The 72,089-nt window shown below is 36.7% G+C and overlaps 1 protein-coding gene across 1 annotated transcript; it reads left to right on the top strand.

The window, feature by feature from the left end:
• The first annotated feature begins 58,948 nt into the window (after window positions 1-58,948).
• On the top strand, window positions 58,949-61,688 carry LOC145681713 (uncharacterized). Its single transcript, XM_081753328.1, has 2 exons — window positions 58,949-59,354; window positions 61,402-61,688. The coding sequence occupies exons 1-2, from the start codon at window positions 58,949-58,951 to the stop codon at window positions 61,686-61,688; spliced, it is 693 nt and encodes a 230-aa protein (XP_081609454.1).
• Window positions 61,689-72,089: the final 10,401 nt, after the last annotated feature.

Here is a 72,089-nt window from a genome sequence, read left to right as displayed (position 1 = left end):
CATCCCCTGTTTTTCGAAAACTATCGGGGTACAAACAAAACTTTTTTCGGTACAAACGATTTGCTTTCGAATGGTGTATTTCAAATTTTTGTGCTGTGATACGGGGGGGCTATCTTCGCGCCAAGATAGCCCCCCGCCCAAAATATCATCCCCTGTTTCTCGAAAACTATCAGGGTACAAACAAAACTTTTTTCGGTACAAACGGTCAAACGATTTGCTTTCGAATGGTGTATTTCAAATTTTTGTGCTGTGATACGGGGGGGCTATCTTGGCGCCAAGATAGCCTCCCGCCCAAAATATCATCCCCTGTTTCTCGAAAACTATCAGGGTACAAACAAAACTCTTTTCGGTACAAACGGTACAAACGATATGCTTTCGAATGGTGTATTCCAATTTTTTGTGCTGTGATACGGGGGGGCTATCTTGGCGCCAAGGTAGCCCCCCCAAATGTCATCCCCTGTTTCTCGAAAACTATCGGGGTACAAACAAAACTTTTTTCGGTACAAACGGTACAAACGATTTGCTTTCGAATGGTGTATTCCAATTTTTTGTGCTGTGATACGGGGGGCTATCTTGGCGTCTAGATAGCCCCCCCAAATGTCATCCCCTGTTTCTCGAAAACTATCAGGGTACAAACAAAATTTTTTCGGTACAAACGGTACAAACGATTTGCTTTCGAATGGTGTATTCCAATTTTTTGTGCTGTGATACGGGGGGGCTATCTTGGCGCCAAGATCGCCCCCCGCCCCAAATATGATCCCCTGTTTGTCGAAAACTATCAGGGTACAAACAAAACTCTTTTCGGTACAAACGGTACAAACGATTTGCTTTCGAATGGTGTATTCCAATTTTTTGTGCTGTGATACCGGGGGGCTATCTTGGCGCCAAGATAGCCCCCCCAGTTGACCTCCCAGGTACCCCTATAAGGAAAATGGTACAAACGAAAATATTTTCGGTACAAACGGTACAAACGTAGTACAAACGAATGACCTAGTCATTGTTTCAATTTTCTAAAGTGGGGGGGCTATCTTGCCATACGTGATTTTGCAGTACCACTGGGCGAATACCGGGATACTTTTAATACATAAGCTTTGGCAAATTTTCTTGAAAACTTTATTCTTGTGTTGTTAATGTTTCAGTGTGAAATGGCATTTTGCTGCATGGAAAATATTTTTAGTAAACAAAATATAGTAGATGAATGGTTAGTATAAGCACAGAGAAAAATCCGTTCTCCGGACAGCGGTATATTGTACAAATATACGGTATCCTCTTGCTCACTATAGAAATAAGTACGGAGCATAAGTTATGCTACATAGGCACTGCCCTTAGATGTTACATCATGCCATTGCAGGATGTCTGACATCTTACAGTTTTCCGTATATCACATGCATATACTTATGTTTCCTTCGTCAGCTATATATTATATACGTCCACTTGTATGTGAGATCCTGACCGCCTATATTGTTTCATACGGAAAGTACGTATAGATGGAACACTTATACAGAAAGTATTATAAAACATGCGTTTTCAGTTATACGTCTGCTGTACGTTAAGTCCAAAAACTACAGGAATTACGCATGTAACCTATCTTTTTAAGTATGCCACCTACATTTTTTTTTCTCAGTGAGGGACTCCTACTTGTTTACTTTAGGTTCAAATCCCGACTGTTCTTATTGATTTTTTCTTTTAGTTACGCTCATATGTTGCGCTCCAGAAGTTCAATTTTGAATTAAATGTAGTCGCAGCTAGTTTAAACTGAAAATATTTTCAAAACTTTTTGCTATTATATGTTTTTGTTTTACTTGCGATGTTTCAACTTTGATATTAGATCTTAGACTTTAATGTAACTCATCTTCCTACGTCATATTATGATGAATGTTTTCACAACAACGATAGTCGGGCGGTAATACAGAATTCCATTGTTACTGCAGGGCCGGATCTTGAATCCTGCGAACTACGCGTTCGCAGGAGGCGCCAGGTGAACAGGGCGCCAAATTAGAAAAATGAATTTTGTTTTAAATGTAAATATTCATTTTAAAAATGTTATGATGAAAACTTTTCCTCATATAGCTTCGAATAAATATTGTACAGACTGAGATACAGATAAAATACATCAAAAGGACAATAAAGTCGAATCTTCGCTTAGTTGGCTGTAAAACACCCCTTTACAAATGAAATGGACTCGCACATCAATTTCTTGCTGTACTGTACTGTGGAGTTACAACCACAGTTATTTGCTCAATTATCAGTTCTTTACTGAAAGAATGTGGGAATAGCACTTCGCATGGCAAGAGAGAAAGTACGTGGGGATCTGAGCAGTTCAGCGCTGAAGTAATTAATTGGGGATGAATGAAATGAAATGCATGTTTTCTAATGGAAGAAATCACAGAGACACAAAGGTTAGGAAAGGAAAGGGTTTTACTGTACCTCAGCCATTTCGATATGATGAGCCTCTTCAAATATCGGGTGAAACCTTATCCTCCAATTCGTTGAGTGTTTCCGTCTGGTATCGATCCCGGGCCTCACGTTCGAGAGTGAAGAACCTCTCGACTTCAGGGCAACAGCTCCCAGATGTCCTGGCCTCTTCAGAATGACACCTCTGTGATGCAATGGTTGGTGAGGGCCCAGGCGTGCCGACCGTCTTTCAATTGCTGCTACGACGACTCTTCTGAATAGGGGTCCAAAGTGTGTTTCTGGCGGCTTCTGTCACACTTCTCACCTCGAGGGTCCCGTGTCCCCTGGTTTTGTTCTACTTCTTTGCTTTTGCATCTTCCTGGTGCTCCGCACGTGGATGACTAGCTCATCAAAATTATCTTGGTCAATAGGGAAGTTTGTTAATTGCTGAAACGGCGTGGCTGAGCTTGTTTTGATGAAGTTACGGAAACTAGGAAGAGAATGGTAAGCATGAATTTGTATTGGGATGAGGTGACAACATAGGGAAGTCTCTTCTTTATTATTTAATAATTACAATTTCTTGTTTGAAGAACAATAACAACATACAGGGAGAATTCAAAATAGGCGCTAAGCCTGATATCCTCTAGAAATTGATGCCAATGCCACACTCACAAGAGATGCTAGTTTGAGGAAAATTTCCACGGCACAGGATAGATCTTTTAAAGAGGGAAAAGGGATGTTTTACGAATATGAGATAAAATCAATGTAAATTTAGCTTTCCAATAGATGTTGTATTAAGCACTATGACCGTAGAGCTAAAGACTGGTATTCTTTCCACAATCCCACCATATGCACAAAATACAAATATAACAGACTCTTCATTCCTTTCTCAACAGTTAAGGGTTGAGAACGATCACCGTAAATGAAATGCACATTATCAAAGTTGAAGCAAGCATGGGCACCCAAAAGGGGACGAAAGGGTCAGGCCCCACCTGGCTTACGACAAGTATAATGTATATGTATAATTTCTTAAGATTTTCTTAATACAAATAAAAATACCAAACGTAATATAGTAACGAGGGAGATGACCACCCTAAAAACATTCTTCGGGCCCCCATGCAAGCAAGTAGGCTTTCTTGTCCATTCGTCCAGGGAGTGGAGCGAATACTAAGAAGAGACGGGCGGTACAAATGGGTTCTTTAAAAATCATTTCTGAGGGAAATTTAACTTAAGTTCCTAATGACTCACAATCGCTGTCCAGTGCTTAATGCTCACTTTGTTAATATCTATTAGTCATTTGTCATTCGTCAACATTTTCATTTCTATCCTAAGTCATTTCGTTTTTGTTTATATTTTTAATTTATAATGATGTGTGCTTTCACTTTTTAATAGTACTTTGTTTTTCATGTAATAACAATGACTAACGATATAAAACCAAGTGAGCATTTTATCGGAAAAGAAAGCTACAAAACGTGAAAGAAGATAAGAGGCAACCGAAGGCTCTAAAAAAGTTTCTTTCGAGTGCTGGACAAAATTAGACAAATATTGAGGTGGGGAGTTGTCAATATCAGTCACTGTTAACGAAGCATTTGCAGGTCGACATTCTTTTGAAGCTGACAAATTTATTTTAACCTGATTGCAGTAATTTAATTGTGGAATTAAAATGGAACGATACGATCATTTCGGTTACGGGTCTGAATTAAATTTCATGTATTTCAAAATTTGTTTGAATACAATTAGTTTTCACGTGGCATATAAGTATAGAACTTGAAAGGATATAATCGAAAGCGACGAAAGGTCATTTGGATGACAAGTATTTTTTTCAGTACTCTCACTTTCAATCACAGCAGCGTATACAGATGCTCGTTTTATTATGACAGATAACACTAATTATTAATCCATTCTCTGCTAATAAATATAGATGGAGCGATATTTTAAATTAGTAATAATTCTAATGCAAAGTAGAGTTTTGATTATTAGTTACTTGTGTTCAGGGATGTACCGACATAGGTGCTACGGATGCGCAAGGGGCCAGGTCGAGACAGAATTTTCCAGACAAAATTCGAGTCGAGACACGGCTCTTCCAATAGAGAAATATACATTTTTCGAGTCGAGCCATCACTTTTACAGCACATTTTCGAGACGAGACAGCCACAAATCTTGTATCGTGCGCATCCCTAATAGGTGCAGTTTTCTATTCAGAAAACATCTTCCGGGGGGCACACTTAGTAGGGCCACTGCTGGTACTCTTTTATTTATTATTATATTATAGACGTATTATTTTGATCTCCTCCCGGGGGGAGTGGCCCCCTAAAATATGTGTGGACGAAACACTGAACAGGCAGTCTGAGAGTCTGGATCCCCCAATTAGCATAATTTCAGGGGGCAAATACACAAAATTATTTGCATTTTGTAGGCTATTCCGAAAAAATCTTCGGACCTCAATGGGTGTATCATTACTTGTGTTTACATTGTGTTACTGCCTGATTTCGAACGTCTATGTTGGAAAGAAACATGAAAGAATTGAATTGTTCTATAGGCATAAGGGGCCCTGAAAAGAATTTTTGCGGAGAAACCTGATTTTAAAGTTCTGCCACTGATCGGGGACAAATTACATATAAATTAAGACACACTTTTGTCATTTGTTGTGTATTGAACTAGTTTAACTAAAATTAATAAAGAATTATTTGAAATCAAGTATATCTCAAGAACGATTAAATGGACTAGCTTTGATGGCCATTGAAGATGACATTCTGAATGAAATTGATATGGATGCAATAATAACAGATTTTGCCAAATTGAAAGCCAGAAAAGTGTCTTTATAACATGAACTTTACACGTCCGAGAAGTTGCCCCCCCCCATTGAAGCACTAATGATCTCTTCTAGTGCAATCGTTAGTGCTTCGTTAGTGCTTCTTAGAAAACCAACTCCCAACATTAGTGCTTCAATAGTTTGGACGCTAGAAGCAAAATACTTTTGGGGGGCAACTTCACGTTAGCCCCCCCAGAAAGCACTAACGATTAAACCTAGTGGAATCGTTAGTGCATCGTTAGTGCTTCCAGAAAACACGAATAGTTTCGTTAGTGCTTCACAATTAGTGTGGCTATAGCCAGTTATATGTCACGAAATTCCCATAAGGATTACATGGGGAATTTTTAATTGGCTCAAATTCCCAACCAATTCAAAAGCGCTAATGACCTCTTCTAGTGCAATCGTTAGTGCTTCGTTAGTGCTTCTTAGAACACCAAGTCGAAACATTAGTGCTACAATAGTTGGGACGCTAGAAGGAAAAAACTTTTGGGGTGCAACTTCACGTTAGCCCCCCAGGAAACACTAACGATTAAACCTAGTACCATCGTTAGTGCTTCCAGAAAACACTAATGTTTTCGTTAGTGCTTCACTATTAATTTGGCTTTGGCCAATTACATGTCACGAAACGCCTGTAAGGAATACATGCGGAATTTTTCATTGGGACAAATTCCCGCCAAATTCTAAAACGCTAATGATATCTTTTAGTGCAATCGTTAGTGCTTTGTTAGTGCTTCTTAGAACACCAAGTCGAAACATTAGTGCTGCAATAGTTGGGACGCTAGAAGGAAAAAACTTTTGGGGTGCAACTTCACGTTAGCCCCCCAGGAAACACTAACGATTAAACCTAGTGCCATCGTTAGTGCTTCCAGAAAACACTAATGGTTTTGTTTTGCTTTACTATTAGTATAGATGTGCCCACTTATATGTTACAAATATGTCCAAACTCACGAGGTCGGCGCTCACGAGTTCGAAACTTACGCTAACTCGACCTCAACCTCACGAAGTGAGCGTGAGATAAGACTGGTGATGTGAGCGTGAGGTTGAGTGAGCTCTGGGTGAGACGGGTGAGGTGAGCGTGAGGTCAGACTGGTGATGTGAGCGTGAGGTCAGACTGATGATGCGAACGTGAGGTTGAGTGAGCGTGAGGTCAGGCTGGTGATGTGAGTGTAAGGTCGAAATGAGTTTGTGAGATCAGGTCGAAATTAATTTGTTGAGCGTGAGCTTGAGTGAGGTTAGGTCAAAGTGGTCACCTCTTTTTACGAAACTCCCATAAACACATGGGGAATATTTCACTGGGACTAATTCCCGACAAACTCAAAAGAGCTAATGATATCTTTAATACAATCTGTAGTGCTTCGTTAGTGCTTCCTACAGTAGTGACTCTTAGCACTAGTGCTGCAATAGTTTGGTCTCTAAAAGCAAAAAAAAATTTAAGGACAAACGTGAAGTTAGTCCTTTTTTTTTTACTCCTAGCATCCAAACTAATGAACCATTAATGTTGAGATTTCGTACTCTAAGAAGTATTAACGATTGCACTGGAAGAGATCATTAGTGCTTTTGAATTTAGCGGAAGTTTAACTCAACGAAAAATTCCCAATGTTTTTCTTACGTGAGTTTCGTCACTAATAATGAAGCACTAACGAAACTATTAGTGTTTTCTAGTACCACCAACAATGTATTATCAATTGCACTAGGTTTGATTGTTAGTGCTTCCTGGGGGGCTAACTTCACGTTTGTCTATGAAACTTTTTTGCTTTTAGTGACCAACTATTGCAGCACTAGTGTTAAGAGTCACTGCTCTAGGAAACACTAACGAAGCAATAAAGATTGTATTAAAGATATCATTAGCTCTTTTGAGTTTGTCGGGAATTAGTCCCAATGAAATATTCCCCATGTGTTTATGGGAGTTTCGTAAACAGAGGTGACCACTTTGACCTAACCTCACTCAAGCTCACGCTCAAAAAATTAATTTCGACCTGAACTCACAAACTCATTTCGACCTAATGCTCACACAACGTCACGCTCGAATCACCAGCCTTACCTCACGCTCAAATAACCAGCCTGACCTCACGCTCACTCAACCTCACGTTCGCATCATCAGTCTGACCTCACGCTCACATCACCAGTCTGACCTCACGCTCACCTCACCCGTCTCACCTAGAGCTCACTCAACTTCACGCTCACATCACCAGCCTTATCTCACGCTCATTTCGTGAGGTTGAGGTCGAGTTAGCGTAAGTTTCGAACTCGTGAGCGCCGACCTCGTGAGTTTGGACATCTTTGTGACATATAAGTGGGCACATCTACACTAATAGTAAAGCAAAACAAAACCATTAGTATTTTCTGGAAGCACTAACGACGCACTAACGATTGCACCAGGTATAATCGTTAGTGTTACCTGGGGGGCTAACGTGAAGTTGCACTCCAAAAGTTTTTTCCTTCTTGCGTCCCAACTATTGCAGCACTAATGTTTCGACTTGGTGTTCTAAGAAGCACTAACAAAGCACTAACGATTGCACTAAAAGATATCATTAGCGTTTTAGAATTTGGCGGGAATTTGTCCCAATGAAAAATTCCGCATGTATTCCTTACAGGCGTTTCGTGACATGTAATTCGCCAAAGCCAAATTAATAGTGAAGCACTAACGAAAACATTAGTGTTTTCTGGAAGCACTAATGATTGCACTATGTTTAATCGTTAGTGCTTTCTGAGGGGGAGCTAAAGTGAAGTTGCCTCCTAAAGTTTTTTGCTTCTAGCGTCCAAACTATTGAAGCACTAATATTGGGAGTTGGTGTTCTAAGAAGCACTAACGATTGCACTAGAAGATATCGTTAGCGCATTTGAATTTGGTGGGAATTTGACCCAATAAAAAATTCCCAATGTTTATCTTACGTGACTTTCGTCACACACAATTTGCCATATCTACACTAATAATGAAGCACTAACGAAAACATTAGTGTTTTCTAGAAGCACTAATGATGCACTAACGATTGCACTAGGTTTAATCGTTAGTGCTTTCTGGGGGGGCTAACGTGAAGTTGGCCCCACCCCACAGTTTTTTTTGCTTCTAGCGTCCAAACTCTTGAAGCACTAATGTTGGGAGTTGGTTTTCTAAGAAGCACTAACGAAGCACTAACGATTGCACTAGAAGAGGTCATTAGCGCTTTTGAATTTGTTGGGAATTTGAGCCAATTAAAAATTCCCCATGTATTCCTTATGGGAATTTCGTGACATATAACTGGCTATAGCCACACTAATTGTGAAGCACTAACGAAACTATTCGTGTTTCCTGGAAGCACTAACGATGCACTAACGATTCCACTAGGTTTAATCGTTAGTGCTTTCTGGGGGGGGCTAACGTGAAGTTGCCCCCCCCCCAAAGTTTTTTGCTTCTAGCGTCCAAACTATTGAAGCACTAATGTTGGGAGTTGGTTTTCTAAGAAGCACTAACGAAGCACTAACGATTGCACTAGAAGAGATCATTAGTGCTTCAATGGGGGGGGAGCAACTTCTCGGACGTGAACTTTACAGTAACAAAGAAAACGAGAAATTAAGCTAATTACCATATTTATATCACTAGAAAACACTATTTAAATATGCTTTTAATGAAGTGTAAGAGCATATCTCTTTGTCAAAATCAAACCTGTGATAATGTTAGACTTGAAGCTCATTAGTTTTATTCTATTTCGACTTTTATGTTTCAACTGTATTCGTCAAAATACATCTTAGATATACATTTTAGTTGTTTCCTGTGCTTATTTAATAATAATTATAATTATAATAATAATAATAATAATAATAATAATAATAATAATAATAATAATAATAATAATAATAATAATAATAATAATAAAAGATATAAATTATTAAAACTGGAACTTTGGTCATGATTCATCCACAGTTAATTAGGTTTAATTTTTCCATTTTCCTTTAATACTCACTGGAAGACTGAATTATTATATATTGAAGGAATCTGTAATTGTAACAATTATCTGAAGAATTTTTGTCCATTACAGCATTCAATTCTTTTATTATCATATAGGCGGGGCGCCTAAATATTATTTGCTTACAGTTACGAAATGTCTAAAACCGACCCTGTTACTGTTATATATATATATATATATATATATATATATATATATATATATATATATATATATATATATATATATATATATAGAGAGAGAGAGAGAGAGAGAGAGAGAGAAAGAGAGAGAGCTTCCCATGCTAAAGATTGCCAAAGAGCTCAACTTTATTTGCACCACTGTGCTATGAATAGGCTATAGATTTTAATGGCATTTACTTTACTGAATGCTCGCTTAGGTGTTGCTCTCGTCACAGGAAAAGTGAGATACTGTTATAAATGAGTAGGAATATAAACAAATACGGAAAACTATTAGCAATGACACCACTCGAAATGAGTTTTTGCAATATAATGGGGCAGTATTTTATTCGAATGTGAAGGAAATCATTGCGTAAATTGTCCCTTCCCCTCCTTAGAAGTTTAAGCTACAATACGTATCTAATAGTTTTGAATTAGAAATATATGAATCGAGTTTCATATCCTTAACTTTAAGGTGTCCTGGGTTAAGTAAATGCATAAACTTCCTGCTAACGAAAGAGTAAAGCTTTGGGCTTTAATAGTATCGGGAGTGTAATTATGCATTTCAGCGACCCCGAAAGCTATTGAATAGACACTCATATATTTCAATTAAGAATTATTACATTTTCACCCCTCCCATTAAACCTGCATGCAGATAATGCTAAAATTTGATGTGAACGGTATAGAGGGTATCATACATAATTCATGCACTCAAAAGCTATGGATTTAACATTTATATCGTTCATTTTCGATTATTTTTACATGTTCCTGTCTCCCATGATAGAACTAGAGGTGATACGGGTTTCGATTTCCGTCAGGAGTCGTGTGGTTCGGGTTCCACGTTAAGTCGTAGATGTACGTCTTGTATAGAGTAGTAGCTGAAAGACACACTGAATTCTATATCACCTCGCCTCGTGAGATATTCTACGTTTGCATAATTTCTAAACCACTTTTCTTTCTTTCAATCTCCTCCTTCCTCTTAGGACACGCATAGGTTCAAACAGAAACATTCTTCACGGTTGGAGGACGCAAGGCTACTGTACCATATGCGTACAACCCTTATGGGACTAGGTAGTGAGTTGCGCAGTTTGAGTAGCACGCACGAATAAACCACGCTTACATTTATTATATATAATTAATAAAATCTCATGTTAGGACTTACTCTGCACGTCAAACTTTTAACATATGTCACTTTTTAGATTCTGTTCTTCTTCTGCTTTATTATTATTATTATTATTATTATTATTATTATTATTATTATTATTATTATTATTATTATTATTATTATTATTATTATTATTATTATTATTATTATAGCTATATGAAGCAATTATCTCGGCAAACTTGGTTAATACACACCATTCAGCAACCGGTAGTTGTAGAAATCTGGCTTTTCCAACAGTAGTTGTTAGCTCAATCGGTAGAGCGCTAAGCCATGGATTCAAGGGTTGCGAGTTCGAATCTAGTCTAAGTCAAAAGATTTTTTTCCTGATATAATTCTTGAAATGGAAATGTTTCTCTCTTCACCTTTATCTCGTAATTCTGAATAGAGATGTTTGGATGTGAAAGAAAAAGTATACTAGAATATAAGAAAAGAGTGGTAATTTACATGATACCATTTGCAATTTTTAACTATATTTTCACCTATCTAGGACGTTTCTAGAAAGTTCAGACTTCTAGAGCTCCTTTTCGCTCTCTTATGTGTCCTTTAATTAATTTCTACAGTTACTTAGTGAATCACATATACATATATTACAGATGTTGTATCTCTTTCTCTTCTCTCTACATCATGTCTGGAGATGAATGTTTTGACAATAGGTTACAAACACGATTTTAAAAAATAATACGATCTGCGATATCAGTGATACATATTGTGGTGTTTAACTTAACATATAAAACAATAAATAGAAAAACTGAGAATACGAATCTTTTCGTGCACTGATGCTTCAATAACAGTGAACTGATGCTTCAAATCTGTGTCTTTACTCCCTTCACCTATGTTAATTCCCTAGTCAAAATAAAAACTCTTCAAAATTAATCACAAATTCTTATACAACCATCCCTTCCTTGGAGTACTGCGCGGTCACATACCCGTCACTGCGATGTAAAGGCACTTATGGCGACGAGGATACAATAAAGGAAAGATAGGTGATACAGATAAATACAACGTGATCCAAAGGTCATGTTACACTTCCTATTTATTTATGTATTTTGCGATTAGGTAAAGTTATGAATCTAAAGAGTGTATATACTGTGATAAGGGACGCAATAGTAACTTCATCAAAAGTGTCTGCGTGAACACTATCATCTGAAATTTTATTCAGTATTGCGCGAGTTATCGTTAAAAATGAACGGCAAGCAGCCTCTTTCAGTTCATTAGTTGTGTAGAAACATATGTTTGTTATGCTACCTATGCAACTCCGTATTAAACCATGAGAGATCGGGATTTTTGAAATATCAACTACTTGTACTGATAAAATATGGAAAACCGTATCAAATTCATCTGTTAGAAAACACTTCGTTCAGATATTTTCGCTCGGCCGGTGGTCTATCTTGCTGAAACCAAACACGATTGACAAGACTTGCGGTTGAGGGAAGAAACCAGTCAAGCAACATAGTGGGATAAGTTTCACTTTGGTAGTACAATTTTTCTCGTCCTGTACATGGTGTAACGGAACTGTTCAATCACACCGTACAACATGGATAATAATAATAATAATAATAATAATAATAATAATAATAATAATAATAATAATAATAATAATAACTATATTATTAATACGGATTCATTAGAGGGAAACTTGTAATATATAGAAACTATTAATTTACAGTAATTTAACATTGACGGTTAAGTACTTATGATACAAAGCTATCTTATGTTTTAGTGTAAAAGAACTTCATAGTAATGTCAATTATGTTCAAGAATAATAATAAATACTAGCCAATACAGTATTTGAAAGCGACAGATTTAAATTATTTTGACATTTATGAAACAGAACGATTTACTTATAAATAGGCCAAACATTACTATCATCAAAAGGGGGAGAAAAAGAAAGAAATGAGAAGTAAATCTTATAGATACAGTAATGACATTTAGCACAAAATTTACTAATTATAAAAATGTAGCAAACGAAATAAAAAATATTTTATGGTCATGTGTGAAAGTCTTACCATATAGGTCAATCATTATCTCGGCGACATCTATTGTCTCTGAAAGTCCTCTGATATTAATAGTAAAGTAATTGAAGTATTGAACTGGGTAATCTGAAATATTTCTCTGAAAGTGTTGATTAATGCAATATGTTGTTTTGCATTTGGCTGTGCATTGCGAAAATATATAGAGTGTTTCAAAACAACACCGATAACGTTTGGCAGGTGATTCCCGATACCAAAATAAGACAAAAAGTATACACCAAACGGGTGCACAAATGCTTCCTTTCGGAGTGTATAGGTTGCTGAAAACTTGAAAAAATGAACTTTAAAGGTCCATAGCTCCAAAACCATCGGAACTACCGCAGTCGGGTCAAAACTTCAAACTTAGGAACTAGTTTGTGCCCAATCCAAATATCCATGTATCAGAATCCTGCGTTACTTTCGCAACATTTTTATAGAGGTAGTTGGTGAGTACTTCAAATTAAGTACTCGCAGCCAAACTCCCTCTATAAAAGTTGTTGCCTGAGCACCTTACGATTCTGAAACATGTATTTTTGGATAGGGCACATACTAGTTCCTAAGCGAAATCTTGACCCGACTTCCGTAGGGTACATAGTTTTGTAGCTATGGACCTTTAAAGTTCATTTTTTCATGTTTTCGGCAACTTATAACTCCGAAAGGAAGCATTTGTGCTCCCAAGTCGGTCTATACTTTTTGTCTTATTCTGGTGTTAGAATCGACTCCCAAACGTTGTCGGTGTTGTTTTGAAACTCCCTGTATATAACAATGCTTATGCTTCACATAAAGTTTTGCTGCTTCGATTAAACAAGTAAAAACTGACATATTACGTGTTTACCATTAAAACACAAACTGAAGTTATTCATTTTACTCACAATAGCAAACGTCAAAGTGCTAATACAAAACGTAAATACTGCAAAGTAATGCATAATAAATTATACTTTATCTAGCAAAAGTGCTCGTTCTTTACACGGTAATAATATGGTTTAATGAATTCATAACCGAAATTTTGAAGAATTTAGGAATTGACTCCTTATTCCCTTTAGAAATGGAATTTATGAAGCAGCTGAAACATTCTTTTTTTAATTTTTAGCTAGAAGAATACCCGTTCTTCGCACGAGACAAATACGTTTCATTTTTGACATAAAGGCCTTGAATTCGGATTTAAATTAATCGAGAAAGTGTCACTGTTTCTCACAGCGAAGATGAGAACTATGAACTCGACACTAATATTGGTCATTTTCGATCATTTTTATATCCCCATCCCCCCCCCCAAGTTGCGGTACAGATTTCGGATTTAAACTTATCGAAAGTGTTACTGTTAATATCAGCGACCCTAAAAGCTATGGATTCGACATTAATATTGGTCATTTTCGATCATTTTTATATCCCCATCCCCATCCCCATGTTGCGGTACAGATTTCGGATTTAAACGGCATCGGAAGTGTTACTGTTCATATCAGCGACCCCAAAAACTATGGATTCGACATTAATATCGGTCATTTTCGATTATTTTTAAATATCTGACCCCTCCCCTTTGATTATGTTGCACTGTTAAAATGAAATGATAAAAACGATACCAGGCCCGAACCTCATGTTGAAACTTTCATCGAGATCAGTAGGGTGGTTCAAGAGCTACCAAGTCACAAAACTAAATCCACACTCATATATATGGGAATGAGTGGGAATGATGAAAGACGAAAAAGAGTGGGGAACAGAAGTTGCATGTTACGGAGATGACGATACTGCAAAGGACTTGTGGAGTGACGTGGAAGGACGAAATTAAGAATGTAAGTGATACAAGGAGCAATAACGGTAAAAACAATAGTAGAAAACCTACAAGAAAGTGAACTTCAATGATTTAGAAATGTAAAAAGACCTTCGGAATACGTAGCTCACCAAGTGGATGCTATACAACTGAGTGAGGAATGAACACGAAGTCGACCAAACAAAAAATGAAATGAAATGAAATCTTTTAAGTTTTACGTCCCTCGATTATGCCGGCTAGGCTAAAGAAGACGATGATGATGATGATGAATGAATGAAATGCTGGAATGAAGAAACTGGGATGAAACGGGACTGCTCCAAAAGGGCACTGCCCCCAAAAAATATGCCTTGAAGAAACACTTTTATTCCATTTCGAATAATTAATGTCATAAAATCCAACGAAATGTGAATTTTCCCCTGGATTGGTATCACTGCAATTAATGACTTTGACGGACTGTCCTTTACGGTATTTTTAGAGGACTTAAAATTCAATGGCTACATTTGCTTGCCTTAAGTTCATTAAAAGTAAATAGCATATTAATAAAATACAATGTATTAATGATTATGAACATTATTTTAAGATTGAGATATCAGATTACTTATGAAAGCTTATTCAAAGCGAGATAATAATAATAATAATATTAAAAATAATAAGAAAAATATCAATTACCGAAAAAATTACTCTCAGTTAACCTAGAAATGCGTTTGCAAATATCTCCCCTAAATCCCAAATCCTTGAAATTGTACTGGCTTTGAATCAATATAGTATAGGTCCAAAAATTGTGCTGTTACATTTCTTATGAATATAGACAATTTTGTCTTTCCCACTGTCACGTGTAGCACCAGTGAAGACACCCAAATTTCTTTTCTTATGTGGGACATGTGTATGTACTACCTGAAAAACACACACCTGTTACCCTTATTTAATATTGGAAAATTATTTTATCCATTTTGATTGGAATGCAAACAGTAAGGAAAAATTACTTACAAAATATTCTGGCATTCAGTAGGAGGAAATATGGTATTAGCCTTCAGGTAGTATATATTGCAACACAGATCCATTTTAAGGCAGGCGGTTACTTAACAACAAAACTATTTTAAATCTCAAACAATATACTTCAAAAATTAGTTTTTATTTGTATTGTTAAAGTCATATAACTTGTTTTTATTCTGTACATTGTAGAGAACTTCAATAATTTAGCTTCTATGAGTAACAACGTATAGTTTAAATAACTTAGGCTCAATAATAAATCTCTTGTCAGAAAGATGGTCTTAATTGTTTCTACGGAAGTGACGAAAATTTGTTGACGATAATATGTCTAATCGATTTGACTCCATGCATTTACTAGGCATGACCAGAACCAGTTCCTGGTTTAACCGGTTTTCGAGTCTGAACGGATGCGGTTCTGAAACCGGGTTTTCGGATCCAGGTCCGGAATCGGTTACAGAACCGGTTCTGAAAACCGGATCTCCGAGAACCGGAAATTTGAGGCCATCCCTAACATTTACAGTTTTAGTTTCTACCAGTTTTCGTAGCTTTCCGTAGGAAAATTTCCCTTAACTGACAAAATTTTGCCTAGTTTTTTGAGTGTCCATTTCCTAAATCAGAAGTTAAGTCATAAGACTAATTTAGCCATATTGAAGGAAATACCAACACTTGTTTTTTTTATTCAATTGGTTTTTGCTTCTATCTTTTTATTTTCTCCACTTTTTAAAGCAAAAAATACACACAGATACGCCCAGCCAACAAATTGTGTTGTATTGAACACACACACAAACTGTTAATGTTGTATTGGTTCATTTATGAAGAACGGAGAAAAAAATTAAGCATTTTTATCGGTTAATCAGCCTTTGCGAGAATTTCCCTGGATTTTAAGGTTTTATCGAAAAAATCCCTTTTTACCTTTTTGATAAATTTGCCTATAACATTTCTCTACATTAGGGAAGTTTTCCTCAAACGACGATCATGGTTTCTACCGTTTCGTATTTATGAGGGATACGGGAGAGAGAAAAAACTTTGTAAGAGCTTTGTATTCTATTGTTTTCTCGATTATGTGTAGAGAAAAGTTTATGACTTGTATATTTATTATATAAGGTATTCAAATATTTAGAAAACGGGAAATAAGGAATCAAAGTAACAGGATTTCTAGCAGTGGCGAATCAAGAAGATAAAAACTGGGGGAGACAATCAAAACCCATACTAAGATAGGTATATCGTGAGTTTAGTTTGAAATCTGGGTTGAGGGCAAGAAAAAAGGGCCCGTGAGTTTTTAACTGATTCTTGTAGTGCTCAACGAGAGAAATCCATTGGTGGAAGAGTTTTTGAAATCGGAGCAGGCAAACATGAAAAATATCATAAATGAATTTTTAAAATTATGTAGCAAGCACAGGGAATGAAATCAAACATTAAACAATTTAAGTTGTTGTTGTTGGACTGCGTATTTTGTATGATTTTCAACAGAAGAAACAAAACTTCTTATCTCATTCTCCTTTCCGTTATCAGCGAGTCTATCCGGTGTCTCTGCCCCTTTCATTTTCTACCTTGTCAACCAAAGTTCTATATGCATAGTTTGAGCCTAGACGTCGTTTTATATAGTGATAAAGCTATTGTACAGAACAGTGTCATTCTTTCAACTGCCGCGTTTTGATTGTTGTCGGTGTAAGCCCGCGAACTAGCAAACTAGACCATTGTCATTGAATATAACAATGAAGTTTATATGGGGACCGATTGTAGATAAGTAATGCCAGTTCATTCTTAAAAAATATATTATTAGGTAATAGTTCAGTGAAATATTGAGAACTGTAACGTTACTTGCTTTCTTCTTGCAAGATGGATCGGTGGACCGAAATTGAAGGCATTCGAGATTCGAATTTTCTTCAAATATTTGATTAAGATGAAACAGATCATTTTCTTCAGAAGTTTATGCTAATTCCTTCACCTGAGAACGTATCTCAGTTTCGTTGTCCTCGATATAAATCGACATGCTACGTTGAGAAAGTATCAAGCTACAAGATGGGCTTCAGGTACAGATGTTCCAAGAAAAAATGCATTAAAAAATCCGGTAAACGCAGCGAATGTGCTAGCGGAAGAAACAAAGATGCAGAAACGAATGTCGAGAAAACTACAACCCGCTTCAGAACACCTTTTTTTGAACATATGAAATCAGATTTTTCTCAAGTTCTTCATTTGATATTCCTGTGGATCCAATCGCCATCATTTTCACGAACTAAAATCAGTGAAGAAACCGGCATATCCAAAAAAAGTGTTACGTACTGCACAAATTTTCTGACGGAGATCTGTCACACACTCAATCAGAAGAAGCGAAAATTAAAAGGTAACATCGAGACTGACGAATGTCATCTCTTCACGCGTAAGAATAATAAAAAAAATCTTACGTGGACAAGCGTTATGGGCAGTTGGTGATGTACAAGTTGAGACTGATTATTGTATCATCGAAGTTACTAGGAGTCGAGATGCCAAAACTTTGGAGCGCATAATCCAAGAAAACGTTGAGGAAGGTTCCACAGTAATCACGGATTGTTGGTTGGGTTATCGCAACATTAAAACGAATTGTAAGGTGAAGCACTCCAGAATCATTCCAGAAGTTTCGCTCGTATTTTGACTGTTATTAACAAGACCACAGGAAGCTATACAACAAAAATCATCACTGTGAGAGAATGTGGCGCGAGTTGCGTCGCTATATGAAGTGTATTCGCGAATACATTAACTCTAAAGGCAAGCACATAAGAGTTTGCTCCTTCATTTGCTGATCAATTTATTTATTTTCATAACGTATTGCATCATGTTACGTACACAAACTATGGCAAACAACGCCCAGATTTGTCAGCATGATTTCAAGGCGTTCTTGAAGATATTCGAAGCGTGTATCCAGGTTTTCATGGCAAACCAAACAAACATCACTCCGAAAATATTATTGAAACGCCTTTGAGAGTTGTCGGGGAGCCGCGACAGCTCAGTGAGACGGATACAGAGTTAAGCAATACAATCGAAAACCATGAAGAGATTATCATTGACATTGACCTTGAACGAGATCAGAATTCTCCTCCTCACACACATGAGACATCAGTCAGCAACATAAAGAACTCACCATATTTCTAACTGAACTTATGAAGAAAAAAAATACTGTGGGATTGCCTATCCCGTACCAGAATGGCCGAAGAGAGAACACTACACACAGTGATACATTGATTTGCCTAACGGGCTGCACAGTTGCGAATGTATTGCTATATTACATATTGTATAATGGTCCCTGAGTTTAATCTTTGAACTATTTTAATTTGTTTGAGTATTTTTCTTTCATTTATACTCATAAAAAGCCAAAGTTAAACAAACTGATTTTCATAAACGATTTTTCCTTCCTTAATTACAGTTTATAGGAATATTTTGTACAACATCTTATTTTAAACTCAATTACTGCGAATACCAAAGCCTCAATAACATACCAGACCTATCATGCACAACACATAATAATAAATGTAGTCTATATGAATAACAAGTATTTCCAATTATCGAAAATAATTCTTATACATTTAAACCACATTTTATACAATATACTCGTTGATTTGTAAAAATAGTGTGCATGGAAAAAATGTAAGCAATCTAGCACTATTGTGCTGCCAAAATGTTTTGAGCCGTGGCAAAAATGCGAACTAAAGCTCAGACTCTCACACACCCAGGCGTTGAGCCAATAAAGGTTCAGCTGTTGCTAAGCGAGGGAGCCTTAGCGAAAGAGAGTGGAATTCCTTCAGCCGATAGCAGCGCTTGCAACGGAAGACTAGGGATCAAGTCAACGTGGCATATCTTTAAAAGATGTTGAAAGCATCAATATTTAATTCTAATAAAATACGTATCCCTAACTAGGGAAGGTCCCAGGTTATTACTCTGAATTCATGTCGTTCGACTCGTTTTCACATATGGAACAATTACGTGAACCTAGAAATTCTCAATCGCAAGCATGTACGAATAAATCTAATATATGAGAAGGCACACATTCCTCACGCCACGCATGCGAAATATTTGGGTGTGACATTAGATCATGGGCTCACGTTTGCCCCACACATCAAAGATATAAAGCAACGAGCATTACGGAAAATCTCGGCATTGTACCCCATTTTTCGCTGCAGTTCAATCTTTGACAATGACAGCGTACACAGACACAAAATATTTGGTCTTTGAAGGTGTACCAACTAACATCGTGAGTGACGTCCGCACGGTAACAGTTGCCATTGGAAAACCTTTTCACCACATGTCGATATTCCTGCCCTCTCTTGAGCACCACTGTAACTCTATCTATAATGCATACCTTCCTTCCTCTGTGAAGAATAATTTGTCTCGTATCACGAAATAAGGTATATCATGAAGATAGGTATGTCTACTCTACATATACTATTATGAATTGTTACATAATATTATGGAAAATGGAATTTCCCCCCAATTGTTATTATTGTAAAATTATTCACATGCAATTAACTTCTCAAAAGAAAATATAGCATGATTCTAACATACCATCAAATTAGTTACATCGAATTTAAAAATTATGGATTTTAATTCTACTTATTATCTTTTCTATATAAAATATATTTAATTTACCTTAGAAAAAGCACTTGACTTGTCTTGTACCGCATACATCTGAAAACTTAGCAGGCTAGTTTACATAATAACATATCTATAGTAACAATTAACACAATTGTAGTATATATTAATGTTACAATTAGGATTGTCAACCGTCTGGTATTTTATCAGACGGTTCGGTTTTAGACCTAATTGTACGGTGTCCGGTACGACCTCAAAACCGGACGTTTAATGTCCGGTAATTTTTTCCTCTTACTAGTCCCATTCTCTGTTCTATTTAGATTATTTTGCAGCGAGGAAAGAATTAATATATCGATCAACATGATTAAAACAGAGCTTATAATTCGTTTTGATATCGACCTGTCGTGAGCAGAATTTGCTGAACTGTTGAAGGGAGGAAAATTTACTGAACTTATCCAAACTGCTAGTCAACAAAAGTACATTAAGGGCGCATTTAGTAGGGTGGGTGCGCCATATATGGAATACGTTCCTAATATGAAATACCTGACTATTTTGTCTGCTATGTGCTGCCACCGAATAGACTTTACGTAAACTTGTGCACTGTGTCAGCCTCCGTCTGCGCATGAGTGGTTTGCTGCCGAACGATAACATAACATTTCCTTTTGTTGCAGAATAGTTTTTTGAAGAACTTGAGTTTTCCGGACGTACATTTCCAGGCTGCTGAATATACGCAAAGAGTCATATATTATTGTTGAGTTTGTGATATTTAGATTACATATATAGTGTACCATAAGAGCATAAAGATTCAGTACACAGAGAATCACGTAAGTGTGTGTAGGAAGATAACTATCCAAAATGGCGATTTTCCTAATATGGAATACCAGCAGGATCCTAATATGGAATATTCCTAAATAGGTTCATAGGTTCATACGTATGTGAACTAGAAGTGAAGAAGAATAACTGAATTGTAAGTTATATTAAACCTGACATTGTTTTAGACCTAGCATCAAGGAAGTCTCCTAGTCGAAACGTTTAGCATTTGTGTAGTCTGTCTACACAGGGTGTCCATAAAGTCTGTATACATGGGGAAAAGCACAATTTGGTCAATTTAATGTTAATGAATAATATTTTCTACATTATTTCCGTGCTGTTCAATGCATAATTTGATACGCTTTGCAAGATTAAGGTGAACTCAATGGAATAGGTCTGAATTTCCGTCAATTTCAGCACACCGACTGGTAATGCGTTCTGTCAGGTGATTTAAATTTCTAATCTTCATCGAAGAAACTTTCTCTTTCAGTATATCCCAGAAAAAGAAAACAAGTGGAGAAACGTCTGGCGAACGAGGGGACCACTTCACATGACCTCTTCTTCCAATCCAGTGAGGGAAATTATCATTCAACCAATCTCTAACAGCTGCAGCAAAATGGGCAGGGGCCCCATCCTGCTGAAACCAGTCTGGAAGTCCCTCACTCAAACTCTCAATTTGAGGCATCAGTTTGTCTCTCATCATGTTTAGATAAGTCTCACTAATTATATGTTCATCAAAGAAGAAAGGTCTTAGCACGGAACGGGGTTTGTTCAACATACTGCCTGTTTCTTTAAACTTGATGATTAATTTCCCGACGGCAGTAAAACAAATAGGTTGACAATGAGGGTGTCGAAAGTTAAATTCTTGCGCAATTTTGCGATACGATCATCCTTTTCGTCCACTTAAGAGTACCAAATCGGCTCGTACTTCTTTAGTCAGTCATCATTCAATCTGGAAAAATAAAAACAAATTACTAGAATTCTCTATTTGCCAAGACTTTATGGACACCCTGTATGTGAGTATCTGTTTGTGTGTGTCTGTGTGTCTCGCGATAACTCCTGAAAGCATGAACCAATTTGAATAAAACTTTCACAGATTAATTATTGGTTCAAATGTCCCAACTGCCGTGTCGTCTACAGTGTTAAGTGAAGAGAACAGCACGACGGTACCGATTGAAGTAGTGAGTCCGCCACCACAATTACAGCCACAGCATCGCAGCACACATAGTCGAAAGCCAGGTGGGCAAAAGTACTTACGAGTACTCCGCACAAAAACGATTTAGAAGCTCCTTCTACTTCATTACAATGGGCCTTTACCTCATCATTGCAAATAATTAAAAAGATGTTTAGCTTTCTAAGCCCCACCCAACAAAATCCAATCGAAACAGCCAAACAAAAGGCCTCACACTACTGCAAATTAGATAGTTAATCCGAAGAATCAGTGAGTGACTTGAACGAAAGAAGTGACAGTTTAAGTGATCCTACAGATGATGTTGACGATGATGAGGAAAGAGGACATTCTGGTAAATTGTAGTCGCTCAGTGCAGGGGAGGGAGATTGGTTAAAATGCCCAGTTTGGAAAAGATAATCCCACGAAATGTCTCCCGTGAAAGGTGGAGAAAAATATGTTTGTGGCCATTGTTCTGCAAAGTAAAACTTGAATCAAAATTTAGACGCCTTAAGACACGCTAATCCAGTATGTTTTTACTTTTTCTTTTATATAGTTTTATTTTTACTTTATTTGTCGCACGTAGTTTCATTCCCCGAATGTTTCGTTCTATTATTTTTATTATTGGTTGTAGCTAGTAAACATGCTTATTCCAAGTTAAAAGATATTATAGCTACTCCAAAAGTTAAAATAAGTAGGTATTATAGCCTATTACAGTAATTTACAAATATAGACCTAATAATGAAGAAGTTAAGTCAAGTTCGATAATTATCTTTGTACTACGTAAAATTCTGGTATTTCTGCTGTTTTATATTTTAATTATCTTAAGAATGTTATATAATTTTTTTGTGCACTTGTCTTATAGACCTACCAAATATGATATATACACTACAATGCCTACAACGCGACATTTGGATAATTTGAGCATGGGCACGATCCCTGCTCAGACCACCCATCCTAAGTGTAGTTTTTCTGGTTTTCCTCAGTCCTATCAGGCGTATGCCAGGATGGTTCTTTCCCAGAGGTCAGGATCGAGTCCTTTCCAATTCGTAGACTTATCTTAAGGGTCGATGTGATTTCGGAGTTGGAGGCTCGAACACTACCTTTGCTCCTTTCCTTGAACTAATAAATAAATTTATGTCTTAAATAAGCAAATAAATTGCTCGAATGCATTGTCCATACTCGAATTATCCAAATGTCACATTGTAGGCAGAAGTGCATATTTTGTTCTAGTATTCCATTTTAAGAACAGGTAGTGTTCCATATTAGGAGCTGGGTGTGCCTAATATGGGAAATTGAGTTTCTTTCAATTTCGTAATATTGTAAAAAATCAATAATGTGGAACAAACCTTCATACCTGCATTTTGTTTTACAAAGGTACCACAAGTATTATGATGTATAATATTTTTATTCTGGAATACACGTTTCTGAGAAATAAAGAAGAAACAAAAAGTATTCCATATTCGGTACCTTTACCCTACTGCTTCACCCTTAGCTACATCTTCTAATTAAATAATGCATCCAGATTCAGTAAACGTATGAGGCATTATGACGCATTACTTGTAATAGTAAAGCTGGTAAGACTTATTTTTCAAGTATGTCCTATGTGTTGTCCATCCAAAATTATATTGCCAATTACGTTTGCATTTCTGTTTTTAAATATGATGTATTATTGATGGCAGTTTACAAAAATTACACGTGCCATCTCAACCAAAACTGGAATACGCAAGTTTCATAAATGCTTCAAAAGTAACTACAGTTATTAAATTCGAATTCCGAATCGTTCAATTTTTATTGTGAAGTAACCACTTTGAGGTTGTTAACACTTTTGACGAGCGATGATGTCACGATCTTAATAGCATACGTACTCCAGTAATGTTCCGATATTCCCTCCATTTCCAAAAGTTGACAATCCTAGTTACAACAAAAATGATTCTGTTTCAAATCATATTATTCTTCTTTGTTATTATTACGTATTATTAATTAAGCATTACGATAATATTATTAAGTGCCCTATTTCAGGTAGAATACCTAACAGCTCGAATTACTTCAGAAAATGAATATTTTAGGGAAACAATCATTATTGACTTTTAACATGCTTTAGAGACTAGTGAGCAGTAGCCTAGGGAATGGGGGGCCCAGAGGGGCCGCCCCCCCCCAAAGAGGTCCGACAATGTACTTTGGTACTTTGATGTTTGTAATTTTTTAATATATTTTTATGTTTATATATTTTTTTGTTTGTAATTTTTCTAAATGTACTTATAACAGCACTTGCCCCTCCCAAACACACATCCTAGCTACGCTACTGCTAGTGAGTATATCTGGTGGATGTTGTCTCCACCGCTTCAGTACCCAGTTGAACATTGAGTATATTCCGATGGTTCGATTTGTACCTTGAACTGTCGATCTACGTCTCATATAGTCTCTGCGCTGGAAACGGAAGATAGAATTTAACGAAAATCAGAGGCGAATCTAGAAGGTAAAAACTGGGGGAGGAGTTCAACCAGATCCCAGCCTACGATAGGTATATGAGAGTTTTCAAACAATAGCTTCAATTATTTTTGTCACTCTGAATGCTGGGGAGGGGGGAATAGGCTCCTCCGGCTCCGGGCTAGATTCACCTCTGGCAAATTCAATATTTAGTTTCTCGTGGAGGGATTGATTGAAAGGGTGCATCTGGGCGTGCCACTGAGGGATCCAACAGTGTCAGTGGAAATATATTAAATAACTAAATGTCCTGGTTCGTGATCAAACTTTTCCTCTGTTATGAGAATAGTGCCAGTAAATAGTGTGTGATACGAAACCATAATTTATTAAAGCCCAAAATCCTCTCTTCTTCCACGTCTTCGTTCAGGTGCTTTCTCATGAAAATAGTTCATATCGTTTGGATTTTAAAATTTCCAAATAAGATCAGTTTAATAGGATTGAGGCCGGTTGATGATTGTACCCTTTTTTCAGGAATCCATTCTAATACAGCATCTGCGGACACGTCATCTGAAAATGGTGTACGAACCTCTCATGTTACGATTGATCCCCAAGTTTATATACAGAGAGCTAGCCTTAAAAAATTACACACACCGATACTGTCGGCCATGTGACGCAACTTTTTGTCGAATGCTCGTCTCGTCTTGATACTCGAAGAATTATATCTCGTCTCAATTCTCGAAAGTTATCTCATTTCGAAAATTTTGTCATTATTTTTTTTAAATTTTCAAAAGGCAACCCGAAAGTTTTCAGATACTTAAATTGAAATAGTACTGAATTGTATCACGTTTAAAAGCATAGCCCTCTAAATTTAAACGGGGCCGATAATCCGACAAATGATCCTCGCTCTTTACGCCCTAGTACCAGTATTCGTAGGTTTTCTTAAGAAAATTTCCCTCGACTAACTCACAATTTTCCTTTTTCTTATAAAAATTTCCCTAAATTGTTGATCGTCCAATTTCTATGACAGAAATTATGTGATAAGATTAACTTAACTATGAAAGGAAATGACAACCAAAATAGTCAAAAATAACTAAGATAATAATGTTTTAACACTAATGATTCGACACAAATTGTAATGAAATTAATAAATGTGTAATTTTCTTCCCATCTTTGCTATTGATGTCTGAGAGGTAATCAGAAATTCAAATTAAGTGTTATTCAGTAAGCAAGAAAAGAAATAAGTGTAAAGAACTTGTCTTTTGTTCTTATTATCTAATTTTAAGCACTGACTTCACACAACTAACACACTTAATGCGTTTGTCCAGAGTCTTTCAGAGTCTATGTTTACATAAAGAAAGACAATCATTGAAACTCCCACCAACTTGGGGCTCTCCCATGAATTCCACCACGCAAGTTTTTGCTTCTTTCACCTTGTCTTTATAAGCTTTTTCTATTTATTATCAAAAGCGACAGAGACCATAGAGGGTGTATCTTTAATTGCTTTAAGATTTTGTAGATATTTTTAAAGGACTGGCTCGGGAGAGTAATACTCCGGAAGTAAGAACTAAATACACGGTTCTGATTGGTTGGCGTTAACTGTTTCCTGTCACGTTGCATACATATAGCAAAAATTAGATAGGACTGCTAGCAGTCCTCCTGGCCGAGCGGACTATCGCTACAGGCTAATAACGCAAATCACTTTTAACGTGGGTTCAAACCTGGATAGGGCGACCATACGTCCCATTTTGATCGGGACAGTCCCGTTTCAGGGCGTGCCCCGACCGTCTCATTAGTAGAAGGAAAAACGTACTATTTGTCAAGTTTTATGAAAGTGAAAGAAGTAAATAACAAATCCAGTGCCTTTACTCCATGTAAATATATTATAATTAATAACAACAACGAAGCAAGAGTTGAATTCAAATTTCCTACATTAAACATCATCTATAGTTTGCAGTACTTCTCGAAGGGCAGCAAAGGTTACAGCAGTTGCTTGTTTGTTGGACAAACTTCAACGTGTCTCTCCTTTTTCAAAAGTATCGAATTACTTGACCCAGCTTTGTGACAAAGAGAGAAAGAGAGGAGGCGGAGCTCTGATATCAGGGCGCTGATAAGAACAAAAGTAGACCTAAAAGTCCAGAGTTGCTTGTCCAGAGGAATTTGTCCGTTTTTCATCTGAAAATTTTATGGTCACCCTAAACCCGGACTAAGGAAATTTGTTCAAATTTTAATTTTCATAGCACTTTTTTTCATTAGAATAAGATGATAATACTCAAAAAAGTGATTTACTTACTTTTGTGCAGATCAGTAGTAGTAGTAGGGACGGGTTAGAAACCCCGCAGGGCTCGTTTTGTTCCTCCTTGAACCCATTAATATAAATTTCGTGACCAACTTAAAACAGCTAGCTAGAGTAGTGCGCGAAAAAAACGTACTTCCGGAAGTATTACTCTCCTGAGCGGGTCGTATGGGTCAATCCATCTGAAGTGGTCCAAAGATTGCCAAAATGGTTCCTCGACCATCTCCGAAAATTATAAAAATTTGAGTGTGACAAACCTTGTTTATGAGAAGGTCAATATCATCATTCACGTTGTCGCATGTATAAGTATTTCTGAATTGTGGCCATCTTTGTTGTCGGTAGAGTGCCATTTTCTGCATTTGGAAGCGTTTACGAAATCTACAATTGTTCAGGACGTACCTATTAGAAGAACACCAAACAAAAACTAATGTTTAGAGTAGAGACACAGAGAACATATACTCTTGCTTCTAAATAAATAAGTAGAGTTGCAAAACAATACATGAAATTACCAGGAAAAGTACAGAAAAAAACATTTTTAAAGGGGCTGTAATTTGGAATGGCATAAACTGGAAGGTTCATAAGTTTTATGCTGAATACTATTGCATGTAAAGAGTCTGCAGAAATATCCACACCTATGATTTTACTGGCACAATAAATTTATGGAAGTCCGAAAGTTGAAGTTTGTGATTTTTGGGCGTAATATTTCAGGAGGACAAAGTGCTAAATATTGCTGATTAGGCCACAAAGTAATTCTGTATGTGAATAAGTTATTGCAAAAAAATCATGACTGATATTACTGGAGAAAGAAGTAAGGACATGTTAAAATCGTTAAGGAAGCTCGCACGTCGTAGCCCGGAAAAATTTAAATGTTTGAATATGTTTCATTCTAGATCTCTGGCCAGAGCTTGCTTCAAACGCATTAATTGTCGTCGATAACGTTCTCCATTCATAGTTTCACCCGGTTGCAGCAGCTCATAGTACACCACACCTTTCATACCCCATCATATGCACAGCATAACCTTTGCACAGTGAATATCTCGTTTTGGTTGTGATGGACCTGGTTCACCTGGTTTCACCCAGGCCTTTTTTCGTTTAGGGTTCTCGTAATGGATCCACTTCTCATCACCCGTAATAATTCGATGCAGAAACCCCTTTCTGCTCTGTCGTTGAAGCAGCAATTCGCAAATGGTTTTTCGTCTTTCAACGTCTCTGTCTTTCAATTCATGTGGAACCCAATGTGACATCTTTTGAATCATTCCCATGGCTTTCAAGCGTTTGGAGACTGTTGTTTGATCAACGCCTAATGCTGTTGCAAGTTGTTCCTGCGTTTGACACGAATCCTGCTCGAGCAATGCTGTCAATTCTTCGTCTTGAAATTTTTTTGGCTGTCCAGCTCGCTCTTGGTCTGCCAAGCGGAAATCACCACTTCTAAACCGTGCAAACCACTTCTGACACGTTCGCTCAGTAGAGCATGGTCACCATACACTTCCACCAAAATACGATGACTTTCAGTCGCACTTTTCTGCATGTTAAAGTAATGCAGCAGGACACCCCGCAAAAACACTTTATCAGGCACAAATTGCGCCATGTTCACTTAACTACAAACTGGTGTTGTTGACGCTTTAATCCACTGCCCTATACTACGAACGATACGCGATGACAGGGGTTTGCAACACATGTGTGGATACACGGAACTGTGGGACGCTCCGTTCGTTGCGCCATCTCTTGTCCACCCTCACGAATTAATTCCTAGACCAAATATATCCTGATGAAAGTAGCGTATTTGTGGAAAATATTCAAAATGATTGTTGTTTCCCTTCTCTTCTATAGCATTACAGAAATATCTTCATTACAACAAGTTCTCGCAATTACACAATGTGAGCAATGTTCCGAATTTCAGCAATGTTTATCATATCTCCGGAACGGTTTGAAATATCGAAGTGCTGTAAACGGCAAAATAATTTACACATCCATATCCTATGCATCTCCGTTATGCTATATTTGCGTTAGATGCTTCCGAACTTTGGATGTTTGTGATACTATAACATCCTTAGTTTGCAACATTGAATAATAAAAGTAACATTTTAAGTTTACGTTTGACTCGTTGATTTCGTATATGTAATAATCTGACGTAGTGCTATTTGAAAAATATAACTTTATATTGGGTTGGTAACACTGTTTGTTAGGTATTTCTGTAATACATATGTAGATGTCAGCCTCCATATGCTTGCTTCGTGCAAAGTTTCGCCTTTCTGTCCCTTTTGTTTTGTCCGTTATAGCGGGTGTTCAAGATAAATTGTCCACCCTGCAAACGTGGCAATGATCATGGAGCCAGAAAGATGGAACAAACACCGCTGCGCAACTTAACACAAACAAAAGCAAACCTAATTGATGAACCGTGCGTAGTTTTTGAGGAAACATATCCAAACATTAAAATTTTTTCGGGCTACGACCATCGGCATGTACGAGCTTTCTTAGCGATTTTACCATGCCCTTACTTTTTCTCTATTAATATCAGTCATGATTTTTTTTTTGCAATAGTTTATTCAACATACAGAATTACCTTGTGGCCTAACCAGAAATATTTAGCACTTTGCCCTCCTGAAATATTACGCCCCAAACATGGCATCAAAATCACAAACTTCAACTTTCGGACCCCATAAATTTATTGTGCCAGTAAAATCATATCCGTGGACATTTCTGCAAACTCTTTACATGCAATAGTATTCAGCACAAAACTTATGAACATCCCACTTTATTAGGGATGGGCACGATTCGAGCTGAAACTCGACTTGACTCGAAACTTGACTCGAGTCGAGTTTCGAGCCGAGTCTAAGGTAGTTTTCTCGAGTCGAGCTCCGAGCCGAGTTACTGATTTGAGATCGAGCTTCAAGTCGAGTCGAGTTTGATACATGGCTTGCTTGTTTAGCTCGTTTTAGCTCGTTTTGAAATCATGGTCTGATTAAACTGGAAAGCGAAAGCCATGAGAAATGTAAGCAGTAATATGGAACACTTTAAGTGTTGCTCACGAGAGGGAACTGCTTGCATCTCATCTCATGTCTCGATAACGAGACCACAAAAGATTTTTATAAAGAGCCAGTCTCAAATGTCGTGAGCTCCAATATAAGTATGTACTGAAGTTCTTAGCATCAAGGCTGAGACCTGCACGGTCGAATTTCTGAACCTAAGCAGATGTCCAACCCAGGTAGTGATGTCAACCGGCTCGGCTCGGTTCAACTGAGCGAACAGCTAGAGCCGGCTCTGTTGGGATGAGCCATCAGCTCGGTTCAATTGAGCCGATGGTCTGAGCCGGCTTGGTCGGGATGAGCCACAGACTCGGTTCGATTCAGCTCAGGTGAGCCATCGACTTTTGCCGGTTCGGTTGTTTAAGGTGTTGGCTCGGCTCACTTCTCGGTTCGGCTCGATAGTAGATGAGCTGTGAGGTGAGCCACTAGAGCCGTTGACAACCCTAAAACCGGGACGAGCACTGCGGTGATTCAGATAACTGCTACCTACAGAACAGAAAAATAACAAGGTTGCCGGGGTATTCAAAGATGGATATAGGCCTATACAGGATGTGTCTCATGTAACCCCTCTTTAATCAAATTGATGTCGGTATAAAATTATCTCCTGGTATATACGGTACCTTTATACTACAGCCGTGTTGAAGCAGCTCTCACGTTATGAATACTCGTAATTAATTAATTAATACGTAAAATTTAACTTATTTTCCAATATTTTATCATATATATCTCGAATTACCATCTCCAACCATAATTATCAACATTAAATCTCCTTGTCTTTATATTTGTGACTGTGTATAGCTGTGTTGAAATGGCTCCCATTATGAATGATTAATAAAAGGATTAATTCAAAATTGATCACTTTTCTGAATATCTTATCATAGGCTATCTAGAGAAATTACTAATTTTTCAGTATTAACATATTGCTTTATTAGTCTGTTTTTCTGTTAGTATCAATCATTATAAAGAATTCTATAGTGACAAAAGAAATCATACTTAACTTTAAATTATCTTCATAATACTCTTTCGTAATATTCCTATATTGTCTTTAACTGTGTAATTTTCCTATTTTTTTTAAATTCCTCATATTTAGAATTTCTTCAGAGAAGAATAATTGTCACCTATTATTATTATTATTATTATTATTATTATTATTATTATTATTATTATTATTATTATTATTATTATTATTATTATTATTATTATTTACTGATTATTAAGCTGGCCAAGAACACCAATATTTTCATTATTAATAGTGAAAGGATACCGATATTTGCAAAAAGCCTATTCCGGATAACAATGTTGTTATTTATATAATATTGGCAGCTCGTGGAAACATAATGGTGTGCCACATTTTCAAACTTTCGAGTAACGCTTCTTAATATTTTGTATGGCCGGAAATTCTTTTATCTTATTCATTGGAGGCAAATGTTCTTACAGATTTAGACTGGACTGCAACTGAACACGTGTGGTTTATTGTTCAACAGCCCTGCAACTCTGCAAGTAAACAAGTTACCACCAAACGGAATCTGTAATCAGAGGTCCCTACAGAGGTTCAGACTTTTCTTTACTGAATAGTTTTAAGCTCTTTCCTTTTTTATAGTGGGCAATAAAAATAGGAGAAGAACAATATTACTTTTCTGCGGCAGTGTGTCATTTATTTGAGCAAAGCTATGGTAGTCAAAATTTGCAGACACTCCTCAAATAACAGGAAGAATCCCACAGCTATTTACAAAGGCAATCGGAAAAAAAAAAGTTCATTTCTCTGCTTTCACGAAATATTTACATGTGTGACACTTTGCGTGCTGAAATTAATAATAATAATAATAATAATAATAATAATAATAATAATAATAATAATAATAATAATAATAATAATAATAATAATAATAATAATTATTATTATTATTATTATTATTATTATTATTATTATTATTATTATTATTATTATTATTATTATTATTATTATTATTATTATTATTATCTACAATGTATTATCATTATTCATACTTTATCTTATTTCTGACATCAGTGTTGAATATATAATTTTGTCTTCTTCAATCACAAGCCACTGTTGTGGTTATCCGATTGAAATCTCTCCTCCATATCGTTCTGCCTATTTACTCAGTAAAGTACTACTAGACTATTATTCATAACAATTCTTTGATCCAACACTTGATCCAATTTGTTTTGCATATATCCACATTCATGTCCAGTTCCATCTAAAGAAACTACTGTTAAAACAATTTTGTTTCCCAGCGTTATAGTAGTGTATGATTGAATTTGGGATATGTGAAGGCCTATAAATATGTAAATTACATATGGGCCGTTAAAATTAGTACAATATGCATTCGGCCGCGGAGAACTTTGCATTTGAATTAATTTTACACGAATCCCGAGAGAACACTTCGCGAATGTAGCATAGATTGTAAGTCTTAAGTTACTCATATACAGACCATGACAATACTCTACGAGACAAAGTTTGTGGCTGTCTCGTATCGAAAAAGTATCGTAAAGGTGGTGGTCTCTTAGGGAGTGTATATGAACCTGGAAACGTATGACTTCATGCCCACCATCACCCATGCTTTGCACAATTAAGTGAAGAGAGATTTATTTATTTATTTATTTATTTATTTATTTATTACTAAGCTACCAGATACAATCTCAGAGGCCATTTTACACTTCAGCACTCAACAAATCAACAATAATAACATTGGGAAAGGAAGTGGAAGGATGGCGGCCAGGGTCTGTATTTTAAGGTACCATTTCAACATTCACCTGGTGTAACTGAGGAAAACCGTGGAAAACCTCAGTCAGGATACTGAACTCTGGATTCGAGCATGGGACCCCCCGATTGAGAAGCAAAAATGCTGTAATAATAATAAATCTTTGAGTTTTACGTCCCACGCGTATGCCGGCTAAGTTAAACTAGACGGAGATGATGAGAAATGAATGAAATGGTGGAATGAATAAAGTGGGAGGAAACGGGAGAGCCCCGAGGAAACCCATGCACACGGTGTTCGTCCACCACAAGGTTCACCTGGTTGGAGCAGAGATGGAACCCGGAATCCCATGCTCTACCATTGAGCCACGGCGTCCCTTATCATAATAATAATAATAATAATAATAATAATAATAATAATAATAATAATAATAATAATAATAATAATAATAATAATAATAATAATAATAATAATAATAATAAGTAGTAGTAGTAGTAGTAGTAATAGTAGTAGTAGTAGTAGTAGTAGTGTCATTGATAATAATTTTATTGTGTATGTAAGATACTTGAACTACACACACGATTCGGCTCGATTTGGCTCGACCCGACTCGAAACTCGAACCAAATTCAAGTCGAGTTGGAGGAAATTTTTCGAGCCGAGTTCTCGAGTCGAGCTCAAAGATGTCTGTTTCGAGTCGAGTCGAGTTTCAAAGAAAACTCGCTCGAATTCGCTCGTGCCCATTCCTACACTTTATGCCATTCCATATTACAGCAACTTTTAAAGTGTACTTTTCTGTACTTCTTCTAGTGAATTCATGTATTGTTTTGCAACCCTGCTTATTTATTTAGAAACAAGAGTATATGTTCTCCGTGTACCTCGGTCTCTCCTGTAAACTTTCGTTTTTGTTTGGTGTTTCTGATAGGTACGTCTTGAACAACTGTAGTTTCCGTAAACGCTTGCAAATGCAGAAAATGGCACTCTACCGACAACAAAGATTGCCGCAAGCCAGGAACACTCATACATGCGACAACATGAATGATGTTCCTTCTTATACACAAGGTTCGTCACACTGAAATTTTTATAATTTTCGGAGATGGTCGAGCAACCACTTATGGACCACTTCGTATGGATTGACACATTTTTTTACCTTCACAATGTTTTACTATTTCGCATTCTCCGCAATATAACATCACACTACACGTCAAAAATCTACTTTTCATTATTATCTTCCACTGCCTTAGGCCAACCCTTAAAACAAAATCAGTTTTCGTCTCTGAGTAGTTCCCCTCTACTAACCTTTATCTTTTGTGGTGTCGCCAGACTTGTTTTGATTTCCGCTTGTTTTAAGATGCACTGCCTCTATTGAAGAAAAATCGATTTACTAACACATACGCATAATGTGTAAATAACAAAACACATAAAATTCAAAAAAATATCAAAGTTCCGGTTCCATTAACAACGATTAGGCATGCACAAATTTTGACTTTAAGTATTGGTGTCCCCTTCCCAATAACGTGATTTAATTTTAGATTTTATTAGGTTCGTGTGTCACGTCACCTGATTATTCACTAACGCTACCGTACTCTTCTGCCACACATCGAACTCGTAAATGTGTTTCTAATAAAGTAAATTCCTCAAAGTTTATATTCTGTCGATGTATCTACAAACAGCGAGCAATGAATGCCAATTATGCTACTTTGAACACACATTATTGTTATAGTATTGGTTTATTGGTGCGGAACAAAGAAAAAATAAGCATTTATATTTGTCAGTAAATCTGCGCGAAAATTTCAATAGATTTTCACCTTTTATCGAAAAAATCTCTTTTTTTTTCCTTTTCTGTAAATTTACGTACAAAATTTCCCTCAAACTATGAAAACTGCCTACTAACTCGGATAAAAATGTTGCAGCGAAGGGATACTCTTAATGCCAAGCGCAGATCGGTTTTAAATTGCTGCTATGCGCACGATGACACGAAGTAAGAATTAAAAGAAAGTTGTGTGTCGCTTTTGCACATGAAAATAACTGAACTGGTTGAAGTGAATTTTTGCATATGTTTAGTACCCATGTTGAGGCAGATTTATATAACGTCTTTTTTTTTTATTCAAACATGTATCCTAAGGTGGGACAAAGAGGGTTTAATATATATCAAAAAATGAGTATCTTATGAGCACTCCATGGTAGAGAATTGAAAGTTGGTATACAAATTCGAAATTAGAAACACCTGAATACATACAGTATAAACTATGTGATGCCGTATAAAGAACGCGACTTTTGAGTGCAAACAGGAGTAAAAGTGGGACAAGAGTAAGGCTGTTGTTCCCCCACATCCAAAAATATATATAACGTCTCTCCATTTCCTAATAATTACAACAAACGAAGATATGCACGGGGGACGGTGTGAGGTCATCCGTCCCCTTATCTTTTCAGATCAACATTTACTCTTAAATTCATAATCAGATTTGTTGATGAAATTTATATAGTTTTGCAGTATATGCTACCTGTGATTATGTATGAAACATGTCACTCAAATGAACTGCAGGCACATTCTCGTTCTTTCAATGAACTTTTCCATAGCTTTTTGGCGTAATTTCACCTTTAATTCTAAAATTACTCTCTGAATCTCGGCCTTATGCTCTGGAAGTGATCACTTTTCAGAAGAGAAATGGCGGGCAGTTCAAAAATTGGGTTCTTTGTGGGATGCCCTGCCACTTCTAGGACACAAAGGAGTAATTTCTATACAGTTTTTCTTTCCGGTTTGTAATTATAAAATGTGAGGAAACGGCTGTACCCTTTGAAATGAAATTTCACTGAAATACGGGGGTCACTACGAACGTTTTGAGATACGCATTGTTGTGGCACAGTATTTAAATTCCAACAATTGGTATCCAGAGCGTAGAAGCGAAGCAAGTTTCAACTCGTCTCGCTTATCGGCGTGGCTGTATCGCCTTCACTTGTTTGTTGATGTGAGCAATATTTGGCTGTCTAGAAAGGAGCTCGAAAGGGAACATTTTCGGGCCATGATCCTTTACGATTTCAAAACTGGTTTGAACGAGACACAAAGCCTTGACCGTTTGCTGAGGGCATTTGAGGACCTTGCTCCTTCCCGTGCTAAAATTTTTCGGTGGTTTGGTGAATTCAGAAGAGGCCGGACATCGCTTAAAGATGAAGAGAGAGCTGGACATACGGCAACAGATGTCAGATGAAAACATTGCCGCTGTGGAACAAATGACTGGAGAAAATCCTCGAACAACTTTCAAGGACATTGAATCTACAGAGAACATTGGATCGCAAGCAGTAACAAAAATTCTTCATGGTCATCTTCGGCTCAGGAAGGAATCATCTCGTTGGGTGCCTTACACTTTGACTGCAGCAGAAGCGCATACGTGTGGAATGGTGTGAAGAAATGCTTGCAAGATTTGATGGAGGCAATTCTTGACGTCTCTGACACTGTTACTGCTGATGAGACTTGGATCTATCAATTTGACCCTGAAAATAAACGCCAGTCTACAGTTTGGATCTTTCCAGACGAAAATCCACCCACGAAAGTGAAGCGACCGCGAAGTGTGGGGAAGAAGATGGTCGCAACTTTCTTCTCCAAATCTGGCCATGTTGCAACTGTTCCACTTAAAGAACAATGGACTGTTACTGCTCAGTGGTAACACTGTTTGCCTAACAAAAGTGTTCCAGAAGCTTCGGGAACGGCGTCCAAGAACTGGATTACGTGGTATCCTGCTTCATCATGACAACGCGTCCGCACACACGGCCAACATCACAATTCAGTTTTTAGAATCTACGGAGGTCAAACTTATGACTCATCCGCCGTATAGCCCTGACGTGGCCCCGTGTGATTTTTTCTGTTGCCCAGGATCAAAAGATCGCATGCGTGGGAAGAGATTTTGCAGCCCTGAAGAAGGTGTAGTGACTTACGAGAATGGACTTTCAACACTTGAAGAAAAAGACTGGCAACACTGCTTCCAAAAGTGGTTTTCGAGGATGCAAAAGTGTGTACAGTGTAATGGTGAATACGGTACTTTGAGAAAATGTAAGTGTTAAATTGATTTTAAGTATGTAAGTTATTTCACATCTCAAAACTTCCGTAGTGACCTCGTATTCTAGTTATATCCAGTAACACAACCTTGTGGAGGAGATCAAATTTCCTGGAATTTTTTTGACATTGATTTATCGAAAAGGAATAAAGGCAATTTTTGTCGTAATTGTTTGCAAATATGGAATTTTTCATCGACACTAACAATATTTTCTGTAAATGGAGTTAGTAGACTAGCGACTCCTCAGCAATCTTGAAATCAGTGTTGATTGCCGAATTTTTTTTCATTGGATTATGCACGCTAGTACAGGAGTAACTCGGGATTTTAAAAAAAGAGCTCCAAAGAATATAAATCGTGCTCAGATTGTACTTTTCAATACTGGACAACCAACTTCAAATACGTTTTCCACAAAACAACTGGAGGATAAGTTATTCTAGTGTCTTTACGTTCATAACAATATAATGCCACACAAGAATTGTAAATGCTAAATCCTTACGACAAATTCTAGTTGTTTATGCCAACATTTTCAACAGTTTCTATTAAGAAACATAGATATTCATCAACTACTTGATAAACGTAGAACATCGAAATTTACAGGTAATTTACTCATATTCAAGGAAGTATGTGATATATGTTAGTTTCATTTTTCATATTTAAAAAAAAAATAATAAATTGGCATTTCGTATAACATTGAAATTCAACAATAAAATGGCAATTTCTGCTTCTCGAGATGGGATTTTATAATGTTCCAGGTGGTACACTGGTTAGATTGGTTGGATCATGGGTTGGTTTGTGTATTTATCTTTTCTCTATGATTAAATTATATTTCCAAAGAGGTAGAAAGGGGTTTCATATATATATATATATATATATATATATATATATATGCGTGTGTGTGTGTGTGTGTAGTGAGGCCCCGCGTAGCGTAGTCACTGACGCTCTCATCTTTGGTTGAGCTGTACCAGGTTCGATTCCCGGTTTGGAGACTCGGTCGCAAAAGTGTAACAGCTTTTTCAGGTCAGCCATCATGAGTGAGGATTTTCGAGGGTTTTCCCCACTGACACCAGGAAAATGACGGGATAGTACCTAATATAATAGCTCCAGGCTGCTTCCTTCCTTAACCATGCCTTTCTTCCTCCCCGATTCCCTGGACAATGTGTTCATCGAGGACGTCATCCCTCACCTGTGACGGGCTACCTTGTAATTGATGCCGGAAGCCCAGTAATGTAATTCCTAATCTTAATATGTGTGTGGCTGTTTAGGTCGAATTTAAGTAGAAGTTTGTGTATGTATTGTATTGAGTTAAAGGTATGCACTATTTTCAAAAGTGAACATCAAAAGAATGTAACGCTCCGCAGTTACAAGGTGCGTTAAGTAAAGCAGAAAAACTAAGAGTGCAAATATAGTTGTTGTTGTCGTATAATAGTTCATCATCCCTTTCAGCGGCGAGACCATACGAGACGTGAATCTACTCCTTAACGCGGAACCGAACCACATAAGCTCCCGCTGGGAAGCGAACCCCGAACTTTCGAGTGGAAATTACGTATGTAAACCATATATCCATGAGCAAGTTCCGGTGCAAATATACGTAGGCTGATCAATATAAAGGCTGATCATCAGTGTGTATGAGGTGAAATACGGAAAACGAAATATGTCTGTGTAGTGGGAGAAGTGACGAATAGATTGGACAAGTTTGGAGGCCATGACATCAGGAATGTTAGTTTCAGTTTCGCATAAAGCAACATGGAAATTACACGTGGAGAACAGTACAGAAATTATGTTGAGTATCTTGCAAAGACCAACGTTCCGTGTGTACCCCATCCTCTATTGGTCCTGATTTAGCCCCTTCCGATATCTTTCTTTTACAAATTTTGAATAAACACCTCCGGAAACGGCGTTTTGCAACTTTAGGGGCAATTGTGAAAGCTGCGGAGGCGATTTTGAAGGATCTGTCCAAGAATGGCTTCCAGCATATTTTTTGATGACTGGCAAAAACGTTGGGACAAGTGCATTGCATGTACTGGGGACTATTTATAAAAGAGACCATCAACATTTAGAGGATTACTACAGGTAATTATGCTTTATTCATTTATGATCACTATTTATTGCTCAGCCCTCGTAGTATAGAAAAAAAGATTAAATCCTTCAGGTTTACGTTCCACTTCTATGTCCTGTCGGCTTAAGGAGATGGACAATTAATGGAAGTGAATCATTATGGAAGAATTGTGGAATGGGGGTATGGAAGGAAAAAGGGGTACTCCAAAGAAAAAATCATAGATTGTGTAGTCTACCAGAAGCATAAATGGCCTGGTATCGAACCATGGACCCTTTTTACTAGAAATGAGAACTCTGCCACTGAGCTACTATATCTTCCATTTTCAGGAAACATGGATTTGCTAGTGTTGAAGAAATGACGTTTCAATTTCCACCGTCTGTTTCCAACGTAACGAAGAACTGAAAAGATTTCCAAATCTTGCTGAATATATGGCTCATTCAGAAAAAAATGATGCGTTAAAGAATACCACCTACAGAATTTATTTCTTTCTAATAATGGAAAGCTTCTGAGAGGTTGGCATATTTTCTGTCTTACGCAGAGATCTCCATGGGCGCCGATTCTCTAGGCTACGGCTACGGTAGCCAGTCCCGCCATACTTTGATTGGATCTCTAGAATTTGGACACTGTATTTGCTTGAATCTTTGCTTCGTTACATGACAATGACAATGAAACCTGAAGCTCGCTACCCCACGTTATACAGAAATTGGCGCAGCTAGTGGTCTCTACATTCGATCAGAGAAATCAGTGACAAAATAAGAAGATTCGAGCTAATTTCAATTATGCAAACGTCGTGGGACATTGAACATAAGCATTTGAAGGGTACGCGTAAAAAGGGACTCATTGCAATTTTTGTGAAAAAGCCGATATCGATACTACCTGTTGGTGCTAGTTTGTACTTCTAAATGCACTACGAATATTGTGAAAAAAATAACTCGTTGAAGAGAACTTACAGAAGAAAACCACCTATAGAAGGAAAAAAAAGACGCTGCAAAAATGTAAAATGTCGATTAGCCCCTTCTTGCCGTGTACCCTTCGTTTCATTTCATTTTTGTTGCAACAGCAAAAAATGTTGTGAAAGAGGATCACTACAAGGAAATTCAGTCAACCTTGAACCACTTGATTGCTTCACATAACACTTTTTATGAGTGTATCCCCAAGGGGAAGTAGGCCCCAAAAAACCTGACGCAAAAAAAAAAAAACGAACTTTACCCCCTCCGCCGTAGTACGACATATACTACATAAATGAAATAAAATTTTTGAGTTTTACGTCGCACGGTTATGGCGGCTAGGCTAAAGGAGACGACGATTATAAGAAATGAAGAAAGTGGAATGAAGAAAGTGGGAGGAAACGGGAGAACCCCGAGGAAACCCACGCACAAGGTGTTTGCCCACCACTAAGTTCACTTGGTGGGAGCAGGGTTTGAAGCCGGGGCCACATACTCCAGAGGTCAACGCTCTACCACTGAGAAACCGCGTACATAAATGCACATCAGCGTAAAGCTTTATCTTTCAGGAGCACATTGATACCAACATTACCTCCCCAGGTTAATTAGGAGGTGAGCTTGAACTATTAAAATTTAAAGCCTTAACGCAGCAGTTGCATCGATGAGTGTTTAAAGATTTAAGGGCTTTATTTAACCCATTTCCATACTACTCCATCGTTCATTATGTTCTCCACATACATTAAACTTGTCTTAGAAGCATTTACACTCAACATAATATATTACATCAAAATACATAGACTAATATATATACCTCGTGAATATATTAGCAATCTTAATAACTCAAGTGCTGAAAACTAGAGTTATTTAAATGCTTAGAGCAAACCAAAGTCACACGAAGTAAGACACCTATTTTTTTCTGACTACCCTAAAATTTTGTATGCTAAAAATAGCAATTATTTCAGTATAAATTTACAATTGTATAATAGTTACTTACATAAGACCTTAATAAAGCTCTCTGCCATCTGTTAAGTGTTAAATCGTACAATATGGTATGGTAGGAGATTTCTTTGTCATCTGATTTTTTTATGCTAGAAGAATAAGAAATTTGATTTATATATAAAGTTATCCTCTACTATGTGATTTGCTTTCGGATTGTTCTGTTTATGTACATGTTATTTAAACTTATTAGTTGTTTTAGTTACATTTCACTCAGTTATTTTCAATATTCTTATCAAATTCCTTCTCTTGGTATACATGACATTACTACTTGTTATAATATTTTTATAAATTAATAGGGATGATTATTTATTTTGTAACATGATGTAATTATTATTATTATTATTATTATTATTATTATTATTATTATTATTATTATTATTATTATTATTATTATTATTATTATTATTATTATTATAGGTGAAAAAATTCAATTTGTATGAGAACCATATTACTGATACCTAGGTACAGGTGAAACTAAAAATGAAATATTAGAATAAAGATACCACAGGAAAACATACTAAATATTACTGAAAGAGAATTCTACGCTGAATGTGTGTGATAACAGGAAGAGATAGAGTGAGGTACGAGAGAGTAACTAGGACAATCAAGACACTTAGATACAGATATCTAACAAAATCTAACAAGAAAAGTTTTTGAAGTGTCACACTCTGATTTGGTTGAAACCTTTGGATTGAATAAAGGAATCAAAAGTAGGAAATATGTGTTATATATATCGGCCAATGTGGGGGATGAAGACGGTAAATACCCACTAAACTGCGAACATAGGACAATACGACACCTATTAGCAAGGTCATAACTAGCAACGTAGAATGCGGATGAGCTTGAAACCCCTGCAGATAATAAATTAATCAAAAGTTGGACATACGTGTTTATATACAGGGGTGCCCACAAGGGGGGGCTATGACGCAAACTGCGTCATTGAAATATTTGGGGGGGGGTTAAAAATCTATATAAATATGTTTGGCGGGGGGGGTAAAATTAATCGAAAAGATTTTTTTTCATGGAAGAATACCTATAGATAGACAATTGCGGGGGGGTGCGTCATGGACATAAGGGGGGGTGGGCACCACTGTTATATATATATATATATATATATATATATATATATATATATATATATATATATATATCGACCAACGTGGGGAATGAAGAGGTAAATAGCCTCCTAAACTGTGAAAATTGAACAATATATTGAGCATTGTAGGAAGACCATAACGAGCAACCTACTCCGTCGATTCGCTAGACGCCTTGCTAAAATGTGTCATATTGCCGTATGTTCACTTTGATAACCTTGCTTGTAAGAAAGATGACTGCAATGGTATGGCATCTAATGAGGAAAACAAATCACTATGTGGTCCGAAGAGTGAGTACATTAGAAGTGCATGTAAAGAGAAGTAGGGAGGGATGAAGAAGGAATGGTTAAGAAAGTCTTCAGGGAGAAAGATCTAAAAGAGAAATAATTCCGAGACAGGGCTTTATGAAGAAGATTCATTAGAAACGTCGATCCGCACATATATGGAAAAAGACAGAGAAAAAGAAGAATTTTCTAAAGATAAGAGATATATAAAGCGGTACATGTTATCGACCTAAACAAAATTTGCGCTTGAGGTTAAATTCGCGAGTGTAGTTTTCTGGAAGAAATCTGAAAAAAACGAATTCTTATTATGCTGAATTGCATTTCCTTCGTTGCCGACTAGGCGCGGTCGGAAAATAACCTGAGATTGGTCTGTGCATGAAGTAGTCTGTGCAGCGTTACCATCTTTGCGTAGACGTACGCGGCAAATCAGTCTGTATCCAGCCGTGGTAGGTTGAAGGTTGTCTGATCACTAATTCCATTTTTTGTATTGTCGCAAAATGTATGCTGCAATAGAAAACCCCGCCGAGTGCGAGGTGTGCGCTGTTATACGTTTTCTTACGACAAAACAATATTTGGCAGCAGATATTAATTGGGAACTTTTAAATGAACGAACCTACTCACGACCAATTCCTCCATTTATCACAGTTGGTTCACACACGGTAGCTACAAAGTGGTCGAAAAAACATTCATGACGAAAAGACGAGTGACCAGTCATCAGTAGTCACTTATGAACTCGTTCAGAAAATTGTTGGAAAAGTTCGTGAAAAATCGACGTTTTACAATTTCGGAGCTTTGCGATGAATTTCCACAAATTTCCATGACTGTGTTATATGAGGAGCTGAAAGATGCAGTTGCAGGCTAGCTCAATGCACAGGCGGGAGATTTTTATGCTGATGGAATTTCTAAGCTACTGCAGAGATATGATAAACGCTTGAATGTTTATGAAAACTATGTTGAAAAATAAAACAAAAAAGTAATTTTAAGATGTGTATAATAAATTATTCTTAATTACTTTGGTGTTTCTTTTTTTAACCAATCGGATGTTAGTTTCCAAATTGCCCACGAACATGATAAATTATATTCTCCTGAAACAGATTGTTTATTAATTTATGTGCTGAATATATTGAAAAGTGCCTTGTTAAGTAGAAGATTATATCTGTTGTTGTGTATCTTGTAATAGTGACACAATACTTCTAATAGTGACAAACGTAATCGAGTCAATCCATTCTAAGTGATCACGCATATGCCGCTCCAATATCTCCAAAAAAATCTATTTTTTCATGAATGTTTATCCTATATTAGAGTACTTCAAAACCACAATTAATTATTTTTCACATCCCATAGCGACGCAATGGCTCCCGCCATTTTGCGTTTTTTTTTTCGATTTTAGGCGTATACGTTGTTTTGAGTATCTCAGCATATATTCGTACTAACAAATTGAAAATTGATGAACGTCTCCAACTTGTGCAGAGCTGAAACTTTGATCTCTTAACATTTTTGCCTACAATCACTTGAAGGAGGATGAAATGAGGGACTACGGTAGCAACATTTTTTTTCCATTGAAGACATGTTTGGGAAGAGAAAAGAACTGACCACGAGATCTGAATTTCTGTGTGCATGTAGTCCGGGGTCATAAGTTAATACACAAAAAATTACAGGCTTGTAGCTGCTCCCAAAGGCCTGGAAAGAAATCTTAAAGTTTGGGAATTATGCCAAATTAGCATGTTTCACTGTCCAATATCTGCAATGGCCCCACGTTTTGTGTTTTTAGCAGAAGGGTGTCAAATCATTAAGGAATGACATCATACTCTAGGAGGTCTTTTGTTCACAAATTCAACTGAAAATTCGTTGTTGTGATGTAAAATAAAGTAGGATGAATGATTAGTCCAGTCAAGGTTCTCAAGCTCGTTTCTTTCCTTTGGTTTTGACTCACTGTCTTATCACACCCACACCAGCACTGGTGAAGAATGCCGCTACCAGCAGAAGGCGAGGAAAGTCAAAATGCACCCTTGACAAAAAAAGTCCGTAAGTACTCATTGCTCTTGCTGCTTGTTGTATCAATGATATTAAATCATATTTATTATTGTTTTAACTGCCAACTCATGCAGGAGACTGTTGCCTTTTCGTTTGATCTACATTCCGCAGTCAGTGTTTACAGCGAGTAAGTGTTCCGTGACTTGGGAATGTACTTTATTTTACTTCACAACAAATTTTCAGTTGAATTCGTGAGCAAAACGCCTCCTACACTATGACGTCATTCTTTAATACTTTGACCTCCTGCTGCTTAAAAACACAAAACGCGCTTTGTTGTGTGGTATGGTATATTAAAAGACTAACTATTCCCAAAATTTCAGATTTTTTACCCAGGCCCATTGGAGATATTGGACAGTGAAACATGTTAATTAGCATAATTCCCCAACTTTACGATTTTTTTTCCAGACCTTTGGGAGCAGCTATAGATCTGTAACTTATGACCCCGACTATATGCACACACAAATTCAGACCTCTATGTCAGCTGCTTCCCCTTCCAAACATGTCTTCAATGTCAAAAAATGTTGCTACTGCACGCCGTGTTTTCATCCCCTTCAAGTGATTTTAGGCAAAAATGTTAAGAGATCAAAGTTTTAGCTCTGCACGAGATGGAGACGTACAGCAATTTTGAATTTGTTACGACAAATAAATGCGGAGATATTCAAAACTCAGCTTTTTCTTTTTTCTCGATCACTTTGCATGGATTGACCCAATCCTAAAAATGACCACACATTTTACAGGACCAAGCACATTCTATTTTAAGGGTCAGCGTTTCTGTTTGCATGAAGCAATGTGTAATATTTATTTCACTTCACTAACATCATTTCACCACATTCTTATTTGTTGTAAGCATTATGAGCAAAAAACTACTGTATTTTCCATTCTCTTAGCTCTGGAAATGCAATAGATTTACGTTTAATGAGAAACCACAAGAAATTAAGCAATACCATTTTCAATTGTAGCGAGAGCTTGCAAATTGATAAACAGTGAACATTTTGCTCATCTGGAAGTACAGCACGAAAAACGATACTTTCTTATACAGTGTGTCTGTAAAATCATGCCACACTTATACCTGGTCATAGGAAAACAGCAAAAGAAGCTAGAATTATGAAACTTTCACCAAATAAAAGGAAAACTTCCCAGGTTTCCATAGTATGATGTGTAAGAGTGTACGCAACACCACGAACTACGTAGCAGCCCACGCCAGTCGAGATTGGATGGTACAGAAGAAAGTTCACTGTGTTCTGTGGCTTGCTAAATTCGAATCCGTGAACAAAGTACAACGTGAATATCGTCACGTATACAATGAAGCACCACCACATAGGAATAACATTACTCAGTGGAATAAGCAGTTAAAGGATACCGACAGTTTGTTGGACAAACGCCGTTCTGATAGGCCATCGGTAAGTGACGAGCTTGTAGAGGCTATACGGGAGAGCTACCTAAGGAGCACTAAGAATCTGTGCGTGTGTGTGTGCTCCACAATTGCACCTAAGCAAGAATCACTTCATGAGGTGTTAAAGAAATGTTACTTTTTTTTGTGGCTACAAAGTCTAGCTGTTGCACGCTATCAAACCTGCGGATAGACCCAAACGATTCACGTTTGCTACAGTTATGCTTCATGACACTGATAATGATGAATTATTTCTGCAGAAGATTGTGTTTAGCCTTGAGGCGACATTCCATGTCTGTGGATATTTCATCGCCATCACCTCCGAATACGGGCTGCTGAAAATCCTCGTGCCTTCGTTGAGTACGAACGTAACACCCCTAAAGTGAACGTGTGGTGTGGCCTAATACGTGATAAAGTGTCAGGTATATTTCCCTTTATGGAACAGGTTGTGACGGCAAACAGCTTGTCATGTTGGAACTCTATGCGGTGACAAAATTCCCAGAAGATGTCATCTGTCAACATGACGGAGCTCTTCCACAATACGCCAACAATGTTCCTGAATCTTTGAATACAACATTCCCCCAGCAGTGGATCGGCAGTGAAGAGAAATTGTCGTCATTGGGAATAGATGAGTCGGTAATTTTGAACTTAATCGGATAATTTAGTCAAATATAAATAAATATGAATTTCAGTAGTGTCACCTTATACGTATGTTTTCTCACTGGTTTATTCTTATCGGACTTCCGAAGAGAAACATCAAAAGAATTTAATGACCGTGTCTATAGCGACAATTCCCACTCACGAAACCCTCTTCAGTATTATTAGAAATAGGAAAAGGAAGAATGAGAAAGAAGAGAAGAAGGTAGGAGGAAAGAAGAAAGAGGAAGAAGAAACTAGAGATGAATAATTACTGGATAATGATGAAAATACGGTAAAGAAACTTGAATAGTTATTGAAACGGTGGTTCATACTCGAATGTTATTACTTGAGAATCAATTCTGAAGTGATCTCGAAGAGACACATGTTCCCTCATACTGCCCTGACCTGGATCCAGGCAACTGCACAAGCGGGAGTTGCCCTGACCCAGCCAAGGTGATGAGAAGTTTTAATTTAATCGTTTGTCTGTTATTTCCGAATGTTGAATTGCCTTTATCCAGTATCTGACTTTCAATAGTGGAGATCGAACACACATCTCAATTAGCCAAGGAAAGAAAAAAAAAATCAAAGTGATTTACATGTTTTCCACAAATAGAAATTTTAGAGATTTTTTGTACAGACTGTCGTTATCCAAGCTCATCCTGCTGTTTATGGTTTCCTTTCAGAGCGGATTTAGAATAATTTAAAATTAGTTGTCTTTCATGACCTCGGCCATGCGCCAATACACATATTTAAGTAGTATTATACACATATTATCAACACTACCGTTGTAAATCAAGATTAAAGACTACCACTTAAGCTAAATTTGTCATTCATTTACGCACACACACATACATACAGGACAATGTATTGATTTAGGTGGCCAATATCAGTTAAAAAAAAAAAATTATAATCTAACTACAGTTAGTCAACACTTATTCCATCTATTAAGAATTTAAAAATAAGGAAAATATTTATAACATGCAACTGAATACACATATAAATGTATCATTCCACATATAATATTGGATTACATCAATGTAAACACACACACATACATAAAGATGAAAAATTAAATTTTGTACTTTCTTTTACTTTCAGACGAGTTTTTATATCGCACGTTCCTAAGGCACCTTTTTGGTGTCCATGTAGCTAAAGTCACTTTATTTAGATATACGCATATGAACTAGTCCTTATGATTTGTGAACAATACATATTCAGTTCGTAGACTTAATTATTTATACATTTTTTTCAAGATTAAGAAAATGAAGTTTATCATTAATTTCACAGTGACTACGTCACTTTGTTATTCCATTTATTATCCCGTCCATTTACTAGCACCTTGTACCACTACACTTTTTATCACATGAGGTACACACAATTATAGTTATATTTGCACACTACATAGGAAACGTGAATTTTCTACGTTCAATGAGGTTGTTTTGTTTTCGTATCGAAATCACCATTAATGAAGCGAAGCACCATTTAGGTTCGAGGATTGGAATATGATGAATGAAATGGGAATGTAACTGCACTGGAAGATTGCAGGTTTATGAACTTGTGGGTAGATTTAATAATACATAAGAGTTACGATGACCTGCCTTAATTTCATGTCACATGCAGTTAGAGTTACATATATTAATTAATAGTTACATATATTAATTAATCATATTACACAGATTAAAAAGAACATATCTTACATGCGGCGGTATACTTTAAATTCACATTTCGAAGTGTTCGAAACTATGGCAACCAATGACCCTTCGGGGTAGGAACAAGGACCCTTTACATATATTTAACTACGTTAATCAACATTATACATTTTACTCCAATATCATATTTATATTCAACACATATTAATATCCCAACACACATATACTCAATTATCATTTAATTTTTCAAATCAATGACTCCAATTAATAAAATTTTCAGGTTGCAACACTTCACATAAGAAAAATCGACTATACAACTGATTAACCGCGGATAGTGATCAAAATTTATATTCTCAAACAATTTTTAAAAGAGTGGACATTTAAAGTGCAAGGCAGGCGCGTAAACACTGAAATAAATGACTAAAATGTTAGTAATACATATAGGGTCATTGCCCCTATGATGGTCACTGTAACGTTGTTTGCTCGATAACATGCAGAATATTGAAACGATACTCACAAAAAGTTGTGTACGCGAAGTGACACACTTCAACTACACACAGCCACAAGAAACAAAAAAGACACTCAGACACTCAAAAAAGACAGAATATTATTTCCATCGTATATTAGTATTATGACGTTATATTATTCACAACATACACATGGACATACACAACAATTGGACATCCTGGCAATAGTACATAGTTGGATAAATGATATACAAGCTAGGCTGCAAGTATTATATGTAAGGACTAATTACTAAATAGGGTCTAACACAAGCTACTACTTAACTAAGATATTGGACATGGGCCAACTACAGAAGTAATACATCACTTATATAGGTTACCTACTCATTATTTATAATTACATCATTTACATAGGTTACCTACTCATCAAAGCAGTCACACAAAAATATTTAGTTTTGGTCATTCGACCGTATGATTGAGCACATGTTTCATGTACCCAAGCACTACAAAAAGTACACTGAATCCAGATTTTAGCATCTCCAGAGTCATCATAATAATAACCGTTACACTGTCCACAAAACTCTTCCTTCCTTGCCTTAGATGATTCCCTAGTCATCCATCACGCGAATAGAAGGCCCAGCCTTAAACAGGTCCGATGTATCGTTGGAAGTCTTAGTATTGGTGGGTTTATATTCCTGACGATGAAGAGATCTAGAAAACTTAGGTTTTGTAGACACGGCACGTGATTTTCTTTCTTTCATGTGTTGGATTTTAGACGGAGACAATGGATTGTAAATAGCATTACGATGTGGCCTCTTTCGGTTGGTAGGCTGCACTTGACTATTCATACACAACCTGATGAACGACAAGTGACATTTGAAGATATTTTGCCAATCTCTCTTGTCGTTCATCAGGTTGTGTGTGAATAGTCGTACGTACAATCAATATCATTAGGAAAATTCACATATCTGGGTGCTGGTGATGAGTTAGATACAGTGCATGTGCTGGGTTGAGGAGAGCTGGTTTAATTGCATCGTTGACTGTCTTCACTGTATTCCTCTTGTTGTTAGTTTCCGAATGTTTCCATGTGAGTCTCTGTGTCCACAGAACCAGAATCTTCACAGAAAGCATATCCTTCTGGAGAAATCTTATCAGGATTGATTGGAAAAATCCCACATGCTTCGAAGTCTCTGGCACCGTTAATAACGATGTAGATTAAAACTATTTCTCTAAATGCTGACGTTCAAAGTGGACTTTTGTTTTAAATCTGATTTTGCTAATTTACATACAAATTCTAATTCTATATGCATCTCTACTTAAAGGAAACGCCAAATCTCTTGACTTTTAGGGCGTGGTCTTCTTCATTAGGCTAGCCAATTACAGAGATAGTAGCATTGACTCACTTCACGCATAACTTCAAACGGCACTTCGGAAAAGATGTTTCAGTCACATACTAACATACAAAAAAAGTCTCACAACGTCGCAAGTGAATTCTATTGGCAATCGCCAAACGTCAAGAGCTTTGCCATGGATCGGCATAGAATGGCCTTCATATATAACTGTTAACATATCATCTGAGTATTGCAATAATTTAGTAACAGGAAAAAAAAATGCTCACTATACTTTTCACTTCTGCAAAGTCTGACGCCAGCGTTTGCTTCTGCGCTGCTGAATCTCCAGGTTGCGTAAGCCATTAAATAAATGATTTTGTACTTTCCAGTGTCAGTAGACGGAGCGATGGCACAGAGGAGTATGGCTACGTCTAACTTCTTTGGCCATCATAGGAACTGAACTTTGTGGCCGTCATTGGCAAACACACTTGTTTAATTCACCACCGACGAGAGGGCAGATCACTCTAACACGACAGCTAGGCTTTCGTGTTTTACCAACTAGAAGAATGGTTAAAGCGACACCAAAAATATTGCTTACAAAAAACACACTTAGCTATACATGCATCTCTGTTGAACCTACTCAAATGTTATAAGAAAGTATTAAAACATGCATATTTCTGAAAACGTGTGTACGAGAGTTAATACTTACATTTCAACGATGACAATTTCACCTCGAAATCAGCGTGGCTCTCTTCATTTACAAAACTCACAATTAGCGGCGTTCTGTGATTACTGCTGAAATTACGTGATTGTGGCCATCATGTGAACAATGGCCATCATAGGGGCAATAACCCTAGGCCCAAATATCGATACAACATTGACCTCTATGGTAATCAATGGAAACAAAAATAGAATAACCAATAGTGCAGCGGAGAATTTCAAACGAATAATGATAAAAAAAGACGAAAGCAAAAAATTAATCGTATACTGAAATATCGCTCTCTATAGCGGTGGGTCAAATTGTGATGGAAAACGGTCCCTTGATATTCGACATCTGAAATGTTAGTGAATACGTGACGAGAAGTGGAATATCGTCTCAAGGTGTGCAGGGCCACAAATGGATCCCACGTTGAAGTCCACCAACATTAAACAAAACTTGAAGGAATTCTCTTTCATGATATGTACTCATTGATGTAAGTTTTGATTCATTTCCCAATTAAATTTGTACTGAAAACTAGGGAGTTCTTTTTCAAATACCCTGTAGTTCAGTCGTGTCCTGCAAGCTTGCAACCTAAATTTAACTCATACAATAAATAATCAAATTTTCCAGAGCGAGATAAATTGGGTAGTAATACAATGTTCCATTTCTACTTTAATATATTTCCATATATTTCTATATTTTTTTCAAGTTACGAGTAGAACCATTGTATAACTTTAAAAAGATCGATTCGAACTTTCTTCGTTTGTATAACTAAATAATCATGCCTGAGTGACACATGATTATTTAGTACTAAATCCACAAGAATTAAAACATTAATACATTCGAACCTTGAAAAAATAATGAAATTAAACAAATAATGGTACTAAAGAGTGATTATGCATAAATAAAAGTAAATGCATGGGAAACGCTCTCACATCACAATCACATGTGTTATATGACATTATGAACGCACCTAACATGTTTTTATTCTTCTAGTATTTGAAAATATCTTTTAAGAAATTTTCTTTGAAACCTGTAAATTTTTACCTGTTAGTACCATGTTTTAGTTCATTTATATTTTAAAAGAATCATGTTTTTAGAAAAATGTTTTATTTTGTTTTATTTTCTTGCTATGCACTTATAATATTGAGTCATAAAATCTGTGTGTTTAATTCAGTCATTCAAAAATTTTAAAGCTGACATCTTAGTTCTTCCAGTTTGTAACATTTAAAACGGCTGAGCAATTTCCTTGGTTAACTCGAGATTTAAATGAAAATGAAATGAAATTTTTCAGTTTTACTTTCCACGTTTATACCGGCTAGGCTAAGAAAGACGGTGATGATGAGAGATGAATGAAGTGGTGGTATGAATAAAGTGGAAGGAAACGGGAGAACCCCGAGAAAACCCCGCAAACGGTGTTTGTCCACTACAAAGTTCACTTGGCGGGAGCAGGGATTGAACCCGTGACCCAATGCACCAGAGGTGAACGCTTTACCACTGAGCCAGCGCGGCTCCCAAGAGATTTAACGTTAATCATATTTGATCTGTAATAGATCCTATTTGATTAGCATTACAAATTTAATTATATTTCTAAGATATGGAGCACATGTAACGCATGGGTTGTATTGCACCAATATATATATATATATATATATATATATATATATATATATATATATATATATATATATATATATATATTTGTTCGGTTACTGATTATTGTTTGTTTTGCAGGTTGGTGAAGTAAACTTATAGGATTCATCATTGAAAGGTTGAATTGAAACTGATAGGACTCTACTTTGAAAATCAAAAATGTATTATCCTGTTTCAGAATGCATAACGTAACCATTTCAAAGTGTGCAACTGTCCTCACCAGGCATTGATTCTCCATCTAGTAGCACAAATTCGGCAAAATTATTCAGTCTGCGACTACCCAAAAATAGGTAGACCACGCTCAGTTCGGACTTTCGAAAACATTCAACGTGTGAGAGTTAGCATTAATGACAACCAAAGAAATACCAACCTGTCGACATGCCACTCAGCTCGGGATGACGCTAAGGTCACTATAAAGAATTCTAAAAACGGAGTTGAAATTGTTACCGAACGAAGTACAACTGGTGCAGAGATTGCGGCCCGGAGATACACAATCCCGTCTCAAGTATGCAGTTCGCATCCGAGATTTTCCAACGGAGGAACATTACTTCCTTCATAATTTGTTAATGAGCAACATGGACCCAGAAAACCTCCTGAAAATCTGTCAGCGTGACTTCCATTCATTAAATGGTATGGTCTGATGTAATGTGACCTCAGGCTAGAACTGGCTATATGTGTATAATACTAACCGTGCAAGGATTATGAAAAATGAATTTTGCAATTTTCATAATCCTACCATGCACGCGCAAGGGATTCCCAAAGGAACGTAGGGAGTCCCTCATAATCTGCCAGGTACGGATGCTGGCCAACAGTGACGTTCTGAGTATTAAGTGTACCGAATTTGTATTCAAATGCTCTAGAAAGACATCTGAAATGTCGATAGAGCACAACACATGAAGCAAGGTGATTCACATCTGTGGTGACACGTAACGAAAGATGCCCAGGAAAAATGCACTCATACTAAGTAAACGTGATTTCAAAGCATTGGAAATATAAAGAATAGCATCAAGAACATGAAAGCCATTACCAATTCACCAATAATATTCCATCAATCGGATGCAATATGATGTGCACGGTTGTATACGAATAAGGATTCAAAAACTGAGGCCACGTTGAAATTGTGCAAGGGGACTTACAAAGGAACTGGGTAAACTAAAGGAATGTCACTAGTGGGATCAAATGATCGATATTGAAATGTGGCCAATGTATGTGTTGCTATCAACATGTAGCTAATGGACAAATGTCAACATGTCTCACTACTGCTGGGACACCGTCTCACGTGCGAAAACTAGGAAAATAACGTTGTACATTCTGCTATTACATTTGGTCCACTTTTTGGTAGAACGTAACTAGAACACGATTGTATCAATGTCGCTCTTTGTTTGTGAGATTGTCCCACAGTTGACACATAAAAGAAATATCTTAATCCATGGTTCAAATTATGACAGAGCTTAAAAATAACAAACTTGTATCATTTCCCATGTCTCACGTACTCGAAATATAGGAAAATACCTTTAGAAATTCGTATCTTACACACAGTAAACATGCCAAGACAAAGACGAAAATGAACCAATTTGGCACATGTAACACTACAGCTGGAACACCATGCATAAGGAAAATAAAACGACATGAGAAATAGGAAGAAACGTCTTAAACCTCTGATTGTTTACAACTGTGCAGTAGGAGTAACAAAACGAAACACACAATCATGTCGGGAGGCTGTACAAGAGCGCTTGCCAAACAAAGTGGGTGCTCCTCAAAGAAATGAATACAGAGAAAGTGAGGCTCCCTCGAGCATCAGGGCTAGAGCGCTCGCTTTCGCTCGCGTGGTCGTAGTTTCCAATACTACTGGAAGCCCACGGCCTCAGATTCAAGACCCGAGTAGTTATTTTCCTATTTTTCGCACGTTGGACGGTGTCCCAGTAGTAGTGGGACATGCTGGCATTTGTCCATTAGCTACATGTCGATATCAACTCACACATTGGCCACATTTCAATATCGATCATGCGATCCCACTAGTGACATTCATTTAGTTTACCCAGTTTCTTTGTGAGTCCCCTTGCACAATTTCAACGTGGCCTCAGTTGTTGCATCCTTATTCGTATGCAACCATGCACATCATATTGCATCCAATTGATGGAATATTATTGGTGAATTGCCAATGGCTTTCATGTTCTTGACGCTAATCATTACATTTCCGACGCTTTGAACTCACGTTTACTGAGTATGAGTGCATTTTTTGGTCATTTTTCCTTACGTATTTCCCACATGTGAATCACTCTGCTTCATGTGTTCTGCTCTACCGACACCCTAAATGTCTTTCTAGAGCATTTGAGTACAAATTCGGTACACTTAATACTCAGAACGTCACTGTTGGCCAGCATCCGTACCTGGCGATTATGGAACCATACAAAACGGGCATGAAGGTGTCCGCTATTTTGTATTTGTTCTAGATATCGACTTAATACAAACGAATTATTGTTACCTGGTAGAAGCCCTATCAATTCATATCCTTTTATCTAGACCAATTTTCATTTGGCAGATTCTGAGGAACTCCCTACGTTCCTTTGGGGAATCCTTTGCGCGTGCATGGTAGGATTGTGAAACATGTAAAATTCAATACACCAGGTATGACTTCTTCAGTGAATTTTTTACCCGCCCTCTTTACCTTGGATAGTTTCCGAACTATTGGCGTCCGAAGATCATTTTCCCACGCTTTCGGCACCTTGTAGATCCGAAACTATGTCCGATAGTCGAAAGTTCAAGACAATTGTTTTCTTGTCTCAGTGGCAGGAGTCACCTCCCAAGCGTTGTAACACTTATTTTGCAACATCCGATATATATATATATATATATATATATATATATATATATATATATATATATATATATATATATATATATATATATATATATATATATATATATAGCCTTCGGGAGCTCACAAGATTAGGTTCCTACATCAATTAGTCTTGTTGTTGGAACGAACGCTAAATTCAAGCGAAATCCGTATCCAGATTACTTTAATGTCCCACGATTTGTGTACCAAGGTTAAGGAAGGTGATAATTATGAAATGGATCACAATTAGTGTTGCCCACAAAACGAGAAATAAGGTTTTCTCTTTTCATCTCTTAAGTTTTGTACAACTCTCGTCACGAAACAGGAAATGAGGTTTTCTCCTCTTATCTCTTAAGTTTTGTACAACTCTCGTCACGAAACGAGAAATAAGGTTTTCTCTTCTTATCTTTTAAGTTTTGTACAACTCTCGTCACGAAACGAGAAATAAGGTTTTCTCTTTTTATCTTTTAAGTTTTGTACAACTCTCGTCACTTCTCGTTCCTTGGGATTTAGGAATTAGGAGTTAGATTTCTTGGCTTTCGACATCTATGGAAATGTTAGACCATCACATATGAGGGATGACGTCCCTCATCGAGAACGCAATCCAGGAAAAGGGAAGGAAGTAAGTGGCCTAGGACCTATATGTTAGGCACCTAACCAGGGCTTGCCTGGTGCGAATGAGGAAAGCACAGGAAAACGTCTTTCAGGATGACTGGCTTAAAAAAGCATTTTACACTTTTTCGACCGAGTGTTTCCCCCGAGAATCGAACCCGGGACCGCTCGCACTGAAGGCGAGAGCGTTAGCGTCTACGCAACGTGAGGTTGCCGTTTCGTTTCTTGAAGAATTAGTTCTCGTTTGGTCTCGATTATCGGAAAAGTTTTATCGTTTCGTCTCGTTTTATGTACAAAATATATCCCTTGATTTTTTTTTCTTTATTTCCTGTAGAAGTTAGAATCCTTCCACTTCATGAGAGGTATGGGAAGGGTATACTATAAAAGCATTTTCAAAGTATATTTATTACACAAGTATACTAGTATGGTGTATTCTCTAACGACTTGCATATGTTAAACGGTACTCTTCATTATGTTCGAATAATCATTTCATCAACTTTTAGTTGTTTTTTAATGATTCATGCAACAATATAACACTGTTTTAGATGTATGACTTGGAAGAACTAGTGTGGTTCACAAAACTCGTGAAATGTCTCGTCTCGGAAACAATATGAGAATCGCCATATTTCTCATTTTGTCTCAAATTCGGAAATGTACTTCTCATCTCGTAGGCAACACTGTTTCAGTGAAGAAAATAAACAATATATAGTTATTTGTTTATTAAAACGAATACCGAAATACATGAATCAAAACATACAATACTGAAAACAATAATATGAAACTAACAGAAAACACAATAAGTAGACAAGTAGAATTATACCAAATAATAACTTCTTCCATAACTAGCAATTGTTGATCGAAGAGACAATTGTAACTTTATCCCACCAAGGTCTATGGCTGAGTCATCAATTGAAACTAATAACCTAAACTGCTGTTTCATGGAATAAATGAAAAGCTGCACACTTAGCACCAGTTCTTTTCACTTTTATGGCTGATACAGTGCTCACGATCGGAACTGAAAATTCGATGGATGTGAACCTAATGTAGAGATATAAATCCAATTAGTGTACATATAATATACGAGTATGATCTTTTGCAGGACACTGAATCTCTGCGATGCCATTCTTGTAACAGGTACGGCAAAGAATGATTAATAACATTTGCAAGTGGGGCAACAGCCCCCACCACCTCCGACCTCCGTGACTGCCGCAGTGACCACCATCTGAATTAAGAATTTCATCTGCTGGATAAACCGACGAGACGGAAGCCAAAACGTTGTCTATGGAATACTTGAATTTCATCTCCTGCGAGTGCTTAGGAGACTAATGCCAAATCAAACATGTCTAGAGTTACCTAATTTGAAGATGAACTCACGAAGAACGTCTTCTCTCTTGTCACCCCTATGACAAGTGTGTTGAAAGATACACATTTCAAAAGGAAATTGTGAAGCTGTGTCTATATCCAAAATAGACGCAGATAACTTGAAGTGAAGTAACAACCCTTTCCATATGCGATATTACTGGCTGCTGCGTGAAAACCATCCACTACAGTATGTGTTGAGCCTATTCTCGAGTTTACATCTGTTATGGAGATGGAACAAAGTTTACCGTATGACTCCTGTACTCTACAATGGTTCTTAAGTTCCAAATCTTGTTTCTCGTACTTCTAAATTATTGAAGGCAGCGAACCCAGAAGCAAAGATTCCGCAAAACAAAAGTTATATATTCTAACTGAAGATAAATTAATTTGAAGCATATTAAGTTTAGACGAATTAAACTGTCTCCTGCTTCGCATTAAGGAAAAGCTAGTAAATTCATCGCAAACCAGGTAACCTTTGCCAGAGTATGCTTCTTTAGTTCCCAATCAATTTAAAATTAAATTAAGACGTTACTTAGCATTGAAGCTCAGAAGTAGTTGCTATTCAGTTAACAACAATAGGAAAAAAATATCGATATTTAATTTTGTAAAGATGCAAAATGCCTAAATTATTATATTACAACCTGTTCCTGTCTTATTTTCCACGTAAGAGCATTTAGTCCAGGCAACGAAAGCCAAAAACGCTGATTAGAAAAGAAATAAATCGTGTAGTTTTAGAATTTGACACAGTTGTGGGGGAATGCTCCAAATAACATACTGAATGTCACCAAGGGTCGGCGGATAACAAAGGGGAGGTTTAAAGGTAAATTCGTATAGCAAAAAAAGTTTCAAATAAAGAATTGAACTATATATTAAATTTCCTACGAAATTCCTCATATACTAACATTTTTTTAACGACATTCAATAGTTTAAAAGATAGAGGGACATAAAAGATACATTAAAAAATATATATTAGTTAAAAGTGCTTAGGAACCTTCAGAAGAAAAGAACCTCATACCTGGGTGGTACGTGGTAAAAATAGACTATTTGCTTACTCAACGTTCACCTTGTGTCTCCACGTAGCGTATAGTGCAGAGAGAAAATAATACGTTCAGATACAGTAATAAAGGGTTATTCAAAAAGCGCGCCGGTTTTGGATCGTCTGGCAAACTTTTGTTTCTCGGTTGCCGACATTGTTTTTGCTCTACCCTCAAACATTTCCATTGTCGCCTTAGTCTGAATTTCTCGCATTTCTTCAGTCTACGTCTAGCCATGAAGCACTTTACTATAGCGCAACGTGTGCTAATAGCGAACACTTTATATATATATATATATATATATATATATATATATATATATATATATATATATATATATATATCAGAACGGAGAAAGTTATACAGCAACTGTCAAGCGACTTTGCGCGGTTCAAGGGCGAAATGAGCACCGAATGAATCAACAGATCCAGACTTATGAAAAAAGTTCATTGAAACCAGTGTCGGATCTAGAAGGTAAAACCTGGGGGAGCCAGCCAGAACCCAGACTATGATAAGTATATTATGAGTTTACTATAAGCATTCAAAAATATGTAAATAATAGCTTAAATTATCTTTGTCACTCAAAAAACTGGGGGAGGGAGGAGTTAGGCTCCCTTGCCACGGACTAAATCCGCCACTGATTAGAACGGATGCAACCGTAAACATTAGAACTCCTGGTTGTCATCGTAGTTTTCGTTCTGAGCAAATCATGGCGGTGGTTCGTGACAGTGTGACTTTTAGTCAGGGAGTCAGCGAATTTCACGAACAGAGTTATTGGATCTCAGCGCAGTAAAGGAGGTCATATGCCCAATGTCATTCACCATGCCCGAAATCAGAATATATGATGAACATGTTCATGAATTTTGTTAGTGTGCTTTGGAAAAATGAAGTTCATAATTTGATGTAACAAAACCGGAGCACTTTTTGAATAACCCTGTACAATATTTCAGTGAGCGCAATACCTTATACTCCTACCACGGTTCGAACTAGTGGTCCGCAAAGCAGCGTGATGCTACTGAGCTGTAGATATTTCCATAAGTAATTACTACTACTAATAATAGAATATACGTGACAATTCTTGCTGATGGAGAGAAAGGAGTTAAAGATAACTCGTAAAAAAATGTGCAATAATTATTATAATTAAATATATAATAAACGTCTATTACCATTATAATGTAGTGCGCGTGAATAATTTATCCATCAAGGTCAGTTTTACTTCTACAATTTTTCAAAGAAGAAAGTAATATATGCATTGGTGCCTACTTTCAGCGAGTGAAATCTTTGTCTTTCACTATACATAAAACTGAGATTAACATATATGAATGTCATGTTGTACAACTTAAGAGAGAAATATTGGTATTTTGTACTTCATATTGCAAGACCCACATATGATAAACAACGACTATTTCTGTAGCAACATCTTTAATTACTGATTGAGTAAATGAGAGAAAAGTAAAACGCAAGGAAAATTTCTCTTCAGTATAAATACGGAGGAAACAGTCTCCGCAGCATCATTCGATCAACTCTCTTCAATTGAGACAAAAGTAAAAACCATCAACTCTTCTTCAGCAACAATGGCTCTGGGAGTGTTCTTGGTGGCTCTCTTAGCTTTGATTAGTACTACAACAGCCAATCATCATCAAGTGAACGAGAAACAAATGATAAACTGTTTGGAAGAAGCAGATCTTCAGTGTGTGAAACTTAGGGCGCTTGCGGATATTTACAAATTCATCAAGACTCGTTCGCTGCAAGTTGCTGACGGTGTAAAGTTGGAGTACTCAGGAGCAACGTCTGACGCTGGAGTAGCTAGGGACCTCGCTGATGAAGGCTGGAATGGATTCTTCAACTTCGTTCCTAGACTCATGAGACGGTTGTCACTTAAGCTCAACATCCCAGGAGGAAATCTTGTACTATCCAAGAGCCAAAACGAGAATGGTCTTCTGGACTTATCCCTTGAATCGGACAGCGCCTTTGAAGGACGTAAGTATGCATTTCTCATTTTGTCAATATACTTTCAAGTTATCCGCGATTTGGCACGGTGGCTCAGTGGTAGAGCGCTTATCTCTGGTGTGTGAGATCCCTGGTTTGATTCTCGGTCAAGTAAGTTTGTGGTGGACAACATCGTGTTCGTAGGTATTCTCGGGGTACTCCCGTTTCATACCTACATTATCATTCCACCAAAATCTTCGATCATAATTCCCTTGCTTTAATCATCGTCTACCTTAGCCTAAAGAGCATTATCGTGAAAAGTTAATCTGAAATATTTAATTTTAATTCTTTTATCCGCGATTTTGTAAACTGAAGTTATTTTTTAATGACGTAATTATGAGTTATAAGACAAACAAAATTAATTTTTAAGTCCAAATTACTGTTGTCGGAAGGAAGCGAAAACTGAAACGACGATACAGATGAATGTGCAAACTTATATCAGGTCAGATCGAACTCACGTCTCTCTGCATATGAGATAGGCCACTGGCTTCTACCCCGTTTATTTTATACATAAATAGTGATGGTCCCTGGACGCTTCCTACTTTCCTTTTCCTCGGATAGTGTGATCCCTCATCAGTGACGAGCTAACATGGCGATAGGTGCCGAAAGCTCAGAAATCTAATTCCTAATCCTAAGAATGAGAACAAAATTGGAAACATAAATCTACATTGTTGGAAGAATCTTCATAAGTGAAATGCGCGACCCCAAAAATCAGAAATGAAACTTTTATCATTATCTACATTACCTACTGTATTCTCCTAAGAAACTTGCCTTCACAAATGAAGCAATCGAAAATACATTAATGCAACTATATACCTATAGATAGTAGCTAATTCATTCAAAATGTTATTGAAGACTCTTGAAAGTCTTTATTTCTATGTGGTGGTAAAACATGACGTATATATTTAATTTCACAAGATCATTTCCAATAGGCTAAAGAAAACGGATGTTCAATCAAAAGATCATTACCATTAGGTGAAAGAAAACGGATGTTCAATCACAAGATCATGACCATTAGGCGAAAGAAAACGGATGTTCAATCACAAGATCATGACCATTAGGCTAAAGAAAACCGATGTTCAATCACGAGATCATGACCATTAGGCGAAAGAAAACGGATCTTCAATCACAAGATCACTTCCATTAGGCGAAAGAAAACGATGTTCAATCACAAGATCACTTCCATTAGGCGAAAGGAAACGATGTTCAGTCACAAGATCATGACCATTAGGCGAAAGGAAACGGATGTTCAATGAAAGTGGATGATTGTGAAAGAATTGTTGGAATGAGAATGTAGAAGGACAAGGGAGAGCTCAGGGAAAAATTCACGGACAAGGTGATGTCTACCACAAACTCGCATGGCCTGGGTTCGAACCAGTAACTTCGTGCACCAGAAATGATACTCTAGCACTAAGCCACAGTGGCCCCGATTTTCGATTGAGATAGTGTTGCCCATATCCAACAATTAAATATATTTATATCTGATAAAACTTTGGAAATACTGGAACCAAATGTTAAAATTTAGATAACATACACATGAGAATTTTACTTCAGGAAACAATTTGCACCAAGTACTACAGAATTATGAAATTTTCCGAGGACCAGAAAACCGTTTCATTTGCTAGATTGAGTTCTTAAATTCTGTATTTTTGAAGCCTTATCATAGAGATTTCCACCTTGGTAGACAACAACTTTCTAATTTCTGTAATCCTACAAATCTGCCCAAAGATGAGAGGGAATCAGTGGTGTGTACATAATAATTTCATTGGGGAGAGGGACAGGTTCAAGCACTTATCTTTTCAGAATTTTTGTATATAAATATTAAAATTGCAAATGTAGTCTATATTTTTTTATAATATCATGATAAAGGAGAGGGGTGGAATTAAAACCAGGTACCTATCTGTGTAAGCCAGTGGTAGCAACATATTATAACTAAATTTCGGAATTTAAAATATTTTACTTCACTTTTAATATTCCAAATAGAGATTTTTTTACCCCTCTACATCTGATAATGATTTTTCTTCATTGATGCTTGCAGGTAACGATGAAAAGAAGAAGCTGATGATGTCAATGCTCATGTTCGGAGGACTTTACAGCACTTTGTTCATCTTGGGATTGGTGGCAACCAAATTCATTGCATTCAAGGGTGTAATTGTTGGAGCAATTGCTCTTGTAGTATCTTTGATCAATGGACTCTCAAGGCTGGTGAAAAATAACCCTTACCCAGGATATGCTTATTCTCACGTTGATACTTACGCCGGTGTCCAAAGAAGCTTTGCAGATAATTTAGCTCTTAACTCCATTGAGAATGATCAAAAGTACTGACAACCTTCCGAGAAGAGCTATATGGATTTGAGTAGCTGAAATTGGTAAGTTCCTTCGTGTATTGAATTTTTTAGCGTCAGTGAATTTAACTAAAAGTAACACTCTAAGTATCTATAATCTTACAACATTGGGAATAACTAAGTGAAAATGTCTATTTTTATTAAGGATTTTGGTTTACCAACCAAAACTCGCTTATATATTTATCCTTTATACTTGATCCGTACATCCAGGAAACAAAAACATGTTGATATGTGTGTCCATGCGTCCGAGACATACAATTTAAAGAATTACTTAAGACGCCTAATCCTTCGAAATTGAAATACCGCAAATTTTACAGCAATTATATGATATCTTCAAATCGATTTAAAAAAAATAGTCGAAATGTGGAACAAGAGCGCCCTAGAATATATTATTTTACATGAGGTACCTAGTGCCTTTCCGTTTGCACCCATTTAGAAAAGCGAAAATAAATTCCGATTTTCTAGATGGCTGGAAATCGAAAGCAGATCATTGAGTTGTGATAACGGTATCTCATGTAAAATAATATTGTCTAGCGAGCTCTTGTTCCACTTTTCGATTATCTTATATCTATTTGAAAATATTACATAATTACAGTAAAATTAGCGGTATTTTAATTTCGCAGTGACGCAGCCTCTTAATAGATCACCATCAATTCTGCCTAGCATGTAGAGGGTAAAAGGTTAGGAATCGAGTTTGTTCGTGAATGCGATGTGATCCATTCACCGGAAGTGGCGGAACTAAACCATTTCCGGTTTTCAAATTGACCTCATAGTATTATTAAAGAAAATAGGTAATTCCTTACTATGTAAGACTTACCGTCATTACCAAATTACTCAGATGAAAGTCCGACTAAATAGCCTTACAAGCCACCAAATTACGACTTAGAAGCCACATTAAGCTATACGTCTCATTTCATATACCTTGGCTGGGGGAGACGGTGGTTCAGTAGTAGTGGTGGGATCCCGAACAAGTAAGTTCGTGGTGGACAACATCGTGTCTGGTGGTTTTTTCGGGGGTACTCCTGCTTCCTTCTACTTTCTCATTCCACCAATTCTTTCATCATGATTCACTTGCATTAATCATCGTCTCTCTTAGGCTACAGGGCATAATAATGGGACGTTTAACTCAGCGATTTCATGATTATGAGTTGAGTGCTGTAAAGATACACAAAATAAAATAGATACACGTAATATCACTTATATTTAAAAAAAAAATAGCGTTAAGCCAACACTGATGTCGTGGTGTCGAGTATGCATCACTCTTGGAGGCAAAATTGTGTTGTGGGGAACGGCATATACCTTAAAGATTGAGTTTGCACGATGGTCTGAAAACCCACGAACTCCACCGGATTGAAGCTATGTTTCTGGCCCTGAATCCAGATTAAATAATAGTCCCTGTCCTTTACAACCTCGGTATTATAGAAGGTCATGAAACAAAGTATCAAAATACATTAACTATAGTGTTTTCATTGATATGAATCATAAAACTAAGTTTATTTTCACTTTAATTTACGATTTATTGTTATTTTTTTTTCATTCTTTTCAGGGTTCTTACTGCATGAAAGTGGTTAGACGACAAAGTATCAAATTAAGTTCTTGACCTGATGGCTGATGTCTTATAAAGGGCTCCTAAAGATCTTTCAGAAGGCATCAATGAAACTACGTTCGGTAGCTTTGTTAAGCTATGTGTGTTCTTTAAATTAATTTATTGTTGTTGTTGTTGTTAATTGAAGTCAATTGTGTACATATTTATTACAAAAGTAAACTATAATACATTTTTTTAAAATTTCTGTTTTTCTTATTACCACTTTAAGGACCTACATATATCAGTCTTTTTTCAGAGACGCAAGAAAAATGGACACCGTAAAGTAAACTAAGCCAATTGACTAGGTACTAAATGACTTATTAAACAACATTAATCCACACTTGTCCTCTCCGTTCCAATGTGTTCATATACCACAACTGACATGAGTGCAAAGATGAGCTGTGTGTTTATATACCACCCCTGCCTTATCCGTCTCAATGCTATGTTTATATACCACATTCCTCTTAGCGGAACGATAGACTGTGTGTTTATATGGTACGCCCGTCTTCTCCCTCCAGTTCTTGTTTATATGCCACACTCGTCTTCAGTGGAACGATTTCTTATGTGTTTTAAATGACACATTCGTCCGTATGAGTTTAGACATGTCTATTTATTGAGTGAATATTCTTGACCATAAATTTACTATCAATACTATTATTCCTATTTCGATCGGTTTGATGTCTTACTTCTTGCCTAAATATTCTTCATGAAAAGAAGATCTTAGACATTAGTAAAACTGCAGAGTAAGTAAAATAACTAGCTTGTTTCTCCTGTAGTTCAAAACGGTAATGAAAAACAATATATTAGGAAACTGAAGTGCATCTCACAAAATAACACAACATGTCAATGAGAAATCGTTTGTACACAACGTAGATCCTAAACATGTTTCAGGACTTTGAGGCTCGCAGTCGAAATTTTAACTACAATAAAATTGTCCAAGGGATTTCTCTTGGATTTTAATGAGATGTCCCTGACAAGGGACAATAATTGAATATCTAAAAATTCGTCAAGTGATTATCTTGCAAAGAGCCCAGACATGTTCCATAGTAATTTTGCAGCAAGTCTTGTTTTCGAGACATAAATGGGCATCCCGATGACTCGAGGCGTATGTCAATTGGACTTATTAGGAACATCTCTGGGATATGTGGAAAGAATCAGATTTAGAGTTAAAAATAACTATGAAAATCCTTCTTTTTAGCGGCCTTTTTATTTTAGCTGTTCTAATCTCAAAGGGCGGAGTGAATGAGGTAGAAACCCTTGGATCAACTTAAGTCGACGATGATGATAACTTTTATGCAGTAAGACTTACAGTACTGCTGCCGTTAGAATATCCGTAGGTACACCCATGCCCAAAATTATTGTCGAATGTCTATAAATATGTTGTTGTAGGAATATAACTTGATAACGAATTCGCCCGGTATTCCTTATAATGTTAGTATGTATATAATCGGCAGACATGTATGTGGAAAATTTCACGTCAGAAAAGCAGGAAAAAAGAACAATAAAACGAAAATAAAACTTTCTTGTACGTTTAGCAACATTTTGTTTCACTCATTTTAATTTTCGTATTTATAATTTTTTTCCTATGAAATTTACCATAATTCCCGATTATACACGTAACATCAGTATTAAAAGTACCCTGCATATTATATTCTTACAAGAAGACAGTTATAGATATGCGACAATCTTTTTGGACATGAGTGTACATTACTCCAAACGATAACTGTTGAACGAATGCGAATTTTTGTGCTCTGTAACCTAACAATTCATATCCTACTTAAAATCTGTAACATTCTCTAACTTCTGCGCAACCTAGTCAGTAGCAAAGAAATGTTGCTAGCAACGAAAGAAGATAGAATCCCGTGATCCTTTTTACTTTGCAAAGTTTCCCGTAAGTTTTATTATCCAATCAACTAAAGTCAAGAAGTTAGTTAATATTCGTTCGACGTAAGTCACTCTGATTTATTATATTGTATGTTGAGTTTTGCGTCCTATGTTTCTGTCCTTTAGGCTAATGCAAACAGTAAGAAATGAGTCATTAAAGATGAAAGAAAGGTACATAACATTCTCGCTTAGTGCGGGATTCACACACGCTGTCTATAATTCTTCTATTCGCCAATCTAATGTCTTAGACTGCTCTACTGTACCAAAAAGCCCTCACGCAGATACAACCATCATATCAAAAAATTTAGATGTTTTGGCGAAGATGATAACGAAAATAGGGATACAAAATAGGAAATCTGCTATCATGAAGTTAAATAAAGGCGAAACTCTTACACGCGTCAGAACAATATTCAGAACATATTCAAATCAATCCTGGACTTCTTATATTAAAAGAAGAAGAAGAAGAACAAATTTGAAGGAGGGGAAACATTTATTTCAGGCGTAATATTTCCCATAAATAGAAGCTTTGCTTTGTATACAATTAAACACCATAAACTAGAATGTTATACTAGATCAATGCAGGGATGTATACCTACTTTCGAGCCACCCTGTACAGTTTCAAATACATTCCACAGACATCATTCCTTCTAAATCAAAGAACAGGTGGTTATTCTAGTTATTTTACAAGTTGAGGTGGACCGAACTAAGGAACTCTCGTCACGAAAAGTTGTGTAACACAACCTCCGTTGTTGAGCCGAGCCTGTCCCGCAGACGATGGACAACTTTACTACCGAATTTTATTCAGATCCGGCCAGTAGTTACAAAGAAAAAAGTAACACATACAAACCGAGCCGAATCTGTGCCTGACCGAGTACGCATACCAAATATAACGATTTTTTTAATCCCTAGACCATGGCCAAGGCAACTTGTCTACCAAATGCGAATCAGATTCACCTGGTAGTTACCGAGAAATAAAGTACCACATATATACATATATATAGAAACCATTTATCTTCATATTCGCCCTTGTAGCTTTTAAACTTATGGTCAAACTAATGGTCGAAAGACAAAAACTTATAAATGTCCTTTGGTTTTGCTCTGGCAGTATCTCATCCTAATTTGCAACTCCCAAGTCACTATAACATGTAATCTGTACTCAGTCGTAAACATTAACCTCTTGAGCGTATACATCCAAATCATTACCACTTGTTTCTGTATATAAATAGTTTACGTATTTCAACATGGATGTAATTGAATGATACTAGTGACTAAGAGAAGTGTAATTTTATATTTTTCGCCACTCTACTGAAAAAGAAACATTGTAATCAATGCATCTTGGCAAATTTACTAATATACCCCTGAAGTAACTTTGTATCTCTCTATATACACTGAAGTTTATGAAATCGTTGTTCAATAATTATTGAGAACTGACTGCTCCCATGTATAAATAATTATTTTCAGTGTTCTTAACAAGAGTTCACGCCAATTATACTCCAAATAATACTGCTTATAGTTCCTAAAATATAGTTTACTTAAAGAGCCACTGGCAATATTTTCCTTCTCTTCCGCCATGTTGACAAAACCCTACAGTCGCTTATTCACAGTGTTCCAAATTAAGCTCATAAAGTGGCACCATAGACTAGTATTCAGAATACGTAGCAGAGTAGATAAATTGCACCTTAAAACACGAGTTCTCATTGCACAACGAACGCTGAGCTATGACGTAGATGTAAATGAGGAGATATAAATTACCTCTAGGGGTTAATCTTAATTTTCAAAATATTGACGATAGAGAGTACACAGTTTCTGAAAATGCATCCGTTGGTAAAATGCCTAGCTAGGACAAGGCACAGCAATTCCTTTAATTTTAGCATTACAGTTTTAATATAGTATTGAGCAATGTTAAATAATCTGTACTCTTATAACTATTGAAGTATGTAGTAGCAATCGATTCTCTGCGAGGCCTACAAAAAGAAATTAACCTTTAGTGGTACGAATTTCAGACGGTACAAAAAATGAATTAAGGATGATGAGTGGAAATCTATGATGATTTGAAATCATGTAGTCTTCTCGTCAATGTAAGTTGTTGACCAAACTTCACTCAACAATTCATGGAAGTGGAGTTGCGTAATAATTTTTTGTAGATGATTAGTAAGCCACTGTTCGCAAAATTAAGCTTAGAAAGTATTTAAGGACTTAGATACGCTATGTGGAGGCAAGCTAATAACGTGAATGAATTGTTACGCGATGAAACAAGATCTAGAACAGCGAGGTTGTCTCCAGAAGACTGGATACATTTCTGGAAGTGTTTTATGCATAGGAGAAGCATTTTAATGTTAATATATCTAAAATTTGAAGTTAGTACTAAAGTTCCAGAGAGAATCCCATTCATTGGTTCACGCTTTTCTTTCTTTCGTGGAAATATTATTGCAGGTCGTATGTGATTATCACTTGCACTCATGTAACGCACTGCACTTAAAAAGGTGCCTCATTCTACAGATGATATTTTCCTAACAAACTTTTAGCTCTAACAAATCACCTTCTGCATGGCTGTATTAACCCATCTGAAGGCCCGGGCTAGAAACATATGTGGCCCCTGCTGACTTCATACATTTCTGTAAAAGTACAGTAGGAAAATTAAGGGAATATGTTTCATACTTTTGGCCATAGTATATTTTTTGATGATGATTGTATGTTCATGATCCTTTTTAGATAACCAGTTAAGATTTTGATCAGAGTGGAGGCGCAGGGCTATAGTCCCCTAAGCCCCTCTCTTAATCCGGCCCTGGCTTTCTGAATGTTGTTTGGTACCATTGAAATACGAACTCGTCCACATAAAATATTTTTTCATGGTTTCTGCAAGATTATACAGGATGTAACTTAATAATGTAACAAACATTGAGATGATTCCTGCCACCGAGAGAAGGAAAAAAGTTCTATGAACTTACAGCACATTAGGCATGATTAAAATCGTAGGAACAGAAAGTTCGAAGCGGCAGATATCGAATACCAATAAGCTAAGAACATTTAGAGAGATGACGGTCTACGAAAAATTTAGAAATGGATCTGGTGTTTAATACATAGTTGCTCGGTTCACACTCACAGGTGGCACGTGTGTTCATGGCGTTACAGTACAAGCGTTCGGTCATTTAGCTGTGAGTGTTGAATGGACATATAGCAATGCTCGACTAAAACATGGTGCGTTACTTAAACCGCGAACAGGTCGATCTGCTATTCATGTACAGTCGTGCAGATGGCGATGGGCGTGAAACAGAATTAGTCAATCAGGATCGTTTTTCCAAGAAATTTGATCGGGTGTGAGGTCCAGTGCGTTGGCTTTCCTTGGCTCCGGATCTGTATCCACTGTATTTTTATATGTAGGAAAACATTAAAAGTGTAGCCTATACTACTCTTATCAACGATGACAACCTGGAACAGCATATCTATAACGCCTGTTTAACTATTTGCCATGGGTCAGGTATCTTCGAACGACTTTTGACAATCCATGATTCAGCTGTGTTTGGTTGATGTACACTGGAGGAGTATAGAAACCCTAGCATTAATTCTCAACAGGTGTGTGTTGCTGTTTTGCAGAAAGAGGTTCAGAATGGTGTTTCACGCTCAGCGTTACCATGTTTCGAAGGACAGAAAAATAATCCAATGCGTGTGTTCATATTTCGCAGAATGAGATATTTTACTTTTAAAATAAATTTGTGGAAAGTCTGTACTGCACCAGAAGTTCGCCGATATTTGTATTACATGTTGAGAAGTTGACTCTATCTTAATATTTCAATCATATACAAATTGTAACAAATTATTTCATAGATTATGGAGAAAGTCAAGATGGCTGATATATCAGCACACCGTAAAGTGAAAGGAACAAAAATATAGTAATAGGTGAAAGATTAAAAGTTTGTCTACGTGTAATATGCCATTACAGTCTAATGATATTATGTTCTTAACAGGAGGGTGCCCGAAATTTTTTGCACCGACTGTACTTGATGTTTAACAAAAAATTTCTGGCTGTTCATATAATTCGTAATTTTATTTGTTATTCTATTTCAATTAACATGGAAAACTGTAAAAAAAAAAAAAAATTCATTGGGAATCAATATCTTTATTTATATTTTAAATTAGTTATAAGTCTTGTATGTGGATGTGTAGATGGATTATTACAATTCCTACGGTGTCAGTGCTATCCGAAAATATAGATCCACTATTGGACGGAACTCTTCAGATTAAATAACTAATCTAAAATTCGACAGAATTTTTAGGACCACCCTTCACCTCTCTTTTAGATACCTAGGTCCTTCTAAAATCTAGTTTAATCCAGATTTTACCAAATTTTATTCGTTTCAAAGCCCCACCGCCAAAATGCTTAGTTTTGATTGGCTGATAAACCCACGCTATGATATTAGGGAGCAAATATTCCATCTCCTGCAAGAATTCCACTGAAGATGCCGGACTAAGATCTTCCCGGCAAAAAACGTTGAAAAGGAGTGAGAAAGCTGCAAACAAGGTAACATTTGGGATTTCATTAATACCTAAAATCTCTGGAAGTCTCGAGGAGCCATGAACTGTTAAATTTCATAGTCAAAACTGGACTAAAAAGGGCTGAAATAGTAAGGGCGATATAGTGACGCCATGTTTTCATCCACCGATCGTTATGGACAGGATTCAAAAGTAGTGTGATTTCTGTTTTCTTTCCTAAAACCGGTTCAGAAGATCAGTGTTTCCCCTTATATTTTCACCTCCAATTTTCCTGATAATTGAGGGTTACAAGACCTGTCCATATATAGATTTGTTTATGTAGGTAGTGAGTGATTTCTTTTTTACATACATGGCGGTATTTAATTTCTTTGTAGTTAAAATAGGTAGAATAATGCACGTGTAAATTTACAGTAAGGGCTCCTATCTGACTCCCAAATTGGGAGTACGGCTTCCAGCGGGATGAGTTGAACATGTAGTTTGTTCCGGGTTCCTGCCCCTTCAGGGCAGGGGTCCTATTGCTAGCTAATACTCCGATATGTCCCCTCAGGGCATTAATTAAATACTCAAGAATGTGATTTAGTGAATACAGGGCCAGTTGGCCCTTTTCCTTTCTTCCCCTTTCCTTTCATAGAGCCGATTTAAAATGGTAAAATATGAATGTTTTCTGTGTATATTTATTAGTATAACATGTATTAATGTAGTGTGTAGTATGAATGTGGCATGTATGTGTTCGTAATGTAGAAACATGTTCTAGTAGTAGTAATTGTGGTAGTTAAGTGATGAAAGAGTGTGTGAGATAATTAAATATGGACAGTGTAGTATTTACTATGCGATAAATTCTTTATTATTCCGTCATTAAGTGAACTCATACACAATATTCAAAAGTGAACGTAATATAGTATAATAATTCCGTGTACAAGGTCACATTCAGTTGTTCAAGGGTTGATTATATCGTCGCTAGCCCTAGTGTCAAAAGTCAGTACTAACCGCCATTCTTCCGTCGAGGTGCTTAGTGATTTAGTTTTCATGATATTGACCTTTCTTTCCGAAATAAAACCTAGAAGGTATAATTCACAGCCCATATGAATGTACAGTTAGGTCAAGTGACCCAAAATTAATATATTCTGAAAGTTTCAACATTCTGCATAGTCTAGAAATCGAGATATTTAAATAAATAAACAATACGTAAATTTTTAACAGAAGTCGGGCGATATGATGCTAGTTCTTCGCTTTGGAATTATATTAGATGTTCATTTTTCTTCGTGGCTGCAGAAGTTCATTGTTACTGCAGAATTTTATAAACATTAAATATTATCGCGGATAATTCTATTTTCAGTGAACATACGTAGGATTTTTTTTTCGTTCTTAATAAAGCTACCAGGTATTACATAGTATTGTGTGTGTGTGAAAGAGTCTTGAGTTCGAGTGAGGTTGTCGTGCGGTGATCGGAATGGGAAATGTTTGTAGTGACTATAGATTTTAAAGTATTATGATGAAATGTGTAAATAGGCTGGGCGTAGATAGAGGAAACAGGGTGTTTGTAGAATATAGCGTCGTGGCAAATGAATATTAATGTGAATATGAATATAAAGTATATGAATATTGTAGTAAATGAATATAGAATATAGGACACCCATATAGTTAAATATATAGTAGCCCAGTGAATACTTCGCCGCGTGTTGATATATAGATATTGAATAGATACGTGTAGCTACAAACATCTCAAGTTCTGACCCCTGCACCATGATATCACGCGGACCGGAGGGCAATATATAGTCGGACTATGGTAATACTTTGTAGTTTAATGTGTTATAGTAATAATCAACCATAGTAATACCATCTGATAGAATAGGTAGCATCATATAATCGCTGACTAGACATATTGAATAATAAATTATGAAAAGACAGTAGCAGTTATGCAACTGGGCTGTAGTGAATTATATTTTCTGGTCGGTTTTTAAAATAGAATATCCTGCTCCGTGAGATTTTTTTTTCCTTCACGTTACCTACTCAGGCTAGCTTACAATGTTCATGGAGGCGACAGCTCTGATAGGGTTACAGAATCAAAACAATTAGTTATTGAAATTTATTTTCGCGTACCCGGATGTCGACCCCTAGTCCCTTTAAGTATTTTCATTTCTTTTCTTAGTTTAATTAGACGAGGGAAATTAACGACATCCCAGACTGTGGCGTGTCTGCGCAGGGTAGCTATCGGTGAGGTTTGGCAATAGAAATCACCAATCCAAAATTCAGTTTATTTATTTTGTTTTTTATTTCGGCAAATCATTAGTTAGGGATATCTTAGATAATACTTCTATTTTAGTTTCATTACTGTCCTCGAACCTTCTTAGTTTTTCTAAGGGGTCGAATATTTTTTTTTTACTTAGATATTTCAAAATTGGGGACGCAGTTACCTGGTCC

Source organism: Thermobia domestica, chromosome 1 (genome assembly GCF_964235325.1).
Source record: "Thermobia domestica chromosome 1, izTheDome1.hap1.1, whole genome shotgun sequence".
Classification (NCBI taxonomy): Eukaryota; Metazoa; Arthropoda; class Insecta; order Zygentoma; family Lepismatidae; genus Thermobia; species Thermobia domestica.
This window is presented reverse-complemented; position numbering and strand designations above follow the sequence as displayed.

Coding starts and splice junctions, on each gene's coding strand:
- LOC145681713 (XM_081753328.1), top strand. CDS start 58,949: ATGGCTCTGGGAGTGTTCTTGGTGGCTCTCTTAGCTTTGATTAGTACT. Junction 59,355..61,401: donor GGACAGCGCCTTTGAAGGAC/GTAAGTATGCAT, acceptor TGATGCTTGCAG/GTAACGATGAAAAGAAGAAG.